The following is a 72,089-nucleotide window of genomic DNA, read 5'->3' as shown; positions in this document are numbered from 1 at the left end:
CCCTTTTAGACCACTTAAGACCTCCAGCACCTAATAGTATTTCACGATCTCTGCCCGTATTAAAGTGCAGTGCCCTAGTTTTCTTGTAGGCCGAGGGGTTCTGTAAACAAGGCTGACTTCATGTGGAATTGCTTAGAGTTTTGTAGTATGCTGTACAAGGATATAATTTCCTGAAGTTTGCTGAAATTTCTGTTGCCGTTGTAGTATGCTGTACAAGGATATAATTTCCTGAAGTTTGCTGAAATTTCTGTTGCCGTTTTAGATGAGCGGCTTTGTTTGTTTTTTTTTTTCCTGTAATATTTATGAAATGAAGCCAGGTATTTTTGAGATATTTAGAAATTTTTCGAGATATTTAGAAAAGAAATTTGGAATTTCCGGAAACATATCTGGGCCATTTTTCATGATATTTGTATCTAGGCGGAAACGCCAGTCACTGTTAACAAGAACAATGCAATTGAGGACTACGTTCGCTCTGACGATCAAACTCATCCTACTTTTGAGTATTTTCATAGTGAGGTCTCATTTTATGAAGATATAGTGCAGTCATTCTTAAAGTTGTAAAATAACTTTTACTATATTCCTGATGCAAAAAAGGCCTCGTACTCTCTTATAAGAATGATGCGAAATTAGAATTTGAAAAACCATCTATTCTTACTAATTGAAATACTTATCATAATGTCGAAAATGATTTTTCTTGTACATGCCCATCAATCATCCGAGAGTTTCAATTCTTTTAATTTCCAGCTGCAAAAGTTTAATGGCGTTTATAACAGAGTGCGACAACTTGTTTTCTAACAAAATGCGTTGGCCTGTTATTACAGGGTGCAAAAGCTAAATTCATTACCCTGCGTGACAGTTTGGTTGCAAAGTGCGAGAGAATAGCATCTCCTCGAAATAGTTTGCCTTAAAAACCCTTTTAGAGTATCTCTAATAAGATTTCCCTTTTGTTTCGTATACCTCATCATGTGAAATTCCTGGCCTTTAATTAATATACGCAGGAAACCTGAAGAATGTACTGCTTTCGGTAGGAGCCTTAATGTATAGCCATTATAGGGAGTACCCTCTCAGGGTTGGGGAGGGGAGGGCAAAAGAGTATGGCTTTAATTTTTTGCAGAAGGACGGAGACATCCCCAGTAATCTGCTTGAGGGTTTGCGTTTCAAAACAGAAAACCGTCAGAATAGATGGGTAGGGACCTGAAGGTCTGAGCAAAGGACATCAAAACCAGTTTTAACTGCTTTTGATGTCATTTGGCAGTTTTGCAATTTTGCCATCAGCGAATCCGTACACCCTTAGTTAAAAACCCGCAAACAATAAAACCATGCAAAGAAAATAAATACGGCGCCACTTTGTGCAAAACAAAGGAGCGCATACCCCAACGTGGTAAAATCAGCTGCAGTGCAGACAACTGGGGGACAGAGGTATATAATGCTAAACACCTTCAGTAGCGAAATGGCTGCAGAAATGAACAAATACCCCTGAGCTCCCCTAAATGTAAGTGATGTCCTTGACTGATTTAAATTTGTAACGAACAATGAAACATGTCACAAAGAAATTGAATACAAATCCTCCTAATGTGTCCAGTCCCCTGGTCCGTGCCAGCAAAATAGCTATTTATGCCTGTTCCGTGATGCTACACTGTCAGTAGCTGTCAGTAGATGTTGAATCATCTGGAGCTGATATTTTCGCAGTAACTGAGAGATGGCTCTCAGAAATTGATGATGCGTGCAGAGCCGAAATCACCCCACCCGGGTACAAGCTGTTTGATCACACACGATCTGATCGATCTGGTGGTGGAACTGCTCTATTGATAAGAGAAAATCTACATGCAAGTCGTGTAGATGCTGGTGAGCGTACTTCTTTTAAGTTTTCTCATTGGATGGTCGAGTTCCAGTCGCGAAAACTACAGATTATTATTATTTACGTCCACCCTATTCAAGTAACCATCCTGTCACGACGAGTGTGTTCTTTGCTGATTTTTCGAGTTTTTTGGAGAGTATCATAATGTCATCTGTAACGTTACTGATAGCAGGTGATTAAAATATCCATGTAGACGTTCTGGGGAACGCAGACGGTGTTTGTTTAAAGGAGCTGCTTGAGCCAATGGGCCTTCAACAACATGTAAACGAACTCGAGGCCTTTGGTACCTTGGTTTAGTGAAGATATTAGGGATTCAAGGAGAGAAAGCCGGAGAGCTGAAAGAAAATGGCGTCGATCTCGAAGTGTCCGTGATTTGCTTGAATTTAAAAAGAAGAGGAACTTTACAACCTACCTGATGAATGAAGCCCGTCGTAAGTTTTACTCAGACTTTATTGTTGAAAATAACTCCAATCGAAGGAACCTATTCTCGAAAACAAAGAGGTTGCTAAATCAAGGTCATGAAGTACCTTTTCCACCAACTAGTGACAAGCTGGTTTTATCCGATGAAATGGATAGCTTCTTTGTTGAAAAGATTGACGCCATCCATGTCAAATTGGACAGACTAGCTGATTGTTTGCATGATTCCCATTTTGACTATGTGAAAACGTTACCAACTAGAACACTGGACAGCTTTATCCCTTTAACTGAAAGTGCAGTTAGTAAGTTGATTGGCTGCTCTCCGAAGAAGAGCTGTATGTTTGATCCGATGTCAACACCTTTAGTAATCAGCTGTGCTGATGTGCTATTACCAGTCATTACTAAAATGATCAACCTGTCTCTTAATTTTGGAGAATTTGCGGATGATTGGAAATGTGGGCTTATTAATCCTATCTTGAAGCAACCTGGATTGGATTTGCTGTACAAAAATTACAGACCAGTTAATAACTTACAATAGGTATCCAAATTGACTGAAAAAGTCGTCTTTATTCAAGTTTACGATCACATGGTTTCAAATGCTATTTTTCCTGCCCTTCAATCTTCTTACAGGCAATTCCATAGCAATGACTGAACAACAACTGAACTTATCAAGGTGATGAACGATATTTTGTTAAAGATGAACTCTCAACACGTCACTTTGTTAATTTTATTGGATCTCAGTGCTGCCTTTGACACTGTTTATCATCGAACACTTTTAGAGAGGCTATCTGACGAGGTTGGCATACGTTGGACTGTTCTGAATTGGTTTAGATCGTACTTGTCTGAAAGAAGTCAGCGCGTTTCGGTACATGGAGTTCTCTCTCGTCCTTTTGACTTAAACTGCGGGGTACCCCAAGGCTCATGTTTAGGGCCTTTGCAATTCATAATTTATGCGTCTAAGTTGTTTAAGATCGTGGAACATTATCTTCCCGATGCTCACTGTTTCGCAGATGATACGCAGCTGTATCTGAGTTTTAAACCACTCGGCAACACTACTCAAGCTGATGCTATACAAGCTATGGAAACGTGCATTGACATGGTGAGTAAGTGGATGATTCAAGATCGGTTGATGATCAATGATGATAAAACGGAGTTTTTGTTGGTCGACACACGACAACAGCTTGATAAACTAGATTCGTGTTCCATTACTGTGGGCAATAATCGTATCAGTCCAAGCCCATGTGTTAAAAACCTTGGATCGTGGTTTGACAGCAACTTAAGCATGACTGATCATATAAACAAGGCTTGTACTGCGGCATTTTAGCATTTACATAACTTGAGACGTATTAAGAAATACCTGTCGAGAGATTCTTTAATTACCTTGGTTGATGCTTTTATAACCAGCCGTCTTGACTATTGTAATGGTTTATTGTTTGGCTTACCAAAGCGAAGATCGCTAAATTACAGCGTGTACAAAATGCAGCAGCAAGACGTATTCTTGGCATCGGAAAATTTTCTCACATTACAGCGGCGCTTTATGAGCTGCACTGGCTGCCGGTTTCTTTGCCTATTGACTATAAGATTTTACTTTTGACTTTCACATGTATTTATGGCCTAGCGCCAACTTATCTTAGCGATCTTATTAGTATAAAATCGAATTCATTATATAATCTTAAGTTTGCTGGTAAGCTCTTATTGGACCATCTCAAGGGAAAGATGCTTACAACATTCAGAGCAAGATCATTCTCAACAGCAGCTCCGAAACTCTGGACTGGCCTGCCTGTGGAGCTTCGTCAAGCAACATCACTTAACATTTTTAAATTTCGACTTCAAACGTATCTTTTTAAGAAGTATTTTTATAGTTTGTAACTAAGGTTAATTCATTCTCACGCTAATGTATTTTCGTTTTCTCTTAAACATATGATTGTAAAGCGCTATTGATCAGCATATGTAAATACGCGCTATATAAATTGGTAAATTATTATATTATTAGTAAAATCCAACTAGTGGTCTATTATCAATGCTGCGTTCTGATTGGTTGAGCTACTACTAGGCTATATGTTATAGCCCACTAGTAGCGAAAAGCGCCGGCTTTTGGGCGGCAAAAAAGGATTCAAGTCTAGCTTTAAGTAGCTAAGTTTTTTTCTATTCTCGATATTTTTGACCAACTAGTTGGATTTTACTGAAACAATTATTCCTCTCGCCCTTATGGCCCCTGAGTCAATAGTCCATTCGGCCTTCGTTTGGGCTATTGACTCAGAGGCCATTCGGGCTCGAGGAATAATTGTTAATTTTTATTAGTAGTAAAACTATTTCTTTTTCCAAAGCACTTTCGTCTACTCTTCGTTTTAAACTTATTAGGTCTTCATTGTATCACCTCAAAAGGCCTTGAACTTGTGTAACATTGACACCTTGTTTTCCATATTTGTTTTTACATAGTTTAAAGCTCGGTCACCGCTAAATTTGGTGGATTATCGAACGTTCGATTCTGTCTTCAGCTGCAACGACCACAAATAAAGATCAAACTTATCTTTTTCAAAATGGTTTTGTATTCTTGTCTGAAGCGCCTATTGGTAGCGCCATATATAAAGGGGTTGATTGTACTACTTAGGTAGGCCAGAAACCCGTAAGTAAGATATACCTGTCGTGGCAAAGTGGGCTCCCCGCGTGCTGCGTCGATATAATCCATAATACAGATAGGAAGCCAACATAAGGAGAAACTGGCCATGACCAAGGCTAATGTCTTGGTCACTTTGGCTTCTTCGACGCTTGCTCTGAGCTGTTCAGGGTTATTTTCTTGTGTGAAAACACGATTTGATCTTGACACTGTGTAGAACACTTTGGCGTAGCAGAAAGTGATGAGTGTAAAGGGCGCAGCGACAAACACACATTCGATGAAGGCGGTATAAGCAATGTTAGTTTGGAATGGGTACATGCACATTGCTTTTCCTGGTTGGAAAGTGTATCCGCCTGTCTGAAAAATTAGCGGAGGCACTGAACCAATGAGAGCCATACACCATACTACCGCAGTGTACATCAAAATTCTTTGCCTCCGGAATAATACAATGTACCTCGTTGGTTTCACCACGCAAAAATATCGGCTAACTGCAATAACTCCCATGGTATTTAGAGATGCCAATGAAAACGTAAACATTGCAGCACCCTGGAGTCGACAAACACTGGTCCCGAAAATCCATCGGCCTTGAACAAGAGTAGCAACTGACAGAGGCATACAATAGACCGATATTAGAATATCGCTGACAGCTAACGCTACAACAAACATATTGGCAAGCGAACGAAGTCTTTGGTTTCCATAAACGGCGTAGCAAACAGAAATATTTCCGGAGATGGCTGTTATGTTGATGATAGCAAGGAAACTTGCTTCAATCCAAATTAAATGCTGTGCTCTTACAACGAGCTCCCTGGTAAGCAAATGTTCCATAACGAATTCGTTGAGAGAATTCAGGAAAAGCTTGTAAAGATGTTGTTTTTTTTGTACCACTGAAAAGCTTTTCAGTATACTGTTTTTGTTTGGGGGACTGAGTAGCCTTCTTTACAGCAGGTGTTCGTCTCATTTATGAAAAATGTTAACAAGTAGTTTTTCATGTAAACATAGTCACCGCCATTAACTATGTATAAACCAAGCTTGAAATAGAAATGATGCCCTCCCTTTCGAAATGCGTTCGCTCATCTTAATCCTTCTGAACGTGTCAAAAAGCGCGCTGGATGTTGATCACGATGTCTTTATTTATTCTATGCTGAAACCATGTCCGTTATTCCATTTGAGCATAAAGTCGATCGACTTACGTGCGTATACAAAGTCGAAATGCTTCTCATCTGCCTCATAAACTGAGCCTTGTTCGCTAAGTCGAAGGAAACGTTTGCAATTTGCTTTCCTTGGTTCATTTAGCAATTGAAGTCTGGTTAATTTCGGGCGCGCGCGAGAAAAAATAGATGTTTTAACTGAAAACCATCCGTTGCCAATATAATTTCGTAATACAAGTGCTTAATTATTGATGTTGTACTAGTTTGAAATGTAACTAAAAGGTAGACACGTCCATAATTATTTAATATAATATATTACAGGAGTGGACATATCCCGTACGTAACTTGCAGATCTGCCGAAGGCCTTTCTCAGGTCTGTTCAGTCATAAAGCAGACCAATTTGACGCAAAACTGAAGTCTGCAAGTCTGCATACTGTCTGTGACAGACATCTCATGAAAATGACTGCTTCTTTGACTGTGTGTTGCCTTTTATCTTGTTTGCAGCAAGTCTGTTGCAGACCTTTCGTGACTTTTGGTGATTATGCAATAAGGATCTATTATTATGTCTGCACTTGATCTGCAGCAGACGCTGTGGAGACAACCACCTGTTCAGCAGCCTTTTAGAAGCCAAACAGCAGCTTCATTCAAGTTGCAGCGGGCTGCAAAAGCGCTGTGCAGCCTTTGAAGGTTCTTTGAAGCTCTCGGTAGCGGTTTTGCAGCGCAGTTGCCGACTTTCAAACGCTGCGAAGTAGCTGCAGTAACGCTACAATTCAGCTGCGGTCGATCTGACTTTCTTGAGCGCCTGAATAACATGAATCGCCAGATAAAGCCTTGGCACAGATTACGGCTTTTATAACGCGAAAACGTTGACTGTACCTCTAAGAAATGTGAGTATATAAGCTTGTGCTCAAGGAAGATCACCTATTGAATAAACCTTCAAATTCTATACTTTCAATAAATTTTATTCCGTGACCGGCAAGTGTGGGAATGTTATCGCTAATTCCCTGGAGACATTCTAGGCCGTGATCTAATTGGTCGGTCCTTTTACATGAGATCCCATAACATCTCTAGACAAACACGGGATCCCAAACATTTGCGACCGTTGAATGAAAGGCGCAAACATTCTAAGTTTTTTTGCATCTAGTTCTGTTTCGAGATGGAAGTTCTGTTGAAGTTTTTGGATGGAACAGCTCAAACGTATTTGCAAACAACGCACTGAACAGTGACTTCTACGCTAAGTATCGACGAATCGAACCAGAGCAAGCAACACAGATACAAGAATCTCAGATGGGGTTCGCACTTACAAGATTCTTATACGCTCGTGGTAACAATGTTCGTTCCTTAGTCCATTGTAAAATTTAACGACGACCAAAGTAAAATTGGGTTGATTTCTTTCATGTAAAAAGTGTAGAAGATCGCGGATCATGGACAAAACATCAAGGTGAGCAATGTCCAGCTTAGCCCGTTGCAACGAATCAAAATCTCATTTGCCTGCTGTCCGTGTAAACTTTATGTAGAGCATTAATCGCTGTTATTCTCTTTATTTTTAAAAAAGATAATTTTAAGTTACTCTCTCGATGTCTCTTTCCATTCTTAAATAAAGGTCACCTTTAGGTCACCTTTTGGCTTGCAGCGTGTTGTTTTCTTCGTATATTTTTAGCTGACATCTAATACTCCAATCACTTTGCTGCAGTCAATCTGCAGACCTAAAGGTCTGTCATTCACCTTTTCACTTGCAGCTCACTGACAGTGAAGGGATACTTTTAGAACCGATCCACTTTTTGTGTTCACCTTTCCGTGACTAAATAAAATCGAACTGCACACTTAATACAGACCAACTGCATACTAACTGCAGACATTTCAGGCAAGTGAGCTGCAGGCCTGCTGAAGACGGTTGAGCAGACGAAAAAAAGACCAGTCTGCAGATCTGCATGTTCCGTACGGGTGCATGTACACTGTTCATCGATGCATTATTCGTGAACCTTATTTGCCTATCAATGTTTCACTTTTCAATTCGCTGAACGTGTTTCACAATCGAAGGAAGCTAAGGCCAGTCCTTTGTATTACTTCAGCCGTATGCACGTGCCGAGAACAAAACTTTGTAAAATACGCAAGTATCATAAGTGACCTCGCTTTGTCAAACGCATTGTTTCATTTCGAAAGCAAACGTTAATTAAAATATTCAAAGCCGCTGTCGTGGCTAGCGACATGTAGTTCGAGAAATTTTAAACATTTCCTCGTTGGCATTCTTCCTACGAGCAATTTATTATTGGCGGCTTCTGATCAAGGTATACTGGTATAAAGAGAGCTCGGAAACTTTTACAGATTTGAGGATTGAAGTTACCGGAGATCTAGAAATCGAAATTATTTCACCGCGTGGAGGTTTTAAATTCCAGTCATCTTTTTTTCTTGAAATGCCGGAAATCGGTGTCCCTTTCTGATTGATGTGAACTTCGCACTCAAGCCTATCTGACGACGTTCTTGAAATATGTTAAGCTGTTAATTCAAGGGATAGGTTTTCTTTTTTATTTATGAGAGCAGTAACATTAGTTTAAATAAAAAAGTGATCAGAGCCTGATTGTAGAAAAATGAACACTGTGGACTATGTTTAAGCAACAATTTTCTTAAAAGGTAAGGGAAAGATAAGAAATTTACGTATCAAACCCCTTGCCATCTCTTAATAAAATTTCTAAGCTAACACAATATTTCATTATTGATCTTGTTATCCAATGATATACCCAGACAGTTGCCTTAATAAAATTGGGTTATTCCAGAAAAAATCCACACCCCCCCATCCACCTGGATTTCCAAAACTGCTCGAGCCCCCCTCCCCTAAGGATTTCCAAGTTCAAAGACCCCCCACCCATATGGATTTGCATAAAATTTTTAGACACTGTGATTTTACTTTACACTCACTTAGATGATCTTTTAATTAAATAAGTTTCAATTTTCGGCGAATTCTGTGTTAGTTGGGAATGCTAAGATTCCATTTTCACATCTTCTTAAACAGGTGTACACTTTTTGCAAATAAGCTCATATTTCAGTGAACTTTTCTTTTTTCCTAGAACAGGCAAAATATACAGCAATGTATACTACAATAAAGCTCAAAACTAAAAATGTTCTTGAATATTAAATGGTTCTCTTCTTTGTCCATAAAAAATGACTGCGAGAGAAAGAAAAAAGACACTTAGCGGGATATTACTAACCCCCTGACGCCCTGTATCACTTGCCACAACACATGCCTTTCACAATAGCCGCCAAACAATCATTAACAACCACGCTTACAAAATGTACTTGTAAGGCCTGTTTAGTGGAAAATCACCCTGAAATAGCATTAACTTGGAAAAATGTATAATTCAAGGTAAAATCATTGTTTGCTTACTTGAACTGAGCGCATTTTTATGAATTATGCGATTTTTCTTGATATCTTCAAGTTATCGCACGTCATTTTTACAAAAGTAATGGGGGCAAGCCTATGGATGGAAACTTAAAATAAAGATGGTAAGAGGTCTGTAGTTTAAAAAAATAATAAAATTTGAAAAGGCAAGGCAATTTTTTGAAAACTTATCGATTGAAGTGTTTGAAACATCGATGAAATTGAAAGTTACCCCTGAGGATGTATTTTTGGGTTCAGAGCCCCCCTCCCCTCTGGATTTCCAGAACCGTTAACCCTTCTCCCCCCTCCTGTGAGATTTTCCAGCATGCCTTCCGCCGTGGGGGTGTGGATTTTTTGCATGAGAAAACTTGCACCGGCGCAATCTTCATCCCAGGATGACTTGTTTATTTCGTATCGTGTTTTTGTGAGGATGGGTCATTTCATATCCCGGTTATCGCTTTAAACCCTAAGATCAAAATCTGAATTCTCATTTGTTGCCCCTTTTCATTTCCTACAGAAGTAGTGGGGAAAAGATAATAAAATATTAAGCAAATTTATCTTGTGTGACCATGTCCATTATTCTCATCACCAATCTGTTTTATAAAGCATTGATATTACAAGGACGAATTTGATGCTGACCACTCTAAGGGCTTAAAGGGTTATTTGAAGGTACACTTTATATTGATAAAATACCCCTGCAATTCAAAGTCACAAATATTACGCATGTGGTACCTGTTTCAGTCCACCTGCAGACTAATTTCACACTGAAATGGGAGGTCGTTTTGCGTTTACATGGCATTTTCTGTTTAGTCAAAATTTCCAGAAATTTCGGTTCAGCAGTAAATGGAAAACATTTGTTGGTTTGTCCCACTGGAAAATTCTTGGAAAAAGTGAAAATTCTAAAAAGGTCGGCCCCTAGACTTTCAAAAAAATCCTTTGTCCGATTTAATATGGCGCGGGACGAAGGACTTTTCATACTTAATTGGTACCATATGGTGGCCCACAACTGTCACAGCAAAACCAAAAACCTCACCGCAAAAACAAAATACCTCATGGCAAAACCAAAAACCTCACGGCAAAAACAAATCACCCACAGCAAAAGCAAATACCGACAGCAAAACCAAAGCTATTTTGCTTTTGCTGTGAAGTATTGGTTTTGCTGTGAGGTTTTTGGTTTTGCCGTGAGGTATTTTGTTTTTGCTGTGAGGTTTTTGGTTTTGCCGTGACAGTTGTGGGACACCATAGTACCAGTTTTAGCGAACCAAAAATGGGTCGCTGCTCCTAGACCAATCAAAGTAGCTCTTTAGGACCCTTGGGGATAAAGTTGTGACTCAAGTAATTAAGTGCATTAGTACGTAACTTGTGCATTGTGAAATTAGATGCTCTCAAGGCAACGGATAAGTGACAACTTAAACACGAAGTAGAAAAATTTGCTCTTTCAATGTCGGAGAAACACACACCTGTTCAATTGTTTTTGTCGGAGTGGAATCAACAAATCAATCAATAAATTCCACTAATTAAGTAGAGGATTTGCAAATGCGACTTAAAAAACCCCAAAAGGCCAGTCATGCCACTCCCCATGTGTGGTGGGAAATGCAAATGGAAATCCCTCAAGGGAGAGAAGTTGACTTCTCGTGACTTTGTCACTCGGTTGGCTGCTTTGCGGCCTAAAATGGTCGCTCCATTTCTAAGAAACTCGTGAGGTTGACTTGTAGCAATTCCTGGTTGAAATGTTGTGAACCAAATTTCATGTTCCATTTACACCTTTCTCGTACTTAATACCAGTGCCATTTGTGACCAACTTGGCAGCCATCTTGGTGTCCTGTCGGGTAACACTATTGGATAAAAACATGTGAAAATGCTGTGAAAAACCTGTGAATTAAACTGTGAAAAAACATGTGAACTGTTCAATTTCACATGTTTTCTCACATGTTTTTCACACCTTTTTCACAGGGTGTGAAACTGTTGAGACCCTGTGAAAAGGGCAGTCTTCACAGGGTCAGAACCCGTGCAAAACCCTGTGAAAAACCCTGTGAATTTTTACCCTGTGAAAAACCTGTTAAAAACCTGTGAACTTTCACAGTGTTTTTCACATGGTAGAAAATGTCAAAACCTGTGAAAAGGGCATTTTTCACAGGGTCAGAACCCATGCAAAACCCTGTGAAAAACCCTGTGAATTTTTACCCTGTTAAAAACCTGTGAAAGACCCTGTGAAAAACCTGTGAACTTTTACAGTGTTTTTTACCGGGTATAAAATGTCAAAACCCGTGAACAGGGCATTTTTCACAGGGTCAGAACCTGTGAAAAACCCTCTGAAATGGGAGGAGTTAACCTGGCAGCTGCATGTTGCCAGAGATCTCCCCTCCACTCCCCAAACAAAAAATTAATGTTGAAGTCTGATTTCTGTCCCCAAGTCACAGGGAACCTGAACACATGCATTTAAGCTGTATTAGCTAATAAAATAAGATTTATTTACCTGTGTTCCTGTGTTTGTACATATATGTCATTTTAAATTAGAAGGGATTTGAATCCAATCAGGAGATGGTTAACATTGTCGGTATCAAATGTTTGCTTGTCTGGGATTTCAATTTAATGGCCACAAGAAGAGAAAAGAGACAAAGGATGAAACTCAACTGTAGCCGGGTATTTGTACGATATATATATGACTCCAGTTGACTTGACCAGTCTCACCCTTTGAAATGCGCATGGAAACTTGATCTGGCGACCAGCAGCCTTTGAATGTAATCTCACGGACACTTGACATTATATGAATCAATCTCCTGTTCGTGGTAATATTGAAATGTTGTTTTAAAATTTTATTACTTGTGAGTCCAATTATATTTTTCAGGTATTTTCCTCAAATGCTGTCCAGATATAAGAGAACAGAAATTATTATTACGATCATAGCATATTTTTACCAAGAGATTGTTATTAAGTGATCCTTGTCACAGTATTATTGGACATTTCTTCTTTTCATCAGTGACAAATTGGTTTAAAACAATAGAATTTACTACATGAGTGTTAAAATGTATCTCGCGCATTCCGTGTGGTATGGTCTGTTTTTCTACTTCTGACACACATCAAGTTGTCAAATCAAAACAAAAGTGACTGTGACGAGAACAATAGAATCATCCTGACAAAGCACATGTTTATGACAAATTTGCTTCTGGTCAAGTCAAGTGTAGTCACAGCTTGAACGAAAAGTAGCCTCTAAAAACAACACAATTCTAAGCAGAAAAATGGGTGTCAAAACAAACAATACAATCAACAGCGGATAATTTAACCTTTAATCAATGGAGGTGTGGGATACTAGCCGATTTTGTTGAGTAACAAGGGAATTATGTCTCAAAATAAAATTACCCTTATTTAGGTTTCATCCCTTAATAATTTATTGTCTCTTTTCTCTCTTCTTCTCTTTACCATGGAGAGTTAATAGTTAACAATATTGGAAACTTGATACGTAACTGTTGCATCCTATTTATGAAGCACCAGACAAAAAACCATTTGATACCAGCAACAGCTAGCAATGTTTTCCGTCTCTGATCGCATTAAAATGCCTTCCACAACAACTCATAAAGAAACAAGAACACAGGTAAATATATCTTATTATTTTCCTAGCTAATACAGCGTAAATACGTGTAATTATTTTATTAGCTAATATCTCCTATAAAACTACACAAAATAAATTGGATCCTGATTGATGATGGTCTTCTTAACTTAAAAAAAATGTAGAGATACTCACATTAGTAGTCTTCAAAAAACCACAAACTTTTTGTCAGATGAACTGGCATGATATGTGTGAATGCTATATACTGAGTGCTTGATTCAGCTTGGCCATCAAGACACAGGCATTTTTACAGAAGTCTTTGTTACTGTTTATAAAAAAGTAGTTAACTTCATTAGTTAAGTAGTTTTCATAGTCAGGTAGGTGATAAAAAGAAGTAGCTATTTAGTTTCACAACAATTTGATATAAAAATCTGAAATAAAGAACAGATGAGAGGTGTGCTTGTTAAAAGCTAAAACAGAAAAGAAAAGTCCTAAACTGTAAGAAATACTGTACTGTTACTGTTAGAAAAAAAGGTGTTTAAGGATTAAGTTTTAATACCATGAGGGCGTGCATCCAAAACAATGAATTATTTTAGTAAATCATTGAGTTATTAAAAACTCGCCCCTTGTAAGGGAATCTGGAATTCGTGGCCTTACAATCCCAAAAATACAGCGCAAGGACTGAAATCCAGTACCTGGAATCCAGAATCCAGATCAGATACTCCAAACAACATGTACGACAGTTAATTACACAAAAAGGCTTGTTTTATCAATCCTGTATTATGGACCATATATAAACTGAAAGTGTTCATTACAAGAACTCTGCTGCACAGTTGTTGTTTAATACAATTCACTAGCGTAATAGCTCAACTTCAAATGAACGTAGGACCTGTTTATAGTAAAAAAAAAAATAAGAAGAAGCAGAGAAGAGGCTATACAGCTATGTATATATGTAGTTCCTTTCTAAAACTCACCAGTATCAACATGTTTCTACAAAAAACCCATTTAGGAAGGATAGCACTTACCTTTTCAGCCAGTCTTTGATTATTTTAAAAATGAAAACTTCATCGAAGAAAAGGCCATGATTACAAATCGATGTAGGGAAAAATAAAGTCTTGTTTTTGTCTTTTCAGCTTTTACACGTCATCTCTATCTTTGTTGTGATTGAACGAATGAAGAGAGTTTGGAAGCCGCGTTCAGAAATTCGCGCCAAAACCGCCAAAACACGGGTGCTAGGATCCAGTCTTTCTCGTCCGAGTGCGGCCATCTTGGTTTGTGAACGTTCGGATCGATCTAGATCGTCTTTGTGCATATTCTTTTTGTTTGACCGGTGAAATTAAAGAAAAATATGTGAGGGACAAGCATGAGATCCAAACTGAGGTCGGAACAAAAGAGTTGAGTTCACAAGTGAAGTCAGTCTCCGTTTATGATATTTTTACCTGTTGTCATACAGAAGCAGAAGCTCAATGATATGCCGAATGGAAGAAAAAAAGTTCTTTAAGGTGAGTACTTACGGCTGTATTTTTGGTCATTTTAATTACACAACACAATTTTTCTTGCTTTCTTTGATTTAAGCTTTAATGCATGAACGAATCTTGAGCGGATGCCGCTTTATTAATTCCATATCTGAAAGCTTTTCCCTTTTCCTGTACAAATTTATCACACATTTAAATCTAATAAATTCTCGTCATTCTTTACCAGTTCTTCAATTAGGGTGGACAGACTCGCTTGAAGATGCTGCTTATGATAGGGTCATCCAGTGAATGAACTTACTCTTACAGCGGGCTGGAGATTTAGCCACTTGAATTAGGGAAAACAGATAAGCATATAAATTTGAACTTTTACAGTAAGCTTAAGTTTTGTTTTTCTCTGACTAAGATGCTTCCTTCTTTTAAGTTATTTGATTCTTTAAGTTGTTATTCTTGTGATCAAAAACTCTCCTTTCTTTTTTGACATGAATTTCATTTAGAAATGCACAACCTCGCTTTGATAAATTGAATATGATGAAAAAAAAGTCCTTTTCTGTCTCATTTTTTCTTAGCACCTTTAATTTGGTTCTCGAAGCTAAGAGTGAAAGTTATATTGAGTTTCACATATTCTATTTGCATTCAGTTTGGAGTCACTATTTTGCGAAGAATTATGTGGATCGAGCCCCCTTGATAGCTGCATAATGATTGTTTTTAAAACAATTATTATTCAATCAAAATTATTTCCAAGTTAAAAACTTATGTAAGTTGCTGCCTCAATGTTCATAATACATGTATTTGCATGTTCTTTGGCAGTGGATGTTTAGTTTTGATAGCAGATATTCTTCAAATAGCAGTTGTCATCCTTGATTCCTACTTGCTTTAGGCAGTAGTTTACAGTAAAACCTCAGATAACTCGAATTCCCCAGTAACTCAAACTAAATTTCCCTTCCCTTAGCTTTCTAAATTTCAATGAAATTTACCCTGATAACTCAAATTCCTTACTAACTCAAACAGTTTTTCGTTTCCCTTCAGAGTTTGAGTTACTGGGGCTGTACAACTGAAGTTATTTTTTCTTCATAACACTTAAGACTGAATCTCCACCAAAGCAGTTGAACTACTGTGCTCCTGCTGTCCCTTTTACTTGATTATCAGTACAATATGGGAAACTATACTGATATTAGCATTATGTCTTCCTAAACTGGTCAACAGTAGCTGGTCATGGAGAATTATCTGGGAGATTTTAGCCAATCAGAAATAGACAAATACTTTGAATGAACAATAAACAGATATACAATTAACAACATTTCACGGCTCCATTATTTTAACTAGCTCTAGGTTTGACCTTTTTTTTAACAGCTTGACCAAAACTATCCTTTCAATGACCAAAAATACGAACTAGTACATCATTTATCACCGAATATGATTGACCTCCCTTGCAAAAAGTATACTACTACTTGAAGCCAAATTTTTCCCTTGATCATTTGCTTTATTCAATTTTGTTCTGGGCAGGAATCTGTCTGAAATCCATTTCCCCTCTCAGACTGACATGGTCATGGTGTCGCTTGTTACGATGGTAGAACAAGTATTAGGTAAACATGTTCTATTTCCAAAAAAAGTGTCACACAAGTCAGTCCATCTCCCCTTACTGGCCATTTAGTAAAAGATTATTGCAGTTATGTTCACAGCTTCAAAGCAGGTTTCCTTTACAGCAAATGCTTATTTAGTTAAAATATATGATTTTCAAATTATCACTTTCATTTATTCGTCACTGACAAGTTTATTTATTTATGAACTAACAAAAACACATCGCCGAGGGTCATGGGCTCACATCCAATGCAAGGCTGATTTTTATGACACAGCCTACTACATAATTATTTGAATGCACATGGCTGCTGATGTGATATATGATGTTGCATATTGTGCGAACAACCAAGAAAATTTCACAATATACCTTGTCAGTGACTTAGTTTTAGACCTGAATTGCTCTTGGCTATCACATCAAGCAACTCTGATCTTATGCTTCATTCGTGCTTAGCAACCAACCACAAGCATCCATAACTTGATGCTTGCAAGATAAGCATTTACCACTATGTTAAATTCAGTGCTGGTTTCAACATGTGGTCACCTTTGCAATGTCATGGTGTTCATTTAATTATCCTGGTAAATAATAAATGAGAAATATTTCATGTGCCTTTCTCATTTAGAACAATAATTATACTTGTTTAACATGATCCAGCATTAAACCAAATGGTGAGAACAGAGATAACTCGTCATGCTTTAACACAAACATCCTTGAGAACAAAGATGTTGACACAATGTCGAATGAAATTTAACAACATTTAGATTTCTTTCAACTCTTTCTCAACTAGGTTTCAACATTTAGGTCCAAAAATGCTCAAACTTAAACATTATTTTGTGGAAGTGGAAGATATCACATATGTCATTAAGTTGCACTATTAGCATGCAGCAGATATATGGCCAGCATTGGTTTTCTGTAAAGTCCTTCTTAGCTGAGAAAAAGTCTTTTTAAGTGACAAGTGAAAGGGTTCTTATCTAAATACAATTTTTGCCTGGAAATTATATTGATTGTTGTACTTGCCGCTTTCCCAAGAAACCAAAAGCATAATTATTCTTGTTACACATGACTGTGTCATAGGGACTTGATAATCACATGGGAGCATAAGGGGGTAGGAACACTGTACAGAAATTTGTGTAAACACCAAACAGAAAAACATAAGAAAAATGCAAATTGCATTGAAAGTACCTGAATATTCCTAAATACCACAAACTGCTTCGTTTTGTAAAAATGTAATATAACAACGTAAATTAAAAATTTTTGCAAAACCACATTCAATGTAAACCCTAATGCCATTGTTCTTTATTTTCTATCTCAATGTTTGGTTGCAACCGTTACTTTTGGCAGCATGAAACTCTGAGTAGCAAAACAAATGTCTTGCATCAAATCATCCAGCTTTTTATTTTACTTAATTATGCATGTGTTTTATTTATAGACATATATATGTGTAAACTAATTTATAAAAGCACACATATGGTTCATTCCTTCATTATTCACAGGTTTTTTCAGTGCATCTTTGCAAATTGCTGTTATCGATTTCAACCATTTTTTGTTCACAGGTATTTTCATATGGTTTTTCAGAGGTGTTTCTTAGGCAATTTTCTCAAAATTTTTTCATAGGTTTTTTCACAGGATTTTTCAGAGGTGTTTTGTAGGCAATTTTCTTAAACTTTGATCACAGGTTTTTTCACAGGGTTTTTCACAGGCTTATTTTAGTCACAGGTTTTTTCACAGGGTCCTAAATTTTGAAATTTTCTCAAAATTTAGGCTGTGCAAAATTCACAGGGTTTTTCACAGGGTGTTTTCTTGTCACAGGGTATTTCACATATTTTTCACAGCATTTTCACAGGTTTTCATCCAATAGTGTAATGGGCTCAGCACCTTACGGGGGTTTACAATAAAGTGAAACAACTTTTCACCTATTCTTTGTTTTCACATGACGTCACCAAAATTCAAACTAAGAAACTATCGTTCTTCTGAGTTTCTACTATCATGTGATACTAGAGCACCTTAAAACCTTTATACAAACAAATTTTCGGTTCAAAAGGGTTCTTTGTTTTAGGATACAGGACGCTTGAATTTCTAGGCTTTTGCGTGACAAGGCATTTGGCTGGCGGCCAGGAAAGCTCTTACGAGGGTTTAAAACATTACGGATTTTTTGAGATTTTGCTATCTAAACATTCCTTGTCTTAGAATAAATATTACTTAAATCTTTATGAGTTCCTCAAGCGAAGAATTCACGCACAAGTAGGAAAACTGAAAAACAGCTGTTTCAGTTGGTTTCTGGTGGCCATATTTGTGCCCCCGAAAGGGACCCAAACATAGCGTCTTCATACAAAGCTTTATAAATTGGGTAAAACGTTTTTTCAAATATCTCGCAGATGAACTATTGCATAGACCTGATTCTTGGCAAGGTTTTTTGTATATTTATCTTATTTTTTCATTTCCCAGATTCTAGAGTTTCTGTATTAAAAGGTTTCCATTTTTATTTCTTCTTTTTCACTTGAGTGAAAATATAGAATTGGAGAATCCATTTTTTTCTCACTGAAATTTCGGGATTTTTTAACTAAATCTAAAACGCCCATGATACCTGTGCAAAATTTTGTACCGAAGAGAATTCTTGCTACGGTACAATAACTGGGGTGAACTCACACCAGAGTGTCTCCCACTGGCATGTCATTTTGTGGTGTTATTATGTAAACAAATATAGAGCCATGAGTGGGAACCGGAGTGAAACTCACGGCAGTGCGAAAGTCGCCCCAGTGTAATGCAAACACCCCCTTAGTTGGATGAATTAAGGAAGAAGCCCAGTTCCCTGTATATTACTTTGCTATTGCAGGTATGCTGTCACAATTACAGTCTATCCTTGGGTCATTTTTTGCTAATTCATCTGCCATGTCAATTTTTGGCATTTTATCTAATGGGTCTTCCAGTATAGTGGTGACAGGTGACAGTGGCCTGTATTGACTTAATTTTTTGTGAAATGATTCAGTCATCCCCAATAGTGAAAACTATCTGTGGTCCTTTTTTTGTGCAGATGTACATTTTGAAATGCTTCTGTTCTCTTTTGCTACTCGTAACCATAACTTTCTCTTTGTGTTATTATTTGTGTTCGGCCCTCATTTCTTGTTGCTTATCTATTTACACACAGTTTGCTTGGTCTGTCAAGGAGCATCTCCAAGTGTCGCACCATCGTCGGCAAGTAAGTAACCTTAGATTCCTTGGCCCCAGTTGAAGACAAATGTAATTAACCCTTAAAGTCCCAATAGTGACCAACAGCAATTTTCTCCTAACAATACCCATACATTATCATGAGATGAGCTTATGAGAATTTATTAAATGATAACCCAAGAGAAAATACTTTGATCTTTTATCAAATTCTTCCAACTCATTCTTTAAGGAAATGTATAGAGATCAGTTTGGAGAATTTGTTTGTGGATATTTGGGCTCCCGTACGAACGACGAAACGCTGCCGCAGCGCTGCAGCAGTTCACTTTTATGGTTGCACAGCGCTTAAGCGTCTGTAAAGCAGTGCTCGTGAGTCGCTAAAGCAGAGAACGTCACATTTCGTGCACTGCGAAAGCGCTGCAAAATGTTACCACGGTAAAGCAGCTGTAAAGCAGCGCTGCGGGCCGCTGCTTAAAAGCTGCAATGAGACTTAGATATAAACATTGAAACCACTCCATATGACAACCTGAATACAAGCGACTCTTGAGGCTGCATTATCGCTGCACAACGCTGCAGATACCAAATAAGGACTTAAAAATCTTCAAAATTAAAACCCTGGGGAGCAAACCCGTACGAAACTTGCAGCGCTGTACGGCGCCACAAATCGCTTCAAAATTGCTTCAAAATAGCTGTACAGCTAAATTGCAGCTGTTTAGCAGCATTTTAGAAGCCAAACAACAGTTTAATTCAAGTTGTTGCGGGCTGCAAAAGCGCTGGTGCACCCTTTGAAGCTCTCGACAGCAGTTTTGCATAGCTTCAGGAACGCTACAATTCAGCTGCGCTCGATCTGATAGCACAACGTTCTTGAGCGCTCATAACATGAATCGCCAGAAAAGCCTTTTGCCACAGATTATGGCTTTCATAACGAGAAAACTTTGACTGTACCTCTAAGAAATGTTATTGAATAAACCTCCAAATTCTACGCTTTTGGAATAAAGATTTCAATAAATTTTATTCCGTGACTGGCGAGTGTGGGAATGTAATCGCTAATTCCCTGGAGACATTCTAGGCTGTAATCTAATTGGTCGGCACTTTTGCATCAGATCACATTACATCGCTAGACAAACATTTGCGACCGTTGAATGAAAGGCGCAAACATTTATACATTGTAAGTTTTTAGCATCTAGTTCTGTTTCGAGGTGGAAGTTCTGTTGATGTTTTTGGATGGAACAGCTCAAAGGTATTTGAAAACAACGGCACTGTTCAGTGAATTCTACGCGAAGTACCGACGAATCGAACCAGAGCAAGCAACACAAATACAAGAATCTCAGCTGGGATACGCATGTATTTACAAGATTCAAACGTTCATGATGATGTACGTTCCATAGTCCATTGTAAAATTTAACGACGACCAGAGTAAAATTGGGTTGATTTCTTTCATGAAAACAGTGACGGCAGATCGTGGATCATGGACAAAACGTCAAGGTGAGCGATGTTAGGCTTTACCTGTTGCAACGAATCAAAACATCATTTGGCTGCTGTCCGTGCAAACTTTATGTAGAACAATCGCTCTTATTCTCTTCATTTTTAAAAAAGATAAATTTCAATGTCGGCATGTTAATGGATGTTCTTACATTTAGATGAGTGTCCGTGATTGCTGAATATTTACAAAGCGAGACTGTTAAAGATTTTTTATATGTCACCTGCTTTTGTAACGTGTACGCGTGGATACTAATAAAGTATCAGTTGCATTTTGTCTTTCTTGTGGTTTTTACTCCGCTACTATAAGGCCTGTTGTCAATTCCTTTTACCATGTCTCATGATTATTGTCTTGTTGAAGTCTGCATTTCTTTTTTTTTTACAACTGTTCTTTGCAGCGCTTCACTATCGCTGCACAGCGCTGCATAATTAAGAATTTGTTCATGCTTAGCGTGCGTATATCGAGTTATGGATGCACGCGGGAAGTTTGGAGAGCACGAAAGATGCGTAAGAGTTGCACCAGGCGATAGCCGAGTGCAACTCTAGCTTCTTGAGTGCTCTCCAAACTTCCCAAGTGCATCCATAACTCGATATACGCACAGCTAAAAGCATGAGCAAATTCTTTTATAACATAGCTGACAAAAATGCTTGCTTTTTGATTAACTGCAAAATTCTCGTAACGCGCGACACAATAACAAACGGTTCTATTGGCTGATTACGAACACGCCACAATCGTCTAGTTTGAATGAAAATATTCTTTCTGTAACAGTGACAAAGACAATTTTCTTCTTTCTTCGTTAACGATCAATGGAAACTAAGCAGAAACAAATGTAAAAGAGTCTTAAAGTTCACCTAAAGTTAAAATCCTCCGTGACATGTTCGTGAGAAGTCGTGGAGTATGGTTTAGATTTGCTAAAGAGATGTTTACGTTTTCATCGCCGAAATCCAGAAAAAAAGGTTTTTAGCGAAGACGACTGTCATCCTTGTTTAAACTCATATTCATTTACGAACATTGGCTCGTCATTACAGCTTCCTGAGAAGACCTGGCAGCAGTTGTTTTTGTGAGTAATAAATTTATGTCTTCTTGTGTAATTTGTGTAATTTGCGAGAGAAATTTTCCTGCTTCAGTCGGATTGTCCGGAGATAACAAAGTGCATGACAAATTTAAAAACAACAATAAAAACGGAAATTTTGCCTTTAAATGTTGTTGATGACCTGTTGGTGTCTATTTTGTTCCCAGTGAATGTCTTTCGGCCAAAATTTGCTGCAGCTGGTCTTCGACAAATCTGCGAAACGCGCAACTTGCGAGTTTTTTTTTTAATTCGGCTTGATTTTTGCTGCTTGTTGGATCAGGACCTAAAAGGTCAATGCCGATAGAAAAATTGGGCAGTTTTTCGCTGGTTTCTTCCATATTTTAAAGAGAAGGAAAAGTGCACTGCAGCTTAAAAGACGACAACTTTGCAGCCAGGTAAAAAAAAAAAATGCTCACGTCATCTTATTTACGCACGGGCGTGCGTAAATAAAGATTTTGTTCATAGCGGCTCAATAGGACTTATATAGGGCGAGCACGCGCGCTATGTTATAAACTTTATTAACGTGTCAAAATCTTCTGTCCACTCTTCTAGCTGGCCACAAGTAGCCCACTAATCGGAGACACCTATCACCTCATTTCTCACACTTGCATGAGAAAAGCATCATTTTGTAGAACCTGTGAAGTTTTCTTTATTTTGAGCCTTCTTTTTTTCTGAATAATGTATTGCACTTGGAAAATACAACCTCACATGACTGACCTCAGTTTTTTTTCCCCGAAGCTTTACGATTCCTTTGCGATGTATAACTAGAAATACGTTATCGCAAAAATCTCGCGAAGCTAAAAAGGGTCAGCAGTGAGAATACATGGAAACAAACCAAAGGGTAAAAGTACGATGAAAGAAAAACAAAAAACAAAAAAGACTGCCTATTGAACCGTTGGGATGCGTTCCTTTGCGATGTGTAGTTAAGAGCAAATGTCTGTAAAAATTGAGCGAAATCGAAATTTCGCGGCCACAGTCAAAAAATCATTTTCGCTCATATCTTGCCCATAGATAGGTATAAGTAAGAAATTAAACGTGGTGTAGTTTGTTTTTCAAAAGGCCGCTTGGATTTGGAGAAAATCGACAAAATCAATTTTCGTGGTCGGCGACTTGAAAACAACCAAAATTTGAGGCAAAATGAGGCGGTCTCAAAACTTCGCTCGCACGCAAAAAGGAAGAAAGCGTGGTAAAATATTCCCCGATAAATCAATTTATAAAGGATTTTAGCCCTAGTATGGAGGTTAATTCTTACCTTCACGATAATGTGGAAGGTAAACAATTTTATTTTAGTTTTGGTTCTTTTTCAACTCAACGAAGTTTAAATTTAGGCTTCAAGTCGCGATTTAATTTTTAGGCATGTGCTACACCTTGGTTTTTCCTGAAACTCAAGGCATAAGTCATTTAAACATTGTGCTAAAACATATGTAAGAATTGGCCTGGGTAATTAAATTTGTACTTCACACGAACCTTCCGAAGTTGAATAAATTTTGCTTGAAATATGAGACTTTTCAAGAACGTCGGTTGGTTGTTGCTCGACAAGCCACGATGGCTGGACTCTCCAAGAGAAACGTAACACACAATCGCACAGATTAAAGACATTAAATGTACTGAGACGATAATTTTTGTTACCTCACTGTGTTTTCCCGTTCTGGTTAACTGGCATTGCGTCTAGTCCCAAGCTAATCAACAGAACTGATCCAAAACCTCGAGGAAACGTGGTGCGTGAAAATAACCTCAAACAGAACATTTCTTGGTATTGCTGGCCTTTCTTTTCCGCAGTCAAACTTTTACATCCATTGCCATTTAAAAATTCTAGGTCTCACAAAAACTGCGATTTTGATAGTGAAACTTTCGGGCTGCCGATACACCTTTGGTCATAAATGTCTGGTCAAAAGTGTTGCGTGACAGTATTCACAGGCTTTCCAATCTAACCATTTGAGCGATGCCTTTTTTTAATGTTCTTGCCGGAAGTAGCATATTATGCTACTAACAATCCAAATCATGTTTTTTTTAAAAATTTTTTTCCTAAGTTTTCTTAAAGTATGCTTCTATACAATACTCAATAAGTCCAAAAATTAAATATAGTTTTTCACGTCAACTTCCCCCCTCTTGCCTTGTATTTGCCTTTGATTGACTTCAGGCTTCAATCTCTAGCTATTACACCGCGTTATCAGGCGGCTGTCTTTTCTCTCGCCGATGTAAGTTCCATTGTTTTGGATAACAGTTTTCGTAAACATTCTGCAATTATCTTTCAGTATTTTTTTCCTGATCTGAACATGGTTGTCCGATCGTCAAACTCTTGTTTCTGTTTATATACAGAGGAACCCCGCCTTTTGACCACCCCGTTTATACGACCACCTCTTGTCTCACCTCCCATAGTCCTTCGACCCAGACATGAAAATCTCCGAGTCATTTTATTATTTTGAAGACCTCTTCAATGCCACCACCTCGCTATTACGACCAGGATTTTATGGCCCAACGCTGGGGTTCCACTGTATATTTTAATTTCAGTTTTCCACTTTATAGAACAAAAAACAAAAAGATGTGCGTCAACTGGACAATGGCGATTAATGTGAAGAACTAAAATTTAGGCCCCGCTTATATGAAAAAAGTTTGTCTCGAGCAGAAGGGTCACCAGCTTACCCGAGCTTCCCTGGAAGAGGCAACTTTTCACGCATTTCTTTACAAAACATGGCGAACCGTTTAAATGACAAAAAGTTGGCTCGGCTGGAAGGCTGACCCACCTTGTCCAGTCACCCTTTTGCAATGGTAGGGTCAGCCTCCTAGCCAGGCCAACTTTTCCATATTAAGCACTTTACGCGCTTTTCGGAAAATCCACGTGCCCAGTGGAAAGGTACATTCCAGTTGCACCGACCAAACAAAAGCCACCGCGAGTTTGGTTATAGTGCTTGTAAGCAGGATACAGATCAGTGGTCCTGGGGAAAATAATTTTGTCAAATGGAAGGAGACATTTCGGTCCGACCGTCTAGATCAAATCCGATCCGTATCGGTAAAGGGCTTGCATAGCCAAGGCGAGACAATTAGAGCATGCCCGAAGGCTGGTTGGGGTCAATGTCTTTTTTTTTTCTCTCGGCTGGGAGGGTGACTCTCCTACACGAGACAGGTTTTCTCCATATAAAGGGGATCAAAATTTTCGGATACGAAATTGTGATAGAGAAGGAATCAGAGAAAATTTCAAAATTCTCGAAAAAAATAATTTTGAAGCCCTTGTAATTTCGATCGAAAAGAATACTCAAGTTGCCCTTTGGATGACCGAACAATTTTGATAATTATATGGCGCCGCATGAAACTTAGTAATTTGGATAGCATGAAAGTGTTTTCAATACAGTTAGGAGGAAACTGACGTTGGGTGCCCCTGTCAACTATCGCCTATCGCTTCCACTACTTTCTTTAGCCACAAAGTTTTCTTTTCAATTTTACTCTCGGTCATTTTGCCATGTTCTGAGTGTGCGCTTTAGTACCGGTCTTGAGACTGAAACTTGGTGGCTCGTCAGAAATCCATGATCAGAACTCTTGAAAAGAAAGTCTCCGACCATAACTTTCTCTCTGTCATCAGTGAGACGGATATTGAGGCTGCATCCGCTTCTGGGCCTGTTTCTCGAAAGTCCTGATAATTAACGGGCCCCTAAAGCTGTTCTTGATTACATGCAGGATAGAAATTTCAATAGTTTTGCATCTAACATGATAAAACTATCAGTTAATGATTTCGGGCCAGAAAAGTAATAGGGACTTTGGACAAACGGACCCCTGGGAAACAGTGCCTAAACAGTGTCCTTTTTAACGTGAATTTGAAGACGCCAGGGCAAAACCCATTGGTAAACAAGTTTGATTCCAGCTTTCTAGCTTGCTGTATCTGCGGTATATCATCTTAGTGTCAGGTTTTAAAGCTTGTTTGAGTAGCCGAACATGCTGTAAGGAGGAAATTATCCGATATACTTTGAGGTATCCTTTGGTAAAGGAATCAGAGAGGAACAGGTCAGCTTTCTAGACCCCAGGTTTCCTTCATTGTATATATTCAATACTACAAATTAAACTGGTACTCACGCCTTAAGTCTTCACACTCAAGGAGAGGTTTGTAGTCTTGAAAATAGCGCTACGTCATCTGCCACTCCAAAAGGCTGCCCTGCCTGGATAGCATTTCCCCAATTACTTTGCAATATTTCCTTAGTTGAGTGTGCTAATGCAAGTTTTTTAATGCTGGTTAGCCTGTGCAAGCATTTGAAAAGGGGGGAGACAGGGCTTAGAGCAAATTGCTTACCGAACATCCTTGAGTAAGAGTTACAGCGTAACCCTTTCGACGGGTTCTTCTAGCCCCTCAACGACCATTCCATGTGAGTCTTAAGAGGTAGTACCAAGAGAGAGTACCTAAGTAAGATTCAGAGCCACCCTTCCTCAAAATATACATATGAAATAGCATAATTTTTTCTTTATTATGATTCTTCACTCAAAACAAAAAAAGCTTCCGAGATCATTTATCGAGGTTTGCCAAAGTAAAACCTACTCAGTGTTCGTGTGTACTAGCAGGGCGTATGATTTTGATGTTTTCCAAATCCCTTAGTCAATTCTTTTATCACGCAGGTGTCCGATAAACTGACCACCACTTTACACTTTTAAATCAAGCACTGTTGACAGCCAGACTATGCAACCTTTCAGTTGTTGTATAATTGAACAAATAACTTTGGAAACATCAAAGAAATGTATAAACAATTTTGTTTTCTGCACATTCTTAAGTTCGAAAGATGGTGTTCGTTGTCACGCCACATCACTCCTTGTCTTCTCACACTTAGGCAATACTGTGACTCGCTATATGTAGTAACTGATTCTACTAAATGGTAAGAACATCTTTCAAATCGCCGAAAATGTCTTTAAAACATATTTTTCTCGTGATATATTTTGTTCAACCACCTTAAGAATTTAGATCATAACGCTCATTTGGTTTGAGTGACATTTTAATAACCCTGGCCCATCTCCAATGACCTTTCATTAGAGGTCAAATTACAAAATGCGTTAGCGCCAGCAGAATTTGGAGCTTGAGCGTAGAAAAATTAAAAGAAGTGCCCCGTACTATAAAGGTAAGTTAATTTCTTTTTCGTGTTAGCAAATTTATTATCGTACTACTATCGTACATCAGATTTCTTTTCAGGAAACACCAATGATCCGTTTCGGCAACAGCGAGGCGTTGTTGAATTATGCAAATGTATCCTATTTCACTCAAAAGTTGTTCAAGTTCAGAAGGTTCGTCTGAAGCGCAGATTAAATTACCCAACCCAGTTCTCACATATGTTTTAGCACAGTGTTTTAATAACTTATAGCTTGAGTTTCAGGAAAAACCAAGGTGTAGCACATGCCTAAAAATTAAATCGCGACTTGAAGCCTAAATTTAAACTTCGTTGAGTTGAAAAAGAACCAAAACTAAAATAAAATTGTTTGCCTTCCACATTATCGTGAAGATAAGAATTAACCGCCATACTAGGGCTAAAATCCTTTATAAATTGATTTATCGGGGAATATTTTACCACGCTTTCTTCCTTTTTGCGTGCGAGCGAAGTTTTGAGACCGCCTCATTTTGCCTCAAATTTTGGTTGTTTTCAAGTCGCCGACCACGAAAATTGATTTTGTCGATTTTCTCCAAATCCAAGCGGCCTTTTGAAAAACAAACTACACCACGTTTAGTTACTTACTAATAAGTATGTATGAACAAGATATGAGCAAAATTTAATTTTTGACCGTGGCCGCCGGTTGTTCGATATTTACAGACATTCGCTCTTAATTCCCTTACATGACGTCCTTTGTGTTCTTTACCCTTGGCGCTGCCCTACAGAAACGCGTACTCTTCAAGGAAACGCGGGAAAATTCACGTGAAATCGATCCATTGATCGACGAGATAAACATGGCCACGCTTTTCTCTTACTTCACCAAAACACCAAAATCTAAGAAACCTTCTTCCCCAGTTTGCGGTGAAACAGCGGAGAAAGGGAAAAACCATTCTCCTAAAGAAGGGGCTCAAGGATTTTCGCCAATTAATGGACAGAAAGCGAACATAAAAGAGCGAAAATCAGCTGGTAGATCGAACAAGAACGACGATCCGCAAGTTGAATTGTATGACATTGTGTGGGCCAAACTTGAAGGACATCCATGGTGGCCTAGCTTGGTTTGTGATCATCCTACACAGAACGTTTTTCAGCAGAAGGATAAATGTCATGTACAGTTTTTCGGCGAGCCACCTAGCAGAGCTTGGGTAAAGCGAAGGTAAGCGCTGGTATTTTTAATATTGAACATGCATGCTCGAGATCGATTGTATCTGATGGTATGCTAGGTTCTTAACCTGGCGACTTGGTATATAATTCATAAAACAATGAAAGGGATGCATTTGCGGTCGGATCACTATGTTTTTGTGTAATTATAATTTCTTGCCTGTACTTATGGGATTCATTTTTTAATCGATCAGCACACCACATCACTCCTCAGTAGAAAGGATCATTGTTAGTTCGCAACCCCACCCCCCTGTTGAAGATTAATAGAGTAATGTTCAGAGTGAATACGGCTAATGAAATGAATAAGGGGCACATATTAAGCTCTATTGTCTCAAATCAAGGGTAGCGAAATGAACAATTTTTGTCTTAAAAGAGGGTCAGGGCTTGGAGCCCTCAACAGTACATTAGTTATTCTCTTCCCAAACATACCTTGACTGCAGCCCGGTATACATTGTACATCTGTAATGCAGACAGTGGGCACTGTCTATTAAGAAAATGAATAAGGCCGAGTATCATCTGAAGTATTATGGAGATTGAGGAGGGTGCTATCCACCAAGGCTGTAGGCTGAGGCAGATAACCACTCCAAGATCTCCATAATTCTCTAGATGATATGAAGGCCAAATTTAATAATGATGTTGTTGTATTATTCATTAAAAATAATTCCTAGTTTAAAAGGAAGCTAAAGCATGCTTTCCTCCATCAATGTTAAGTTTATCTTCTATAGTGCATGTTTATCAGCAAGTTTAGGAGATAAAGGGTTGTTCAGTTCAGCAAATATTCTCCAAATAGCAGATGTTGTCTGTCGAGTTGTCTTCTTGCTGTCCTTGCTGTGTTTTTAGCCAATAGTTCACCTATTTTTTCCTCTTGAAGTGAAATATTCTGCCATTTTGTACTCACTACCAAAACAACTCATCCTCTCATCCTCAGGTCTTCTCAGTTAACTGTTCAATGTCTTCAATAATCTGGCAATTTTGCTGCACACTTGATGTCATTTTTCAAATATCGCAAAATTCTTTCAAGTTTTGTTGGCAATAGCTGGTTTTGATGAATTATGCTTGGGATTTTAGCCAATCAGAAAAAATGGAGAAATATTTTGGAGGAAAAATGACTGCTCTTTTGGTAGTCCTGCAGACCTACCATAATTTTATGCAGTTTTACGGAGCTCTTCAGGGATAGAAGAACGACACATAGTTCCTCATTAAGGGTTGCACATTCAATTTCCCCATCCCAATGTACAGTATATTGCTTACTGCATTGAGGGTTGGATACAAATAGTACCTAACTACACCTGTATGTGAGATGGGATAAAATGACTGAAAGCAGGTAAACTGGATGTAAAAAAATCAATTAAAGGTTTTATTAAAGGAGTAAAATTCTTGTTTCAATTTGCATTTTTCAATGACTGCATTTCAGACAAATCAAGACCTTTGAGAAACAATTTAAAAATCAAGTTGTGGATCCTACAATTAAAAAGGCTGTACAACAAGCTGAAGAAGTTCTGTTACTTTCAAAAGAAGAGAGAAAAGAACTTGTCATTTGCTTGCCATCTGATGAGGAAGATTCAGAGGAAGATGGTGATCAAACTATGCAGTCAGATGATGAGAGCCCCAGCAAAGTAATACAGGGTCACAAGAGGAAAAGCAGTGGTGATATTGCAAACAAGAACAGTGATGATGATGATGATGAAGTGACAGGAAGAAAGGTGCACATTATTTAGTTTCAAAGGACAGAATAGAATGACCATTTGATTAATAAAATACTCACAATTAAGACCTTTTCACTGGGAGGACGTTTAGGTGAAGTCCAGACTCTGTAAACACAGATCTAAACACCTTTTACCGTACTGGTTTTTGTTATCGAGTAGCCTTTATTTACAGAAGTATATCCAGAAGCATAAAGGCCAGAACATGCTACGCTGACAGTATGTACTTATGTACTGAATGCATAGGATAAGTTAATGCTTTTATTGTACATTTCATTAGATTCAGCATAACAACAAGCGTCCCATGCCAGACGGAAAGCTGTAACAAAGCACAACAAAGGGAAGAAAAGAAGAGTGATAGAATCTGGATCTGAGGGAGATTCAGCTGGTAGGTCTTTATATTCAAGATGGCTATGTTATTTTAACTGTTGTGTATTCCGTGATTTATTCATTTTGATCAACGATGTTTGGCACAGTCCTGTTATGGTACAATTCTGTGAAATCTGAACAATTTATAAGCAAATTCAGGGTGCAAAGAAAATCATTTTTACAGCTTGCCATTCGGGCAAGCTAAAGCTAGCATTTACTAGCCCAGATGTCATTTCAACTAGCCCCAAAAGCTTTTTGACAAGAAGAATTGACTTCACAGTTCTTCTGTTATTCGAATTCTTCAAAAAACATCACTTGCCCGTCGGGCAAATTAAAAACAGAATTCACTAGCCCAATAGCAAAATCCACTAGCTCCGGGCTATCGGACACTACTTTCTTTGCACGCTGAAATTTCAGGTTCAGTAACTTTGAAACCACTGAAAAAAAATCAAATGATAATTATTGTTTTTTAATGTTCAATTCTTTTGATTCCTTGAATGTGGGAGACCAATATTGTTAAATGATCATTAATGTTTAAAAGCAAAAACAAGCAAAGCAATTCAAGAATGTGTTGCCAAACCTTGGACAGACTGTTCTTAATGCACAGGATACCCTCACACTGGAGAGCCAAGCATTTACAGTCATACAACTGCCTTTTCTTTTATTAGCAATAAATATTGCTTAAATATTAATTACATGAACTTGATGATATTGCTACATGCTCTGCAACAGAAACTACTTGCAAAGTATTAAGCAATGCATGCTTGTACAAAATAATAATTTTATTTTAAAGCTCATTCCATAAATTCCAGATTTCATTTCAGGAATTGTAGCTTTTCATTTTGTACTTGATAATTATGTTTCACAGGATGCATTATTATTTGCCAAACATCAGTTATTATTTCCCAAATTGCAGTTTACCTGTTCCTTATTAAAGCACCCTTTTGTGCAATAATTGCAAAACAAAGTGGAAAGTCTAAAATTATCTTAGATTTCCTCTTTTGTTTTCTCCATTGTCTCATTTCATTTTATTCTACTGTGTGGCGTGAAATTGTTGTTGCTTCTAATTTTTGCGATTTTTGCAATTTTTCCAGCAAATCCACAGAAATACATGTAAGTTTCTGCCAACATTTTTCCCACAAAAATTCACTCCAGAATAAAATAATATTCTCTAACTTAAGGTCGCTACACATTAAAATGACTAGCAAAACTCAGTTGCTGGTTTTACATAGGGTACATATATATGTAGTATTGTCTGACGATATGTATTTCCATTGCACATACTCAATAAAATCAAAAGGTTTATCAATAATATTGGTCTGGAACTTTCTGGAAATCGCAAAAATTAATTCCCAGTCAGCAAGAAAAATTAATCTGTCCTAATTGCCAGAATTGGTTCCCACCAAATACAAAAAAATCGCCAATCTGCAAAAATAAACTCCCGCAAAAAATACCTGCGACATGGTCTCTCACTTTGATTTTGAAACTACCGGTAACTACAAACCAATCAGCATGTCTGCTTTGAACTCTTCAGATGAGTACAAACCCAATGATGATGATGATGATGACGATGAAAGTTGTAGTAGTGGAGTTGACGAAAATGAGTTAGAGGATGGTACCCATTCAGAAGAGGATATTGAAGAGGACAATGAAAAGGTGCAGTTTACTGACATGTAACTATGAAACCTCTATAGCGTCATCCGAAAAAAAAAAAAAAGCACTTTATTTGAGTGTCAATGTATTTAGCACTAAAGCACTAATTGCGGACACTATTTTTAAGTCTCCTATCGGTGACGGGACTGACTGACTTTTTATCGCTTTTTTTATCACAAAATGTATATCCAAGAAATTTTCCATCAAGATACAAAAATCTAATTTTTGGTTCCTTTTTTGACCACTAGCCCTCCCGTAAGCGCAAACGAGGCAGCACATCTACAGGTCGTCAGCAAAAGACCAAGAATCACAAGCCATCCACGCCCTGTACACCTCTCACTAGCAAGGCACCAGTATTCAATACCCCATCCCCTTCATTACTGTCTGGCTCATTAGCAAACAAGGTGTCAAGTTCAGCCAGTAAAGCTGCAGAGTCTCTGGCAAGATTCCAGATGAGTTCATCTCCAACCCCAAGTTCGAATGCAAATAATGAGGAGGGTGTTGGTACCTATACTCATGAAAAATTGGATTGGTTAAAGGAGGAGAAGAGGAAGTAATGGATTGATTGTATTTATAACCCTTTAAGCCCCAGTATCTACTTACAAATTCTCTAGACTGATCTTCAAACATTTCCTTAAAGAATTAGTTGAGAGAATTTGATAAAAGATCAAAGCATTTTCTACTACAACACTTTACTAATTTTCGAAACCTTTCTCAAGGCTGTGCTCTAAGGAAACTTGAAGGGAGTCCAGTGCCTCAACCTGTACATGGTGTAATACCTAGTGTGTTCAGCATATAATTTTTATGTCACCTGAGAGCAAAAAATGAGTTCCAAGGATAGCCGGGGTCTAGCTACTAGAGCACTGACCTGTTTTTCACAATTAATATGTTTTTTTTTCATTGTTGGAAGATAATTGATGTTGTAATTCACTCTTGGGACTTAAAAGGGTTACCATAATTCTTTCATTCCTGACACTGTACATGTAGGTTGCATTATTTTGGAGTTTTTGGTGGGTTTTTTTGGTCACTGTCTTTATTTTGAACAGTTTCAAGTGAATTTCATTTTATTTCATTTTGTACTACAATTTCATTTTGTGCTGTAAGGGCAAGCCCCCACCCCACCCTCCTAGGCATATTTGAAGGCACCAAGGCAGCTGCCTCTGTAAAAAACTTTAAGCCTCTGTTTGCGCACCTTATAAACACACAGACGTGTTTTTTGGCATTGAACGATGTATGGTTTAGCCTTGGTATGCACGGCCCTGTTACCCAGTTACTATTATGTACAACTGTAAAATTAATTGTTTCAGCACTTCTTAAAATTTTCAGTAATAACAATATTCGTTTATTTTGTATATAGAGACAAGCATGGCAGACCAATGTCACATCCTGATTATGATCCACGTACCCTTCTTGTAAGTACAGCCTGTACATGAAAAGTTAATGCATTTTACCATTTACTCTCTCTAATACAGACACTGTGGAGACTGGCTCTTAGTATCCTTCCTTAACTTGAGAGGGGTCCATGTTGTGGTTGAATAATATCTTGGTATAAATAAATTATTTGTTCAGTGTGCAAAGAAAGTCATGTGCGATAGCCTAGGGCTACTGCATTTTGCCATCAGCCTAGTGAATTCTGTTCTGAACTTGCCTGATGGGCAAGTGAAATTTTTGAGTAATTAAAATTACAGAGGATCTACAATCAATTTTGCTGATCAAAAAATTCTTTGAAGCTAGTTAAAATGACTGTCAGGCTAGAACATGCTAGCTGGAGCTTGCGCGAATGGCAAGCTGTAGAACTGACTTTTTTATTGCATCCTGTTTGTTCCCTCTGTCTTAGGGTACATTGTACATGTATACTGTATTTTAGTGTAGTGTAATGTGATTGGAACAAAGGATTATGAAATAACATTAATTAAACCCAGGAGAAAATTGACCCTCAAATAAATTTGCAGTCATCAAGTTACTCAGCAAAATATCCTTTGTTTATCTGTAGTTATTTTTAAGTTGTTTAAATTATAGTCATAGCACCTAATTAATACTGTTGGGTTTTTCCTCTTTTATTAGGTTCCTCCATCATTTTTAACTTCCAAAGATGTCACACCAGTAAGTCTAATTGGCTTTACTTTACTTGGCATATTTTAACTTCTGGAATAATGACTTTAACTGGGTTATAGTAACTGCAGAACTCTTTTTCTGTTTTTGATACATTGTTTTAAAATTATGATTGTGTTACTTTTTCAGGCAATGAAACAATGGTGGCAGTTGAAGAGTGAGAACTTTGATACAATCCTATTCTTTAAGGTTTGTAAACACAGAATAGTGCATCTGATCATAATCCCTGGATTTAGTTTTAATGTTTTGAGTTACATTGTTGTATTGACCTGGGAAATAGGGTTGGGACAGCCCCCTGCCCTCTGCCACACCCCTCAGATAGTTCCTATTGAGCTTTAGACCTTTTCTTTAAACAGTTTGGTTTTTTATTATCATTCTGACCTAGTAAGCATCTGGCACTCCACTGCAGATTTTTGTACTTAAGAAAAAAATGTTATCAAAAGTATCCTATTCTGTGTTAATATTCATGCATTTGTATCAGGTTGGCAAATTCTATGAACTGTACAACATGGATGCCACAGTTTGTGTAAAGGAACTTGGCTTAATTTATATGAAGGTAACTTGCCTTGATGATGGTGCTGAATGTAGGGATGACAGTTAATGATGATGATGATGATGATGATGATGATGATGATGATGATATCAATGATCATGGCCATCATTAGTTGTTAAAATTAATGCACGTGACAAATAGTAATATTATTTTTTAAATTTGTTTTTATTTTGAGTAATATTAGTTATTTGAAAATATACAAAAACAATGATAACATCATTTAAAAATTACATTGGTCAGTGAAGGTTTATACAATGTAGGTGCCTGGGATGTCTAGAGACCTCCACTTTTGGTACAGCCAGCCTCTAGATAGAGTTACACCCCCATGGGTGACTAATCAGTAGAAGGGGAAGGGAAGGGTAAATGCAAGACAGTGAACATGCCTGCACCACCAAACTTACTGTTTGACCAACAAAAAGCAAATTTTTTAACTGCATTAAATTTCATTTAACTACATTGTAATATTATTATAATGATTTTATCATCTTGTATAAATAATTATATTTTAATACTTGTTGACAGTTCTCAGTGATGCGTGATAACAATAAGATGATATTATAAGCAAATTACATGTATGAATTCCTTTTTTGCAGGGTAACTTTGCCCATGCTGGTTTTCCTGAAATTGCATTTGGTCGCTATTCAGACACCCTTATCCAAAAAGGTTACAAGTAAGTGACTTAGTGTTTATTTTATCCTGCAATAGTCATTCTGCGTCAGCGTGCAAAGAAAGTGGTGTCCGATAGCCCAGGGCTAGTGGATTTTGCTATCAGGCAAGTGAATTCTGTTTTTAATTTGCCCAACGGGCAAGTGATGTTTTTTGAGGAATTCAAATAACAGAAGAACTGTGAAATCAATTCTGCTTGTCAAAACGTTTTTGGGGCTAGTTGAAATGATGTCTGGGCTAGTAAATGCTAGCTTCAGCTTGCCTGAATGGTAAGCTGTAACAATGATTTTCTTTGCACCCTGTGTTGAGTAAAGGGCATATTTGTGCAAACAAGTAAAAAATTGATTGCAAATGTGTGCACCCACATGAAGTTCAATGGAAAAGCCTCTTGTTTTGAGGTGGCTTTTTCATGAAGAGTTACCACCTGGCTTATCTCACCACAGATTCACTTGTTCCCCTGCTAGAGAGCTGGGATCTTGTTTACTGTGGGTAATGTCGACCGAGATATCGGTCGATATAGCGGTCGATATAGCGGTCGACACTCGGTCGATAGTCGGTCGACACTCGGTCGACAGTCGGTCGATACTCGGTCGACACTCGGTCGATACTCGGTCGACGCTCGATCGACAGTCGGTCGATATAGCGGTCGCTAGTCAGTCGATAGTCGGTCGATAGTGGGTCGACACTCGGTCGAGACACGGTCGATAGTCGTTCCAGATGTGTCTCGGCCGATATAGCTTTTAGTTCACTGACACTTCGCCGACTTTTCGCCGACACTTCGCCGACATTACACCGACATTTCGCCGACACTTCGCCGATAGTTGGTCGATACTTGACCGATGTATCGGTCAGTAATTGGTCGACACTCCGTCGATGGTCGGTCGACACTTAGCATTTCCTACATTTTTTAGCTTGGAAAACAAGGAATTAGAAAGCATTTTCTAGCTTGGACCTAACTGTTTTTTTAGATTGTGTTTCTGCTTTTTTAATTTCAAACTTCAATGTACTTAGCCAAAATTCCGCATTAATAGCTATTAGTCATTTATCTAGCCTTTTCTTTTAATTCATGTGAACGGGATTTAGCCTATCTGTATCGATGCCCACCACCTTTTCGCAGACGTTTCCTCCCCTCGTTTTTTTTTCAGGGGTGGGAGTCTCGCTACGCGTAGCCGGCTAGAATTGAATCATGAAGAAGTCCGCTAAGTGAGAATGATAGGCCTTCAGCTTCTTGTTATGTGATTTATTCCCACCGTGTAAGGCCTATATCTGGCTGATTTTTCCTATGCCGAGAATTTTTCAACCGACTCAGAACTACATTGATGAAAAAATGTATTTACAGTTCATTTTTTTAAACTGGATATTTTTGTCACCTTCCTCGGCACATTATCAGCGTGTTTTATCAATAACTGATCATTAAACAAAGGACTGTTCCCGTCTTCAATACAGAAATATATAAGTTTAATTTGTGGTCTCTGCACAAGCGAGAACTTGGCGTGATGAAGCAGGTCAAAGCCCGATAATAAAAGATGTGTATTCCTCGCTCTTAAAGCATGTCATGAACAGTAATTAATGACGTCTTTGCTTAAAAAAAAAAGCCATTGGACTCACCTGATAAATTAACACACGACTGATATTCGAACGACAGTTAACCGATATACCACCGACAGTTGACCGATATACCACCGACAGTTCACCGATATACCACCGACACTTGACTGATATACCACCGACAGTTGACCGATATATCACCGACATATGACCGATAGCAAGTCGAGGTGCGTCGTCGAAATATCGACCGATACTCGGTCGATAGTCTATCTCACTATCGACCGACTATCGACCGACTATCGACCAACTATCGGCCGACCATCGATCGACTATTGACCGACCATCGACCGACTATCGACCGACTATCGACCGACTATGGACCGACTGTCGACCGACTATCGACCGACTGTCGACCGACTATCGACCGACTGTCGACCGCTATGTCGACCGATATCTCGGTCGACATTACCCACAGTAAACAAGATCCGAGAGCTGTTTGCAGGCTACACTAAGTACAATAGTGCTCTCTTTTGTCTGATGCATTATTTTCAAGATTGTTGTAACTAATTTATCACCAATGTAAAATATAGATTTACCCAAAAGCAAAGCTCCCATTAACAAATTTATCATTTACTTCAAATGAGATTTATTTGCGAAAGAAATAAACAATAAACTTGTAACCATCCCAAAGAAATCCACTTGGATTTGAGCCTGCAATCAGCTGAAAACTAGTAACTTGTCAGTAAATAATTACAAAAAAATGTAACCTTGATGGGTCAACACCTGAGCGAGTGATATGGTCATGTGATACTGGTCACTGATTGCCCTGTTTTGACAGCTGTCAATTGACCACAACGTGGATGTGCAATATCAGGTTGCAGGCTCCCACACATGCTAGAAAGTATGCGATTTTACATTCAGGTTGCCCTGTGGTGCAGACTGATGGACAGACATATGGTCACATGACTACCAGAATTTCTTGGTGGATAGAGTACCAAATTTCCTTAGCTATGGGGCTCTGTTTGCACGCGCTTAGCGCGCGTGTGGAGCTCTGTTAATATAAATATTGTTTTGAGCTTCTCTCCTAAATTATTCCAAAATTGCTGCAACAGTGATTCTCACAAGACGAGACACTCATCTCAAGAGATGAGAGACTTGTCTCTAGAGACGAGACAAGTAACTTACACCTGTACATGAACTTTGTGCGGTGCTGTAATCTACAGCTGTAGTTCTACCTTAACATCCTTTTTTTTATAGGGTAGCAAGAGTGGAGCAAACAGAAACACCAGAAATGATGAAAGAGAGATGCAGGAAAAGTATTGCATCTATTAACTGTTAATTTTATTGTTTTACAGTGTATTTATTTTAATTTATTGTTAACTTTCATATTTTAATTCTACATAAAACTAATTACGTGTAGTAAAATTTGAACTACAAAAGAGCTAATGAATATTGTTGAATAATACTTGGTCACATATGATTACACTTATTTTATGTAAAATAATACATGTTGTCTTTGTTGTCTGCAACTGCGATGGTTATTGAAAATTCTATGGTTCATTTTTATTTATATTTTACAGCCCATTCAACCTCCAGGTCTGATCAGGTTGTTAAGAGAGAAATATGTTCAGTAATAACAACAGGTAAGTTCTTAGTTTTTTGTATCAGTAATCTCAAACAAGACTTGCTCCGCAATTGTCACAAATTCATGCAAATAATGTCCCTAGTCACCCTAGTTTAGTCACACTACTCACCCAAGTCACTCAAGTCGACCTAGTCACCCTAGTCAACCAAGTCACCCTAAGCACCCAAGTCACCCTTGTCACATAAGTCACCCAAGTCACCCTAGTCGCCCAAGTCAGACTAGTCACCCTAGTCAACCAAGCCAACACAGTCACCCTAGTCACCCAAGTCACCCTGTCACCCTTGTCACCCAAGTAGCCCAAGCCGCCCTCGTAACCCCAGTCACAAAGGTCGACCTAGTCACCATAGTCACCCTAGTCACTCCTGTCACCCAAGTCAGCTAAGTCCCCCCAGTCATTCAAGTCACCCTAGTCTGCCAGGTCACCCAAGTCACATAAGTCACCCCAAGTCAGACTAGTCACCCAAGTTGTCCTAGTCAACCAAGTCAACATAGTCATTCTAGTCACCCAAGTCACCAAAGTCCCCCTAGTCACCAAAGTCACCCTAGTCACCCCCTTCACCCTACTCACCCTTGTCACCCTCGGTACTATAGTCACCCAAGTTACCAATGGCATAGTCACCCAAGTCACCCGTGTCACCCAAGTCATTCTAGTCACCCAAGTCACCCTTATCACCCATGCCACCCTTGTCACCTAAGGCACCTCAGTCACCCTAGTCACCCAAGTCACCCAAGCCACTCTAGAAACTCTAGTCACCCAAGTCATCCTAGTCACTTAAGTCGCCCAAGTCACCCTACTCACCAAAGTCACTCTTGTAACCCTAGTCACCCTGGTTACCCAAGGCACCCTTTTCACACCCTATTCACCCAAGTCACCCAAGTCACCCTAATCACCCAAGTCACTCTAGTCACACAAGTCACCCTAGTCATCCAAGTCACCCTAGTTACCCAAGTCATCGAAGTCAGCTAGTCACCCTAGTCTCTTAAGTTACCCAAGTGAACTCAGTCACCCAAGGCACCTCAGTCACCATAGTCACCTGAGTCACCCTAATCACCTAAGTCACCCTTTTCACCCTTTGTCACCCAAGTCATTCTAGTCACCCAAGTCATTCTAGTCACCCTAATCACCCAAGTCACCCCAGTTACCCAAGTCACACTTATCACTCAAATAACCCAAGTTACTCTAGTCACCTAAGTCGCCCAAGTCACCCTACTTAACAAAGTCATTCTTGTAACCCTAGTCACCCAAGGCACTCATTTCACCCTATTCACCTAAGTCACCCTTGTTACTCTAGTCACCCAAGTCACCCTAGTCATCAAAGTCACACTAGTTCCCCAAGTCACCCAAGTCAGCTAATCACCCTACTCTCTTAAGTAACCCAAGTGAACTCAGTCACCCAAGGCACCTCAATCACCCCAGTCATCTAGTCACACTAATCACCCAAGTCACCCTTGTCACGCAAGTCATTCTAGTCACCTGAGTCACCCTTGTCACCCAAGTCGTTCTGGTCACCCTTGTCACCCAAGTCCTCCTTGTCACCCTAGTCACCCAAGTCACCCTAATTACCCAAGTCACCCAAGTCACCCTTATCACCCATGTCACCCTTGTCACCCAAGTCCTCCTTGTCACCCTAGTCACCCAAGTCACCCTAATTACCCAAGTCACCCAAGTCACCCTTATCACCCATGTCACCCAAGTCTCCCTAGTCACCCTTATCACCCCATGTCACCCAAGTCTCCCTAATTACCCAAGTCACCCAAGTCACCCTTATCACCCATGTCACCCAAGTCTCCCTAGTCACCCTTATCACCCCATGTCACCCAAGTCTCCCTAGTCACCCTTATCACCCCATGTCACCCAAGTCACCCTAATTACCCAAGTCACCCAAGTCACCCTTATCACCCATGTCACCCAAGTCTCCCTAGTCACCCTTATCACCCCATGTCACCCAAGTCTCCCTAGTCACCTAAGTCACCCTAATTACCCAAGTCACCCCAGTCACCCAAGCCAACCTTATCACCAAAGTCACCCAAGTCACTCTAGTCACCCATGTCACCCAAGTCACCTTAGTCTCCCAGGTCACCCTAGTCACCCAAGGCACCTCAGTCAGTCACCATAGTCACCATAGCCACCCCAGTCACTCAAGTCACCCATTTCACCCTACTCACCCAAGTCACGCAAGTCACCCTACTCACCAAAGTCACTCTTGTAACCCAAGTTACCCAAGTCACCTATAGCACCTCAGTCACCCTAGTACCCTAGTCACCATAGTCACTCTAGTCACCCCACTCACCCTAGTCACCTTAGTTACCAAAGTCACCCAAGTCAGCTAGTCACCCTACTCTCGTAAGTTACCCAAGTCAACTCATTCACCCTAGGCACCTCAATGACCCTACTCACCCTTTTCACCCAAGTCAGCCTAGTCACCCAAGTCACTCTAGTTACCCAAGTCACCCTAGTCACCCAAGTTACCCAAAACACCTTAGTCACCCTGGCCCTGGTTGTTCAAAAGGTGGATAGCGCTATCCACCGGATAAATCACTATCCTGTAGATACCGCAATTGGTTTTCTTACTACTTATCCGGTGAATAGCGATTTATCCGGTGGATAGCACTATCCAATTTTTGAACAACCGGGCCCTGGTCACTTAAGTTACCCAAGTCAACTCAGCCACCCTAGTCTCCTTACTCATCCAAGTCACCCTTGCTATCTTAGTCATCTTAGTCACCCTACTCACCCAAGTAATCCAAGTCTACCTCAGTTACTCTTGTCACCCTAGTCACCCAAGTCACCCCAGTTAGCTTAGTCACCCTAGTCACCTTTCTCACCCTACTCACCTAAGTTATCCTAGTCACCCTTGTCACCATGGTCACACCAGTCACCTTGTTCTCCATAGTTACCTTATATGCACATGAAAATTTATGTCCATTTATGTTAATGCATGCAATTTTTTGACTAGTGCTTCCTTCTTTTTAAATCATTTTTTTTTTATTTGCAGGAACAAAGACATACAGTTTTTTAGATGGAGACTGTACAGAAAGTGAGGCTGCATACCTTTTGGCCATTTCTGAAAAGGTAATATTGACTGCCACTTGACTGTGATGGGCTGTTATTACAATTTAGGAGTAGGAGTCTGGTGAGCTCTGAAACTATGAAGTTAAGGGTGCACAGTACAGCATATATAAATATGTTTTGTGCAAAGCTGACTTAGTTTGTCAGATCCTGTTGTTCATATAAAACTGTTCCTATTCTCTCACTCCACTTAAGATTTTTCATTCCTCATAGTAAGTTACTAGAAGCCATCAGGCGATGCTATAGCACAGCCCAGTGCAGTATTTTCTGATGGCATACAACAGTTTATTAATTTGAATATTATTATATTAGGGATCTGATGATGTCTCAGGAGGAGAGAGTCTTTATGGTGTCTGCTTTGTGGATACATCCATTGGAAAATTCCATGTAAGTACAAAAAATGCACTTTATTTGTCAATAAGTGTCACTATATTTGGCACAAAATTACTAATTGGGAACAACTGGAGACCCAGCCGCCATTTTATGTAGTCATCCAAGCCATGGAAAGGTCTACCCAGTTGCAAGGCAAAGGCATTATGCCATCATATTTCAGTTATTTCAAGACCTGAGTATTGTCTGGCCCCGGGAAAAGAACCCATGACCCCCCACGCCAGCTCTGCCAATTAAGTCAATTGTTTTTTCACAATAGGGCTTGCAAACTTGTTGTCAGTTGGTATGGAGGGCTTTCATGTAACCTGTTAATAATGATAGTAGACTACTATGCAGTGATTTGTTTTTCTTTGAAGATTGGTCAATTTCAAGATGATCGTCAGTCTTCTCGCCTTAGGACTTTGGTTGCTCATTACACCCCAGTTCAGGTGTGACTTGATTTGTTGATTTACACAGGGTGTTCATTAGGAATCAGAGATTGGAGAATTCTCCATTAACTACACAGAATTAACTAGAACTAACCTTTGGTAGCCTGTGACTTCTTTATTCAGATGTGGAGCCTCTTTCAAAAATTATATTCTCCTGTAACGTTACACCTTTCTCCTGCTACTAGAATTCTTAATGAAAACCCTGTTTACATCCTTTGTCAAAAATAATCTTGCAGTAACAGGGGCATTATTTTGTAGGTTTTGTGTCCTCGTGGAGGTTTAACATTAAAAACTCAGCATGTTCTTAACCATGAGCTGATGTCTTCCATGAAGGAGTATTTGACACCAGGTACTATAATTATGCTAGGTTATTATTGTCAGTCTGAAAAGATTAGTTAGTAAAGCTGTCTTGTAAATATACCACGTTTGAAAATTTCCATAATGTCTTCTCTAGGATGAGATCGTGTTAACCAGTTAATTTGTAAAACCACTTTGGAATCTTTTTTTCAATGATTTTATTCACTCAGTTAGACTGAAATGTCAACCATCTCCACCCCGTAACCCGTGGGAAGTGCAGGGAGAGAGACCCCTATGGGTAAGGGGGATGGCGAGGGGGGAGACAGATAACATTTCAGACTACCACTCAGTGCTAAGGGCTGGTTAGAAGGGGTTGCGGTTAGTGACTCATATGGTGGTAGGCCATCAGTCCTTTTCTCAACCCCTTATGTACACCAGACCTTGAATTTTATACCCTGCTTATTGGAGGAGATGGGAACAACAATCTATAACCCCATACTGAGGTGCTTAAAATCCATCCTTTGCTTCTGATACATTTGCTTTCAGAGCAGTCGACATCTTTAGGACAGACACCCTGTGGACACAGGATCATTATCGATTCTGGTAATCTGCCCTGCACCTATCCCTCCCCTAAGCCAACATTTTGCCCCAAATGAGAATTAAGTGTGAATGTGAGCTTAGGGAAGGGGTAGGTGGGCAGTTTCCCAGAAACGTATAATGATCCTGGACATGCACCAAGTTCCTGTCTTACAGAGGTGTGTGCTTTATAGAGAGTCTAAAAAAGGCTGAAGAGTGCAGGATTCGTTCAAAGTATTGAATTATTTTTGAAAAAGTCTTGACATTTGCCCAGCAATTTTCCAGACCTGGAAAAAGTCTGGAAAATCCAGATAAGATCTGGAAAAATGGTAAAAGGCTTGAGCTTTTTTTGCAACAAAGGCTCTATTAGGGACATTTTTTTCGTTTTGGTCAAATCTTACTCAATCTTTCCTGTAGGTTTGCAGCATATCATGTAAAAACGCTTTCTTCCTGTGTTTTTGTAAGGTCGCTATTTATCACCTATTTGACAACAGTGAGTCTGGAAAAAGAAATTATTGTTTGGAAAGAGTCTGGAAAAAGTCTTGAATTTTGGAGTCAAAAATCTGTATGAACACTGAGAGTGGTAGGGGCCAACATCAGGTGTCCATTTGGTCAGGTTTCCATCTGATAAAGGGAGCTATTAAGAGTTGCACTGTACAGCAAAGTAGTTGTACATCAGTACAAGGTTTCGTTTTTCATAAGCAGTACTTGACAGTGCCGACAGTACTTTATCTTCAGCTGTTGTTGTTTTGTGACTGCTATCTTTTGCAGGATCACAATTCTGGGAAGCAGGGAAGACACTGAAGGTCTTAGCAGAGGAAGAGTATTTTAAGGAAGACAAAAATAGCACAGAGAATTCAGTAAAGGTAATTTTCTATTTCAGCATAAAAAATTAGTGGTGAATGTTAAGAGGAGTGGAAGGAAGACAAACAGCATAACAAAACATGCCATATTCATACAGCTGTATACACTTGACCCTCCCCTCCCCTGCAATCAAGCTTTCATACCCCTTTTTCCTCTTGTCCACTGTACTATTTTAACTGTCTCTTGGTATGATTTGTGTCCATTCTTTTTCACATTTTTCGGAAATGCTTTGGTGTTTTCTCAAACTATGTAGAGACAACTATTTTGTGCGAGTACCTTCATGATGCTATTCACATTTGAGCTCCCACTTCCCCCTAGCAAGCTTCTTTAGGTAATTACTTTCAAGTACAGTCGAACCCCGCTATTTTGACTCGGCTAATTCGAAGTCCCCGCTATTTCGAAGAAATATCGAATTCCCTTGGATTTACTCTTATGATTTCAGTCATTTACTATCAGCTATTTCGAACTTGGTTATTTCGAATTCCCCGCTATTTCGAACCATCGTTCTTTCCCTACACCTTAAATCAACCCCATTATTTCGAGCTTGTCAAAAACAGAGTACGTACATAAGAGCACAGCTTGTCAAAGCTTGAAATGTATTGCATTTTATTTGAGCTCGTGTTGCGTAATTAATGACTTAACAATGCTTGACTCACGTGCAGTGTCCCGCTAAGAAATTCCATCTGTGTTATTCAATTGCAAAACAAAATGCACTGTTAGTGAACTGTTCTTCCGGCTGAAATATTCATGTATGAGCTCTGAATTACTTTTTTTTTATTTAATCAGTGTCTTTCTTCATACTGTACTGTATTTTATTAAAAAATGATTCATTGCTACGAATTTTACGCTTCCCCGGTTACGAAACCCCGCTATTTCAAACTTTTTTCCATTTCCCTTGGGACTTCGAAATAGCGGGGTTCAACTGTACAAATTTTAACCACAGGCAGCCCAAGCGCACTATTTGTGGGTTCGGGCTTCAGAGGTCATTTGGTCGGAATATACTAGAATTATTAGTGTATTATCTGATGCCAAATAAATGCAAAAAGTCTTAAAGATATGAAGTCTTCTTGTTTGTCTATCTTTACTAGTAGCCTTTAAGATAACGAAAATCGATATTTCTTGCATTATTACATGTGATTCGGGCCCTTATTGTTCGAATATGCCCTATCGCAAACTGACACCGTCCGGGAGCCGGTGCGTTTAATTCGGCCGGAAACAGCTCACGCGTGTATGACACATGAAACCCAAAAACGTCCCCAACTGTCTTTTCTCCGATTTGAGATTTAAATCTTGCCAATAACGGTTACAAAATCAGTTCGTGGCAGTCAGTTGTCTGGATCAGTAGTTCTGTTCAAGTTCGATATTTCCTTTCGTATTTTAACAACAGTTCATTTCAGAGCTACCCTAAAATTTTTTTTTCTTCTTCACGTAGCTTGTTTGTTAGTAAAAATCACGTGTATTTCGGTTCCTGTGGCGATCGCGTGTGTCTAGCGTTTGAAGAAAGTCTGTTGATAACGATGTTATCAAAAGTAGCCAGACAATAGGAGGATTTTCCTCCAAAGAAGAAAAGAAAATCTTTTGGCTGTTCAGAAGAGTGGAAAATATGGTAAGTGAAACAAATTCTAATAATTATGTTGGTGTCGGTTTGCGATAGGGCAAAAGTGACGACCCTCCCCCGCGAGAGTGACGTTTTGTCGATCTGACGCGGTCCCCAAGCTCCAAGATTCAAATCTCGTAGGATAACAGTTCAGATTGCGCATCATGGCGAAGCGAAGCTGGCCAGAATCGATGCGAAATGCAGCGCTCCACGAGCTCATGCAGCCGAATTTAGAACCTGGCGCTCGTCGAACGGGTAGGTATACACTCTTCGGTCTGGCTGGTGGCAATTTTAGGGAGATCGGTCGCTTTGTTTGGAATTTATTGGCCTTCGAGCGGCGAGCGTCGGTTGGAAGGTCTCCAGCCTTCCCTTCTTTTATAGTGTTCAGTATTCGATGGAAAGAAAGTCGACTAAATGGCGTTTAAACCGACCGTAGGACACAGAGTGGCTATGAACTAAATTTAAGGGAGCTTTTTGAATTAATATTTCGCGTGATCATGATTTTTTTTTTTCTTAGCGTTGTAGATTCGAATACATGTGATAAAATTCGAACAATAAGGGCCCGAATCACATGTAATAATGCAAGAAATATCGATTTTCGTTATCTTAAAGGCTACTAGTAAAGATAGACAAACAAGAAGACTTCATATCTTTAAGACTTTTTGCATTTATTTGGCATCAGATAATACACTAATAATTCTAGTATATTCCGACCAAATGACCTCTGAAGCCCGAACCCACAAATAGTGCGCTTGGGCTGCCTGTGTTTTAACTTACACCATCCATCACTCCTGATAAATGAAAATAATATTGTTTTCTGTTACAGAGTTGGCCTGATGCATTGAAAAAATGTACAGATGGAGGTAGTATACGCCTTGGATGAACTTCGTGTATAAAAAATTCTTTTAGAGATATTAATGGCCCTCAACTGCTTTTAAGAGAGGCAATTCTGTGGTTTACTGCCAGGCTAGTGTTATTTACAATGTAGAGAGGCTGACATTTGACATTTCAAGACCTGATGAACTTGTGATCAGTCTAAATGGAAACACTTTCATGATCGAATTGGAATTTGGTTGGGATAGTTTTCCACTCCTGCATATGAATGAGCAGTGAATTCACACGCGAGGTAGTCATAAAATTTTTGCCAACTTAGTTTTCCTGAATTTGATGTAAATGTCTTTGAAACAGTTTTATCCATTCTGACCAAGAACAGGAGCTATTGTGAAAAAGTCGCTGCTCATTATCATGCAGGAATGCAGATTTGAATGTGACACTGGTTGTGGCAACGACTAACAGATGAATTTTTCAAATAATCAATTCATTAATGCAATCTTGGGGGTACGCTTGATCTGCCTTTACTGTAAAGTGGCAAAACCTGCCTGTTAACTGTATCTTTCCCCAATTTACCATGTTTTGAAGTTAGAGATTCCCTTTCCAAAAAGTGGCTTACTTTTGGCATCCTATTCTACTTTATTTGATTAGTAAATTAGTAAAATAATGTTTTGGACCCAGGAAGCATATCATAAAGAAGTAGTTTTAAACTAAATTCTGGCCAGCCCCCCAGTGTTTTGACTAGTAAGCAAAATTTACACCAAGTGTACTTTTGGTAAGCTGGTTTTCGTATTTCCTTCTCCTCCTACAGTACATGTAATACATTGTTTTTTTGTTTTGTAGACCCCTTGGGCTTGATGCCAGGTGATGGAAGTGAACTTGCCCTCAGTGCACTTGGTGCTGTAGTGTGGTAAGAAGTATCAGTCTTGTATATATTGCAGTTAATTTTTTATTTCAGTTAATTTTTGTTTTTCCTTTGTTATCAATAAGTACATGTACCAGCCAAAGACAGGATTTCATTTCCCATGATCACAATTTTGACTTTTCGTTTCTAATCTGCTGTAATGCACAACCAGTACAGTAGAGGTTTGCAGTGATTAGTATGTTCTTGTACTAGAAGGTATTGTTTAAGACAGCAGAACAGTCATTTGACTTGGAGGTGCTCTGTTGTTTCCCTGTATTTACAACATTTTACAGAAGAGGTGCAAGCTCCCATAAGCAGCTACCTATCTCTTATATAATAGATTATTGTTTGTGAGGGGACCTCCAGGGTCATTTCAGGTTCGGACCCCTTTTCTGTTTGCTAGGCCTTGTGGAAACTTCACACTTACGTGAGCTTTACCTGTTTTAGCAATTTAGTTTAATGTGCTTTTCCGCTTTGAAACTTTTAAAATAGGTATCTGAAGAAATGCTTAATTGATCAAGAAGTCTTGTCAATGGGAAATTTTGAGGTACATGTTGTCACTGTCTGTTAACTAAGAGATGTGTAAGTCCATGAAGACAAAGTCAATCGTACCCTAGGTTACTTGCATTTTTCTAACACATAACACCAATAACATCGCGACTTAATTGACCAATCAGGTTCATAACCAGGGCCGAGTTGTTCAAAGCTGGATTAAGATAACCCAGAGTTAGTGCGAGATTTGAATTAAGATTTGAAAGCTTAAAAAGCAATTCAGTTTTAATTCTTTTTGTCCACAATTTGATGATTGGAAGCTCTGAAAATAAGAGAGAAAATTATCCGAGAAAATGCTTTTGAACACAAGAAAAAGAAACCCGGGTTAAATTTAACCCCGGGTTAAGCGCTAACCGGCCTTCGAACAACTGGGCCCAGAGTTTAATACCATCAACTTACTGATGTGGTACAACTCACTTTGATTCTGAAGATGACTGCTGCACAGGTTGTCGAAACGTCAGTCACGTACTGTCAACAACAACAGTCCTATTCAGGGCTACGTTCACCCGGCCAATCATAATCAACCTACTTATGAAATGACTCCGTGGTTCAAACCTTTCACCAACCTTTCACCGTCTTGCATACTGTTAGATGAGACCAGTTGATCCTTGTATTGTCAAATCAGTTTTCTTCATGTCCCTTAGCTTAACTTAACTTAACCTTTTAAAGTTCTGCTTCTCAAGCCTGTGAGCTTTACCGAGACTATTAAGTATTTTTTCTTGCTTACTCAGCATTGTAACTTGAAGTCTGAAAATGGAAATAATAATATTGCTTTTTAATTTTGATTCCATTCAGGAGTACACTCCTCTGGATAGTTCTCCAAGCTGTGGTCAGACGGCAACTTTTGCAAAAGGAAGACAGCACGGTATAGTAGAGATATTACATTTCATAGCCATTATTATGACATGACTACAATCATGGACAAAAGTCCTTGGGACAGTACTGCAATATTCATATTTTTCTGTTATTTCTCGGTTCCCTCTTAAAACAATGCATCATTTTGGAAATTTTCTTGCAGTTCTCCCTCCCCCCCCCCCCCCGCCCCCCTGCATACAAAGTTAAATTCGGAAGAAATTCTGGATACACACGTCCAACATTGTTTGTTGTGTTAGGGGAGGGGTGGACCTGTGTGAATTGGAAAACGCACCAGAAATGCAAAATTTAGACTACGAGTAGTCCCCCATTTTCCCTCAGGGATAGTAGAGTGAGCAAAACGCGAGCGCTCGCTCGCGTTTCGCACGCTTTACTCTCCCTGAGGAAAACTGGGGGACTACTCGTAGTCTATGCAAAGTTGTCCCAAGACTTTTGTCTATGATGGTACGTAGTTTTAAGCTTGAAGAGCCAGGATGTCTGTATTGACCCAGACACTCTGCACCATTTTGGTCACTAAGTGCTGTTTTGGCTGGACTATTGAAAAACCGAGGGATTTTTTGAAAACAAGAAAATCTCCAATGATGGTTGACCCTCAACCGAACGGTCACCCTTGGGATACTCACAAGTGGCCACTTGATGGAATAGAATAGAAGAACTCTCGGTTTGATGGCCAAAATGCGGCCGCGGCCGCGATAGGGTGGTGGCCGTTCAGTGAAGGTTTCATTTACAATCCTTTTTTACAATTTTTTTATGACTTTGATTACTGGCCGCTTAGTAGATGGTGGCCGCTTGATGGAGGTTCAATTGTAACACAAAAGGCAGAGAAACTAGCCTCTTAAAGACTGGGGTCTTACACTGTCAGTGCTACCTTCTTCTCGTCCTTAACTATAAAGTACAATTTAATGTGGCTCGGACCGAGCTAAAAAACTCGACAGTTTATTTAGCGTCCAAGCACTAACTTTTTTTTTATCTTATTTGAGGTATTGTTTAATCATTATTATGTCGTTGAACAAATCAATAAAGAGAATTGGGTTATATCTACAGATTCTTGACAACGTAACATTGATCAACCTTGATGTTATTCCCAGTGGACCCGATGCGACTTCTGAAGGCACTTTGTTGGACAGGCTAGATCACTGTTCTACTGCGTTTGGTATTTAACTGTTCTATTACATTTCATACTTCAACTTGAGCTTGTCACCTTTGTATAGTGGTGAGGCTAGATTTGAGCATGTGTTAATGTCCCCAGGAGGTACGTTTACTTAGAAAGAGAGTCCAGTTTTAGTTTCAATAATGAAGAGTTGCAAGACGCTGAGGGTTCAAGGAATCATGATTCTACTGTAATTCCTGTTCTCTTCTTGCTTCTGTAGTGTCATATGTTCTAATTTGTTTTTGCTCTTTGTTCCTTCACAAGGTAAACGTTTGTTCAAGCAGTGGCTATGTGCACCTCTGTGTAACCCAGTTGCAATTAATGACAGGTACACAGTACAGCAATACAAAGTCAGCTTATTTGTTATTTGTTTGTACACGTAGTTTAGCAGCAGAGACTTAGCAGGGCCCAATACTTTCAAAACAAAGATCAACACATCATGAATGATTGAAGCCTGCGCCACAGACGAAACTAAACTGTTGGTTAAGTCCGTCTACGAAACAGCGCCGAAATCCTTGTCCTGGACCCCACATGTGTACCAGGATGTGAGTTCGCGCCATGATTGTTTAGTTAAAAAAGCCTTTGCCAATAGACCATTTTACAGTTGTAGACTTAGTACCCTAGCCTTCGAGTGAATGTGAGGCTGACGGTGACCTTGTTTTTATACAAACCTCCTTTGCTTTGTCATGGAAATTGTCCTTGAAAAATACTAGGTAGCATAAGAATGACTTGATTTACATAATAAAGCACGAAGGTTTGTATCAGAGCAAGGTCACCGTCAGCCTTGCTTCCATCCATAACTGTAAATTGGCCTATTTGTCAATCAGGTTGAACTGAAATTCGAAACGCATTTCCGGTAATTCTTTAAGTCCGTTTGGGGTCCAGAAGAATATTGCGGTGCTTCGCAGACGTTACTAATCAGGGCTGGATTACGTCTGTGACGCAGGCTACATATCGTGCTGACCATTCATCATTGCATCCTTGCACGGTAAACCCAAAGTAGCAGATATAACAAAATGGCCCTTCACTAATGAAAGTGTCTAAAAATCAATTTGCACGTATTAGGTTTTGGTTAAATTTCTTTGCCATCACTGTATATTTACAATGTTAGATTTCCTTAGGAGACCTTTTGTAGCAGATGTGAATACACGACAGCAAAGTTTTCTTTCTTTTCTTAACTTTTATGCATTCCACAGACTTCAGCAACAGGGAAATTCCCCGACATTTGACAGTTTCGAGTTGGTATAGTAGTGGCAAAATTTGAAAAAAAAGTCCAAATTCATCTGAGTAGTTCTGGTTTTGCTGTCGTCGCCACCGTCCGTGTTAAAGCTCTCTAATGTGCACTTTACAGGTTAAATTCAGTTGAAGATTTAATGGCCAATCCAGGATTGGTTGCAGAGACCAAAGAAGTTCTCAAAACGTTACCCGACCTGGAGAGATTGCTGAAAAAGTAGGAGAAATTTGTTTATTTTCTTTCCTTAAGTTAGAAAAAAAGCAGTGGTATCTGGAGAAGCTACAGATCGTAGCGCGATTTATGTTCTAATCCTTCACTTATGTTGTTGTTGTTGTTGTTGATGTTGTTTTAACAAGATGGGCAACTTGGGTAAGTTATAACCTTAATAGGTCTTCTTTTGTGTTAACAAGAAATCACACATTTTCGACCAATAAAAGACAGGAGATATGGATGGAAGCTGAGTCTGTTGCTTTTTTTCTAACAGGATCCATACACTGAGTTTGCCTCGAGACAAGAATCATCCAGCTCACCGAGCAATTCTTTACAATGAAGACACATACAGGTAAGAATCAATTAGCTTAAGTTTTAGACTACAGTTCGACCTTTTGGGGTTTCGCGTCATGTAAGCGACCATCTCCCGAGAGCTACCGCAGATCTAAAATACCACAATTGCTGAACCATCATCTCTTGTAAGCAAGCGCTTTTCGTCGTGATAGTTTTACAGCTTTCCACTCTTTGTAACATCTCGTTACATGTGTAGCTTTTTTAAAAATTTTTAACAAACTTTATGACAAACGAAAACCAGTAATCCACCACGTACATGCATTCCAAACTACCTACTTTTAAGAAGTCAAAATATAAAAACGAAAAAATAAAAACGAAAGAATACATATATGTATACCGTATATCTACTATAATACCTGTCTACAATTTCAAAAACTGAGTTATTGATTTAAAAAAAAAAGGCAGCAAGGATTTTCACTTCTTTTCATTACACGAGTCATTTCTATTCTTTCTGATGTACGTACTTCATTACTCTGAGTATACTAAGCGCTTTAAGAGATGACATGTAACTACGCCTATCGTGATTCATAAATACCAGGATGAGCCCTAGTAACTGTAAAATACACCAGGTCACCTTAGAGAGGTGCTCATAAAATCCATTCGATCCCATGAATGCTTTTTAAAGGAAAGTCTCTTAGCCTAAAAACGAGCAATACTTGCCCCCTAACGTTTAAATGCACTGTTACTCATGTTATCACCTTACTATTTTCTCACTGCAGCAAACGCAAAATTAATGACTTTCTCACTGTGCTGGAAGGGTTCAATAAGGCGACAGAAATAGTGACATTGTTTAAGGACCATGTCAGTAACTTCAGGTATGTGTAAAGAAGGGCGTCAATTCCTTGTCTAGCAATTTCCTTTAGACAGGATTCTCTTTAACCGGGGGTAGCAGAGCTAGGTTAGGGAGAGGTGGGGCTTATTTTTCAATTTGTAAACAGAATTCCCTGTCAGTTCATCACACTTCTACGAAATTATAGTTCAAAATTGAAATGAATAAACAACCCTTTTTGAAAAGAGACCTATACGACCAAAAGATACACATTTCTGAATTTGTAAAGGATGACGATTTGTTACCTGCTAAAATTGCTTGCATTTTCTTTGTTTCAGATCCAAACTTCTTTCTCAGGTTGTCACGGAAAAAAGTGGTGATGATGAAAGTAAATCCACCGGACAGTTTCCTAGACTGCATGATCTTTTGCACACATTCAAGGTGCTTTGGGTGTACTTCTTTTAAATTTTACGGATGCTGTATTTTCTCGAATGCTAGTTCTCAAATACTTGTAAATAGTACCCTCCAAGGCATTTTTGGGAGGTATGATGTGACTGAAGTGTAACAGAAAGTTATACGCAGGCTGTCAAGAACAATGAATAAATGATTTTTTTGCTTAGTATCTACCAACAAGACGGCAAGTTACTGTTTTGTAGGCTCAAACAAACGCTGGGTCTTCCAGGCAAAGCCGCTTGAAATGAAAGTTGGGCATTTAAATTGCTGAAGACTTAATTAGTTGTTTGCAAATGAATCAAGCACTGTTATTTGTTTTTTCAGCACGCCTTTGACCACAACAAAGCTAGGAATGAAGGTGTCATTTTACCAAAGCCAGGTAACGTTGGAGAAGATTTTGAAGGCATTTGTCCTGATACCAACCTCTCTAGGACAATCGTGGACTGTTTGTTGTTTTAGGGGAAACCTTGTAAGAATTCTTATATGTACAAGCTCTCACTGGACCATTCTCGGGGCGTTGACGCGCCCAAAAGGCTCTTCTCTCTCCCCTTGTTTTTCGTCAATTGCTAAGACAAGTTTTGGCAAAAGTTGGTGACAGTACTTTGCCATGACGTCGTCAGGTGCATAAATGATTCTAATACGTCAACTCATTGGGATAAGTGTAAACTTCCAAGGGGTTAAGGTTGAATTAAGGTTCATACATCACAGAGTAGGTTTGGGATTTGCTTCAATGTACCACAGGGAAACTTGCCTGTACATCAGACGGTTAAACAAGCCTTTTCTTGTCTGATGTTCTCGTTCATTCAAATGGTTTTTTTGCGTTATTTGTCCGTAGGGGTCGATCCTGATTATGACGGAGCTCTGGCAGACATTAAAGCGACAAACATCTGGTTTGATCAGTATCTTAAGAAGCAGTGTTCAGTGCTTGGATGCAGGGTGAGTGCTTAGAAGTGATTTCGTGACACCCTGAGTTCACCTTCTTGTTCCCTGACACGTGACACGTTCTCGTCCAATCAGTTGGGAGATTTAGAAAAAGATTATATAAGCTCACTTTCACTAGGTCTTAACTCAAATCGTTTTATAGGTCAGTTGGTTTAAGCACTGCACCGCTAATGTAAGAGTCGTGGGTTTCAATTCCTTTTAAGGAACGGAATCCTTTTTAATGAGCTGCGATACCCATGTAGACAAGAATTCATCGATACCTTTTGATTCACCATCATTCTAGTGATCTTGGATCATAAATCCTGATCTCAAAGGTTTGCAACGTACTTGAGTAATGTTTGTTTGTTTGTTTGTTTGTTTTTCCTTTCTTTTCTAGGTCACGTATTGGGGATCAGGTAAGGCAGCAAGAAATCCTTCTTCAAACATTTATTTTTATTATTAGATTATTGTAATGTCTGCACGAAAGGCTAAGTCATCGATGGAAACGGATCTCGGATGATAGAATAACAGAAGAGTTTCCTTCTGCCATGTTCACACTTAATTCTCCACACACAGTGAACCCTCAACCAGATGAAAGTACTTAACTGATTAGCTATTAAAGCTATAGAAGTAGTTTTTTCGGGGCTGACAGACACGACGAGTACGTGCTTTAGAACAGGGGCTAATCACACAAAAAAGGAAAGTAAAATTTCAACCAAGGATGAAATTGAACCACAAAACATGTTCATACGATTACAGACAAACAAATACAACTAACTCCATTTTCTGTCCGTTCCAGCAAAAAACCGTTATCAGCTTGAAGTTCCCGATTCCATCCGCAAGATTCCTGATGAGTATACTCTGCAGTCGCAGAAAAAAGGATTCAAGCGGTACTGGACTGCAGAAATCGAAGCGAAACTGGCTGAGTTAGTTGATGCAGAGGAGAGGCGAGAAGAAGCTTTAAAGGATACCATGAGACATGTGTTTCACAAGTTTGACCAAGAGTAAGTCATGAATTCCACTGAAATATTTCGGTTTCCATTGAGTGTTCGCGATTGACTTGTTTTGTTCTGCCACTCTTTGTGATTGGCTGAATAAATCTTGCGCCATTTTTCAACCAGTCACGAGTAGGACCAAAACCAATCATGCCTCACTCATGTGCTTTTTCCCGCGCTTTGCGTTAGCTTCGAGATGCACAGTGATTGTTGATCTGAATTTCTGTGCGTATCTTGATTGGCCAGGGTCGTTACTTGGATTTGACCTCACTAAATTGAAAGCCGTTCTCTGTTGCAAAGTAGTGCAATTCTAATGGTCTCTTGTTATCGCAGTAGACTCTTATTTTGTTGCTCTCAAACTTGTTTACGCAGTCTTAGGGGTGTGACCACATGATTCTTGTGTTGTGGTGTCTTAATGATAGGTATAAGACTTGGGACAAAGCAGTTCAGTGTCTGGCCGTATTGGATTCGCTGATCAGCCTTGCTGCATTCAGGTACACTACTAATTTTGCCCCAGTTTACGACTATTTTATTTGACCTCTATTACGTCCATGCCTTGTAAACTTAACAGCTTTTCCGTCTATGTAGTTCACTTCACAAGAGAACAAAGCCATGTCCGCACGTGTCCTCCTAAGTTCAAACTTTGCGTTTTTGGCTCTTGTACACACGTGAACTTGAACTGTGCAAAGTGAAAGGAAAAATATCGTATCGTTGTATGTTTTCATGTACAGACTCGCATTGTCGAAGAAATGATCATGTCTCAACGTGTAAATGGAATAATCACCTTGATACTAATCCTGCCTTTTTTTCTAGTTCTCAAGGAGATGGTCCAATGTGCAGACCAGAAGTCGTTCTTCCTGATCAAATATCAGATGGAGATTTTCAGGTAGATATTTGTTAACGACATGAAAAAGGCTGTTATGTTTTGATAGTGACTATTATTTTGAAGCTACGATGAAGCTGAATAATGAAGACCAGTGACGATGAGGTACAATGATCTCCTAACAGCTGTGAGGTATCAAGGAAGGGGAATGAAAAAAATTTTGCTTTCATTACTTGTCCTTGATGTTTACTCGCAGTTCAACTTAAGTATAGTGAAATATTGCGTTCATTTTGGGATGTGTATGGAAGGTTCGTTTATCGTTTGCTTTATGGAATTGATCGCGACGTTTCGACCTGCCCACTGGTGGTCTTATCAGGCGATGATGTCGATTTACAGAGAGGGATTATTAGTAGCACCGTGGTTGCTTCTGTAACACCAACCCTACTCATGTTGACTCGAAACGTTTTTGTCATTGGTAGCGTAAGTAATTGTTCCCTCAGTGATCCGTTGTGTTACTGTTCGGCCGCTGTGACATCTGATCATGGACGGCCACGCTTTTGGGTTTTATTTTCCACTATCTGTATTTCCATTGAGTGTCTCGGTTAATTAATAAACCTTTTGTGCCAAAGCGGTTAATGCCTGATCATATTTGCGTGTTCAGAAACGGCTGAACTCTGAGTTCTTGGAAACCGTCCTTGCTATTTTCCTTAATCCTTCGTGCGCTCAGATTTCTGAAGTGTAATGGGGCAACACCGAAGTGGTCAATCTACGAAATCAGAGATCCAGCAACCTCTAAGGTGGACCCAATAAGAACTTGACAAAAGTTGGTGTGAGGGAGACGTATCTTATTTGCCGAAAAAGGGTAGTTGCGGTTGGCATATCGGGAAAAGTGGCAATATAGGAGTTCACGCTCATAGTTGCGTCATGGGTAATCGGGCCAAGATGGCGGGAAATTAGAGGATTTGTATTGGAATTCAAAGCCAGCTAATTCTTTCTGAATTCATTTATTTGATGCTTTCTCTTTGAAAAGAGTAACTTACGAGTTCAAATAAAAAATACACTACATCTGGAGTGCAAAGAAGTCCGTGATCAGTTTTTAGAAAACCTTGATTTTCTCATACATTTCTTGTATTTTTGATACTGTCGAATTACAGAAAATGTATGGGAAAATCAAGGTTTTTTTAAAACTGATCACTGACGTCTTTGCACTCCAGATTAAGTGTATTGTTTCTTTGAACTAGTTAGTTACTCTTTGCAAAGAGAAAGCATCAAATATATGAATTTTAATAATTTCCCGCCATTTTGCCCTGATTACCCATGATGCAGCTATGAGCGTGAACTCCTCCATACAAAAGATCGTAAAAGATGGTTTCTTCAACAACAGGAAAAATCCCGAAAAGTATTTTACAAGGCGTAACTAAGTTAGATGAATAGTAAACAACTGCTCTGCTATATCAAGCTATTTTCAATCAACAGCCTTTCTTGGAAATTCGTGATGGACGCCACCCCTGTATTTCTCGCACCTTCAGCGGCGGTGATTTCATCCCAAATGACACGGTTGTGGGAATCAAAGACGTAAGTATTGGCATCTTTTCTACAAACATTTTTAAGTTCCTGATGAAACGTATTAAGTCCAAACTCAAGCGTACATCACTAAGTCATTCGTTATCATGCATTCAAAATATTTCTCCGTTTTCGATTGGCATAAATTTCTCGGCACAACCAGCTATCGTTGACCAAATTTGGAAGATGTTTGCCTTGATTATGCGATAGATGTAAGTAGAAAAATATTACACTGAAAAGGGGGCGCGGTGGCTCAGCTTTTTCGGCAGTGCAGAGCTGGGGAGAATAGTGGAAGATTTCGCAGTCAAAGATACGTGCAAACGGACGCAACAGCTCCCAGCATTGTTGGGCCAACAATGTTGGGAGTTGTTGCTTGTTTTTTGTTTGTTTGCAGGTAGCTTAACATTTGACCGGTTTCAAACTTTGCGCAAGACCTCCCAACAACAAGTCACTAAGGGTGGATTTCCACTGTCGCGTAATTTTTCCGCGCGTGTGCGCGTAAATTTACGTGCGTTAATAAAATAGAGACAATAGGCTGATTTAGCAAAAGAACGGGAACGTCAATTGACGACGGCGCGCGACCAATGGCAGAGCGGCAAATTGAGCACCGGAAATCGTGTTTAGTCCTTTCCGCGCGTTTTTCTTTCGTCAACTGACGTTCCCGTCCTGTTGCTAAATCAGCCTAATGATGGAAGGTCACGCGTGTACGTAAAAGTTGAACCTCGCTCGACTTTTACGTTTACGCATGGTCTTTCATACATTTCCTCTATTTCATTTACGCATGAAAAATATATGTGCGTTCGCACGGAAAAAAACGCGACGGTGGAAATCAACCCTAACTCACCACTTTACAAACGACAAGGAAACTAGGCCAAGTTAGCTTTTGCAAAGACTTCTGGGACCGTTATTGGAGACTTGCTGGTCATCCATTGGCCAATCATTGGCCGAATTTTTTCCGGGTCCCGAGTAACAGACCCAGAAGTCTTTGCGAAAGTAAACTTAGTCCAGTTTTCTATTCGTTTCTAAACTGGCCGATGGTTAAGCGGTTTGAAAACTGCAAAGTAGGTATGATAATTACATACTGATATTGCATGATTTAGAGCGTTTTGTGAAAAAGTTTTAGATTCCTCTTATGATAATTTTATAGCAAAATATATTATTTTCGTTGCAAACGAAATTTTTCTTTATTTTTTTTAGGAAATTGACTGCGATGAAACAGCGGCAAACAGTCAAAGCACGTGCGTGTTAGTTACAGGTCCCAACATGGGAGGAAAGTCAACTCTAATGCGACAAGCGGGGCTGATTGTCATCATGGCGCAAATGGTAAAGAATTTCATCTTTTGTAGCTGTTACAAAATAATAGGGCAAAACCATTTTGAAAAGTCGTATCTCGTATGTTCCTAAAGGTTAAAACTTACGAAAGAAATGCAGATCGGCGAGTCATTGACCCAGCGAGACTTAAGTGAACTAAAGGCAAATTAGAGAGGCATACACTCGAACACCAATCCTATGGCATGGTTAGCATCTGACGCTTGCGCACAATCCATGTGTGGTAGTGTTCAAATGTGTTCCTTTTTGTTTTGGTCATATTTAATTAACGTTATGATTTACAGACAGACAAGAAAAGACGAGACAAGAACTTTATTTATACTACACAGTTGTTTCATGGAGGCACAAGTATAAAACAATAAAAGCAAACAAGGAAAAGAAAAGCAAAAAACACATGCACAGACTTGAAGCACACAATTAAATGACAAAAATCAGGCACAAATAGATGAAGAAATAAAGAAAGAGACGGTACAAAGCGATTGAAGGGCGAAGAAATAAAAAAAACACGTTCACTAGGTCTAAACCACGTCCGAGGTCAGAGAAACACGTCCGCCCCCGAACACCCCCCATGCACAACAACAACAACAACTAATTTCTCTGGTCAACAAGGCCGTTGTGGTGTCCATTATCCTCCATTGAGTCACCATTTTGGTTTGGTTACCCTCAATCAATCTGCACAGGGTAATTTGTCAACCAGATCTCTCGATTTAAGAGTACCACAGAGAGAAACGAACGCTCACTTTAATGTGAAAATTGGCCCTCTCCGAAAAACAATAGGCTGATTAAGCAAAAGAACGGGAACGTCAATTGACGACGGCGCGCGCAAATCAAACAACTGGCCTGACCAATGGCGGAGCGGCAAATTGGAGACTGGAAGTCGTGTTTAGTCCTTTCCGCGCGCTTTTCTGTCGTCAACTGACGTTCCCGTCCTATTGCTAAATTAGCCTAATGTATGGAAGGTCACGCGTGTACGTAAAAGTTGAAGCTCGCTCGACTTTTACGTTTACACGTGGCCTTTCAGTCATACATTTCCTCTATTTCCTTTACGGATGTAAAATTTACGTACGTTCGCACGGAAAAGTTGTGCGACAGTGGAAATCAACCCTAACTCACCACTTTACAAACGACAAGGAAACTAGGCCAAGTTAGCTTTTGCAAAGACTTCTGGGATCGTTATTGGAGACTCTCTGTCTGGTGTGAAAATTGGCCCTCTCCGAAAAACATTTCATTCGAGCAATAGTTTTCTCAAGTCGCGTCCGCATGATTCGCTTTCCGATGCTATCGAGCCGCAAGTTGGATACCCACAATGCTACTATATAAGGAAGCCTTAAGGGCCTGGCATAAATGAGGTCTTTACAAATGAATTATAGTTTTGTAAATGATATGATGTGTCTAACCTGATTCCTTCCTGTTTTAACCCTGGCTAAATTTGATCTGTCCTTTCTTTAATGTGTCTTAACTGGGAAACAATGGTGCGGTCTTAAAAAGTAGTAAAATGTGATGATTTTTGTTTGTAGGGTTGTTACGTTCCAGCTGAAAAATGTCGCCTGACACCTGTGGATCGCGTATTCACCAGGCTTGGTGCTCACGACAGAATCTTATCAGGTAACTGAACACCGAAGTCCTCGAAAGTTTGAATATCTGTGGTGTCTTGTTCAATGTTTATGGAGTGCGTAAATTGTGGAAACCGTTAGTAAAAGCCTTGCTTTTTTTTCTTTTTTAGGTGAAAGTACATTCTTTGTAGAGCTAAGCGAAACGTCCACAATTCTTAGACACGCAACAAGACACTCCCTTGTTCTTGTGGATGAACTGGGACGAGGAACCGCTACGTATGACGGGACAGCTATCGCATGCGCAGTGGTCAGTGAACTTTCAAGGAACATCAGATGTAGGACACTCTTTTCCACTCATTACCATTCACTTGTGGAGGAATTCTCCACTGATGATAATGTTAGACTTGGTCATATGGTAAGAAATTCTGAAATTCGCTTAATCATTAAACCACATGCTAGTGCTTTTGATGTCATAAAATAGGAAATATACTCCTCCCACCCCCCCCCCCCCCCCCACCCCCTTTCTGGTCTATCGCGACATATAGTGCGTCTTCGCTCACATGGCCAGCATCATGCAAATGTATTGGAAAAAAGAAAGCGTTTACACAAGTTTAGAGTTCAACTCCCACAGGATTTGTTTCGAACACCAACATAGCTGCTGTTTCATTGTTCAGGGACACTAATTGTATCGAAAAGAATCGGAAAGCTTTAAATTCTAAGACGAGGACGAGATTTTCCCAATATTAAGTAGTGTGCGCGCGTAAAGCATCGTCATTTTGACGGGAAAACATGACAGCCGTCTTTATTATACTACTAGTTTTAGCGAGAATGTCGAAAAGAATCGGAAAGCTTTAAATTCTAAAACAAGGACGAGATTTTCCCAATATTAAGTAGTGCGCGCGCGTGAAGCATCGTCATTTTGACAGGAAAACATGATAGCCGTCGTTATTCCACACAATGTCGTAGTGGGGAAAACAAGTTATTAAATGTTAGAAATTTTATAATTTAGCGGTCGGGTGACGGCTTAAGCGTACTAACTTTTGTGCTGAAAAAAAGAAGTACAATGAAGCTTTCGGGGTGTCTATTTTTAGAGAATACGCGAAAAGAAATTAAATGTCTTCGTAATCGTTTACGTCCTCGAATCTATCGCCGTGACGTCATGTGAAGACGCCCTATACATTTAATCGAAAAGTGCGATTAGCCGATTTGAGGTTGTGCTGAGACTGGGTCGGTGATGTGGCACTATGGGACGGTTTTGGGGGACGCTATCGTTTATTTTATTGGATATTTACGAGGTTGCGAAGGAAACTGGGTGAAAAATATCACCCCTCAAAACAGTTCTAAAATGCAGTTCGACACCAAAAGACCGACCAAACTATGGCTGATAGCCACTATGAGATTTGCGCTTCCGCACCTTATTTGTTACACAGAACTTCATTAACGAGCCCTGATGATGTTTTTCTCATACCGCTGCCAACTATTTATACTAAGTAAATTTGCCTTGTTTGTAAGTTGTGGCATCGGACCTCTCTTTGATAAATAACCCGAAAAAGTATATTATTTTATAGGTTAAAGAAGTTCGGGCGGGGGGACATGAAATTATAAACGTTATTATTTTTCCATGCCTGGGAGCTGATGGGACAAGTTTGGAACATGAATAGCCATATAGAATGTTTATCGTTGTTTATCGACAAGTTCTGACGTAGGTCGTATAAAATACCTATAAACAATAACATTTGCTTAACATTAGGTATAGTGGAACCCGTTAATACTGTCACCAGTAGCCCCAAAAAATTTGGCCGTATTAACGGGTGACTGTATTAATGAGGTAGCCTTAAGGTGGGGTTTCACTGTTTTAGGAATTTAAAAAGGTTTTTGCAAAAGAACATTTAATTCAAGGCTGTTTTAAACTATATTCTTGACTTTGTTCTATTTGGGAATATCTAGCAATATAATTTTAGTCTTTCGAGCCTACGATTTTCCCTTACAATATTTATCGATCTTTTTTGTCAGGCCTGCATGGTTGAAAATGAGAATGAACATGGTAAAGAAACGATAACATTCCTGTATAAGTTCGTCAAGGGCGCATGTCCCAAAAGTTATGGCTTCAATGCCGCTGGATTGGCTGGCATTCCTGATGAGGTGAGTTAAGAACTCTTTACATTTGTCATCCAATATTTTACTCAAAAAATGTACCGACTGCATTGTTGAGTTTCTTTTTATACAAATAAAAGTTCCTAAGTAAAAGTATTGCACTCTTTCTGACCAATCATACTGAGTGCGCCCATTTATTAAACATGGTATAACTTGTTTTTTAGGTTACTTCGGTGGCTATTAAGAAAGCCCGACAATTTGAAGAAAGCGTGGAACGTGTTAAGTTGTTCAGGTAAATGAACCCTTCACCCTAACCGCACCAAAAGAAACAACCTCTAAAGAGGCCACTTCCGAGTTTCGTCAAGCCTCTATTTCAAAGCGAGGCTAAGAGCGAAACCATTGAAATGAAAATGACTTTTTATTCTTATGCAAATAAAACTCATTTTCACAAGAAAGGTTTTGCAATTAGCCTCGGTTTGAACGTGAGAGTTTGCCCACCTACCCCTCCCCTAGGCTAAAATAGACCTTTTTGCCGATACGGCGGCCATATTGAATTTAATTCGGTTTAAGGAGTATTATAGGATGCCCCGGGGGACATGAGCACATTTCGTTTGTATTTTCGAGCGCTTTTCGGGACATTTTTTCTTAAAGTTTTCTTAGAAAAAGATTGTAATGGGAGAAAAGATCCTTGTGCCGTGTTTGGATGTAATAATGATCGCCTTTTTCTAGTTTAGTATTAGAAATTTGGTCTTTCGCTGTATATTTCTCGGGAAAAAGGCGATCATTATTACATCCAAACACGGCACAAGGATATTTTTTCCCGTTACAATCTTACTCTAAGAGAACTTTAAGAAAAAATGTCCCGAAAAGGCGCTCGAAAATACAAACGAAATGTGCGGTTATCATTAGATAACATCGAGTGAAGCCAGATTGGACACCTTATGAATTTTACACAACGCATTATTTTCATAATGGAACGAGACTGGAATGTAGAATGAGGCTAGAATAGCTGAAGAGACCAAAACTACAGAGCGCCAGTTATGGAGAGAACACAGAGAGTTAAGCACTGATCTGCAGTGATTAGGGTTAAGCACTGAACTGAAAACGGTTAGCTTTCAAATATTGTAATGGGGTACGGCATATAAAAGAACATGTATATTTTAAAAATTATTGGATTTGGCAGCTAGTCCCCGATGGTGTAGTGGATATGAATGTAGGCTATTAAGCAAGTGACCCGGGTTCAAAGCATCACGGTAGAGTTATTCTATTTCACTTTTATTTTACAGAGTAAAGTTGGACTTGAATTGTTTTTCATGTAATGTTACTGAAAACAATCTGACTTCAGCCGATGTTACCTAATGCTAACCGAAATGTGCTCATGCCCCCTGGGCATCCTATAATACTCCTTAAATCGAATTAATTCAGTATGGCCGCCGTATCGGTAAAAAGGTCTATTAACACTTACTTCTCACCTAGGGCAAAATGTTGGCTTACGGGAGGGTAGGTGGGCAATTTCCCAGAAACCTAAATTGATCCACTGGTTTCATCACCAGTCACACCACTCTTGTCACTTACGTCTTTGGTTGGTAACTAGAACGAGTGGGAGTTCTGTGGACAAAATAGCCTTGAAATTCCGACTCGTTCTGGCACTAGATCTGCTGTCAGAAATGTATAAAAGAAATAGCAAATATAACAAGAATAACAAATTCAACAAGGATTCCAAGCTGTAGCAAACATTGGGCAAATTTTTGTCGCAATTTTAGCAACAAATTATTCTTACTTTTTTGTGGTATTTGTTACTCAGTCTTTTTGGATAACAAGAAAAATTCTTGATATTTTTGCGAAATTTCTGGACTTCTCCAGGCCCTTCTTTGCCTTTTCCCTTTATAAGTCTAGAATTTTGTTAAATTTGTTATTCTGGCTATTTTTGCGATGTTTGCAGGAATCTGTCTCACAAAATGTTCTTGTGAATCATTTTTTATTTTGCTAAAATTGGGAAAAAAAATTGGCTGGCAAATTTTTACGACCGCGTTCAGTCCTGGACTTATCTTTTAACCTGGCCTTTGCTAGTTTGTCTTACTTAATAATTAGGCGCCTGAGCAATTGCCAACTGGTCAAGCGAGCTCTAAAGGTTACTTGCACGCCAAGAAAATCTACGAGTCCCAGATTACCGGAACAGACATTCTTGAGCCCTGTTTTCCACAGCCGTAAACAACACTAACCTACATGTAGTAGTCAAATAGGGTTTCTTTTATTGACAGTAAGTTGAGACCACCTTGGGCATTATTGATTAGTTGCTATTTCAGTGGTAGACTTGTCCACAGCTCGGCTTTGTTGAGCGAATGGTTCACACTGAATTTGAACCTTTAAGCCATAATATCCACTTACAAATTCTCCAGACTGGTCTCTATACATTTCCGTTAAGAATTAGTTGAGAGAATCTGATAAAAGATCAAAGAGGTCTCCCTTAGGTGATTATTTTTCTAAATTCTCATAACCTTTTTTTTGTGTGTACTGGTATTGAAAGGAAAAAAATCATATTGGTCACTATACATAGTTAATAGAGGAGACTGGTTAGGAAACCCGGCAAACATCAAAGTTGAAAACAACGGTGCTGTAGTTTATGTTGAAAGCTCCCTGACCGTGCACAATCCTTTGTATTAAATAATGCAATGTTTCTATTGGCCAATAACTTGATAGGAATGATAGGAATGCTATTGAACGTTGTGCACGGTCAGGTCCAAAACAGCTAACAAAAACCTACAACAAAGGCTTTCCCAACCATTCCACTTTAATTAACTATGCTCTATACTAGGAACTAAGGAGAAATTTAATACGCTGATAACCGTTCATGTCTTTATTTTTCTTTCAGAACGCTTCTTTCAAAATCAACCACCTTGACTGAAGATGTTATGACTTTACAGCAAAAGCTCACTTGTCAGTAGTCCGTGTCTTTCCATGAAAACCAGTCTTTTGGTTGCAGTGTTTTAAAAATGATGTCGGTTTAAACCGATTAACATTAGAGCTAAAAACAGAGAAATCATCTTAGACATTCTAGTGTTACTGTTTCAATATGTCTTTTTCAGGGCAAAAAAATTAAAGATTTAATCTATTTTCAAACTTTTCTTTTTCATTGACTAGAAAGTAAGTATTAGATACATCGCAAATCATCCGAAACTAAGGGGCTGTTTACATGAAGGGAGGAAGATCCTAGAAGGTGGATCATTCTAGCACCATATGTTTTCTGTATTCGGTTTACATGCAAAGGGTTGTACTTGTTCCTAGAGCTGGGATCTTCCTAGTACTAGGATCTTTCTAGCTGACAGGAAGGAAGATCCCAGCACCATATAAACTGCCTTCGCTAAGAAGATCCTAGTACTAGGGGAAAAAAACAGACAAAAATAGCGGCGGGTCGTTCAGTGGCTAATCACGGCAATAAAGGCCGACCATTTCGTTTGGCGTTATCACGAGCTGATTATTGTGATAATTCTGCTGAAAGGAAGTTGTTAACGCCAGTAAAGAGAGCAGAAGGGCCCAAATTGTATGTTTGTTTTTGTCGCCTGCCATTTTTAATTCCTTCTCAAACATTCTATATTTGGGTACCACACGGACCAAAATTCAAATCAATCAAATCAACTTTATTGGTACATCCAATTAAAATGGGTTTTCACATACCAATTACAATAAAATCTAATATGAACAATAGAAATTCAATATAAACATTTGAAAGTGAAAAAACATTACCATACTATTTAAAAAATATAAAATATGCATAATTACACCTATTGAGTATCAATGGCTTAAAAACTCGTTAAGGGCACGTCCTTTAATCGCATTCTTAAAAACATTAAATGACTCTATGTTTGCTAAACTTTCTGGAAGGTCATTCCAGAGCTGAACAGCCCTATATGAGAAAGATCGCTGACCTGTTGCTGATCTAAAAGATGGTACATGAAGTTTATCTTTATTCCTAGTATTTCTAGAATGCATCTGCCTTCTTGTCGAAAACTTATTACACAAGGATGGTGGGGCTAATCCCTTTATACATTTGAAAGCCATTAAAATGTCTCTAACCTCCAGTTGCTTAGCAACCGGCAACCAGTGGAGTTCCTTTAACATCGGCGTGATGTGCTCATACTTTCTTGTGCCAGTCACAATCCGTGCCGCAAAATTCTGAACTTTTTGAAGCCTAGCAATGTTCTTTTTTGTTGTACTAGACCACATGGACGAACAATAGAAAATTCTGCATGTAGACCCAACGTAAACTTAAGTTGATCCGCCTTCTAGGATCTTCCTGGTACTAGGATCCTCCTTCCTCCAGGTAAAGAGCCCCTAAGGAAGTGCGGCTCTAACAGACCCTTTTCACATGACGTCACGACAGCCATATTGGTGTTCCAATACAATGAAACAGCGGCCATGTTTGTGTTCCAAACCAATCCTATGGGAGTTGAACTCTTTTCTAATGTAAACGCTTTCTCTGGCCATGTGGTTGAAAACGCTCTGTTGGCTCAAAATGAACCGTGAAATGCGTTGTTAACGACAAGGGTTATTAAAATCTACATAATTTGCTACAGCGCGTGACAAAATCCCATGCGGATACTTTCTACTCTGCAGTTCTCCTAGGCCTCCACTGCTTAAAAATAACAACCGCGCGGGGGAAGATGAAAAGAGTAAAGCCGGACACATGCCACATGCTTCGATTCTCGTTAACCGTAGATTGCAGTAGCAATGACCAATAACCCATTTTACAGTTGCAGGTGAAAACAAGGCTGGAGTTGACCTTGTTTTGATACAACCCTTCCTGCTTTATTATGTAAATCATGTCTTTCTTATGCTAACGAGTATTTTTAAGCAAAATTTACATTATGAAAGGAATGAGGTTTGTATCAAAACAAGGTCAACCTCAGCCTCACGTTCTCTCAAAGGCTAGGGCACCAAGCCCACAACTGTAAAATGGCCTATTGCCTGTTTTAAGCCCCTTTGCAGTTTTCTGCGCTTCCGAAGCTCGAAAAAAAGATTAAACCCCCCGGGTAATTCTTCATAGCCAGGTAGCGTTGACCAAATTTGGATGGTGTTTGCGATATCCAGTAAAATTACGTCAATGGTACAGGATGTCGTCAGGAAAGGGGACGAGAACCGATAAACTCTGTCGACACTTAAGGTTGCGTTTGCTCAGTTGTTTCGGTAGAGCTAGAGGAAATGGCGGAAAATCTGACATATTTTGCGAAGAAGAAATCGCCTAACTAATACCTAAAAACAACAACAGCAAAAATAGAACTTGACGGATGACAACTGCTATTTGAAGGATGTCTGCTGGTTCATGTCCTGGATTTGCCGTGGAACAGATAAATGAATCGGTCGGGGTAAGCATGTTTAGAAGACTTATTTGGAATAAATATATGATAAAACAATTATTGCGTTCGACCTTTGTATGATCTGAAGAATTGTGCGGATCAAAGATATTCGGTCTCAGCGGATCCTCCTCGATCTTCACAATTCTTCAGATCACACTTAAGCCCTGTTTACATGGAGGTGGGGGACCCCAGGTAGGTGAGGTAAACTATGGCGGGTCACCCCACCTATCATGTAAACGTGATGAAATTAAAATGAGAGATTATTTGGACAAACGGGTTATCCCACCTAATCTGGTTACCTCACCTACCTGGGGTCCCCCACCTCCATGTAAACAGGCCCTTAGCTTCCTCCAATAATCGGTAAGTATTATTATAGAACCAACAATCGAATGAGGTGTAAATATTGGCCTATTTTGGGGTTGTGTGATGTGTCGAATTGCACTGTGGCGTTCTTTTGGGAAAGCAGTGGCTTTTCTTACTCTTGCTATTACAATGTTGCGTGGACAGTGGCTCCGAATTCGTTCCCTAAAACGGTGCCGTTCAACACGACACCAACATAGTCTTTAACGCTACCTCCATTGGCCATCCAGTTACATATTGCAAGAAATTTCTCGTCGAGACCAGTTCAAAAAACATCTGGCTATCATTGGTGAGAAAAAAGCAGGTGGCACTCTTGTTCAAGATATGTCAAAAAGACTAATTAATGAATACTGCACAGTCAGAGCCGGTTGTTTTTCTCTAAGGTATCCATTAAAAGAACAGCAGTCTACATGGGTCTAGATCATTAATTTTTAATTTATTCCTCTCTTACTTTGTTACCATTAGTGTGTACAATTTTCAATTCAGTATGTAGTCTGCGAGCAAGCTCTCCTATTTGGGCAAGCGAAGCGAGCCGCGCGAGAACGCGCGAGCAAGGGGCCGAGGAAAGGAAACCTTGCAACGATCTCTCATAAATTTTCTCCTTTCCTCTGCCCCTCGCGGCTTCGCTGCTCGCTCGCGCGTTCTCCCAAGACTCGTTTCACTCGCCCAAATAGGAGAGCTTGCTCGCTGGCAATTCGGTGTGATGAGCACGCTCGCAATTAAAATTTCAAGTTCATTGCTTTGCCACAATGCAAAACATGAAGTACTTGAATATTGAAAAGCTAATGACAAGGAAGCCTAAGGGAAACCACTAGGCTTTTAGGTAAAAGCCTCTCTCAGTAATTTAACGGAATATTAATAGAAGTATACAATTCAGGTCAACATACAGGGGCACCCAACGACTGTTTTGTGTAAAATATCTGTTCGGAGAAGCAAATATCAGGGGCACCCAACGGCAATTTTCGGGAAAATATCTGTTCGGAAGACGATTTGAGAACTAGAATTTTCGGAACATTTGTTGTAAAATTTCTTGCTTGCCTGCCTCTCCTAGGATTTTCGAACATCTACAAAATGGTATAATTACCCATTTTAAACGGATATTTACCCTAAAAAAGGCTACCCAGAATTTTCGGGAGCCTTTTCCTGGCTGAAATTTTCGAAAAGGTAAGTTTTGATCCCTATAATTTTCGGATCACTAGACTTTCAGCTAGGAAATCCGAACAGATGAAAAGTTTTTAGGGGATAAAAATGTGCCTATATCTACCGTTTAAATACTAAAATACGTTCAACAATGCTATGTTAAGTGGTTTTGAACTATATCCTCGTTGGGTGCCCCTGAAATATTGCCTAGAATTTTCTTGTGCTTGAGGACGGCGAACGTTCCCTTCATGTACAATTTTCGAAGCTTATCCCTGAATAAATTCCCTACGAGTTTCTGAAGTTTAATTTTTCTATATTACTACTCAGGTTACACTATTTTTCTTAGAAAAAGGAAACCTAAAATTTTCAGATTCTAAAATGTGATGGAGAAAGGAATCAGAAAAATTCTCACTTTCGTGAAACGTTAAATTGCCCCTAAAATTTTCGGGAAAATAATACTGAAGCCCTTGTAATTTCGAAAAGACTTAAGTTCCCCTAGGATGACCGAACAGATAAAAATTTTGTAGCGCCGCTTAGAATGCATTTCTAGAGATCTAAATTAAAGTACTTTTGATAGCCTAAAAAGTGTTTTTCAACGTATGTTGGAGGAAACCATCGTGGGGTGCCCCTGAATATATTAGGTATAAGTGTTAGGCACAGTTAGCCTAAAAACTAACCCCTGGCTAAAAAATTGCTAGGCAAAAAGGGAAAAAATGAAGAGGAGAGGCAAAGAAAAAATGTTTTTGATAAAAGGACTGCTTTCAATTTACAGGAAAAGGGGCATATTAATTGATTAACGAACACTGTTCATTCAGAGCTGGCATTATTCCACCACGGTATCCATTAACCGAAAAGTAGTCTACCTGGGTCTAGAACATTATTTACTTAACTTGTACGTTTTTGCAATCAATTAAACACTTTTTTCGTTAACAATTTCCAATTCGTTGTGGTGGAAACGGGCTGATTTGTTTTCAAGAGTGTTATTTTGCAAGTCAGTTTCAAAGGTCAAACATAGAATGCCGGAGGGTTTTCTTGACGTCTTTTATACTTACAGCATGAATATACAACATATAAATGCCTGAGGGGTTAACAAAAACGCCAGTCTCAAGTCCGGAGTGAAAAGTATAGAGAATTACCATTATTTCTAAATTTGCTAACTAGTTTGACCCTCAGATAGTTTACGTCAAGTGCTGTTCTTGAAAATCGAATACGCGACAACCGGTTATTAAATTATCCCAATTATTAAACAAATGCGGGGGAGCGTTAACTTTGTTTCATATATGTTTGTAATTGCTCATAAACGTCATTTGCAAGACAAAAGAGTATACTGAAGCACATATTGCTGTGGCGGATCGGAATACGGTCATCAGTCAATAGTTTCAACATGTTTTCTAGGTTCTGTGAGTCTAGACTAAACGAATTGGAAGAACTTGTTGAACGTCAAGAAAATTTCATGAAAATTTTCTGTGTTTTAAACCTGGTGTTTTCGCTGATGGCAGTAATTGGAAATTTCCTGCTTATCCGTGCCCTGTGGAAAGCGTCATCGATAACCGCCAACATCAAAAAGCTCTTCTTGTGCCTCGCCTTTTCAGATCTGGCTGTGGGTTTGTTTTCACAACTTTGCTTTGCTGTTTTAATCGCGATAATGTTAAACTCGACATCGACGGGGGAGATTCCATTCTGTCCAACAGTCTTAAATGCAAGTTATTTCTTAATATTTTGCTTCCTTTCTGCGTCTTTTCTGAATATCACCGCCATTGCAATCGATAGACTTTTGGCCATTTGGCTTCACCTCCGATATCGCGAACTCGTGACTCCCAAGCGTGTTGCTGTAGCGCTGGTATCTGTATGGTCAACAAGCGGGGTGGGTGCCGTCATCTTACTTCTTCTCCCTCAGTATGTTCGTACAGTATTTGCAGTCGCTAACTTTGCTGGATTCCTATTAATGACTGTTGCGTATGGTCATCTCTACAAAGCAGTTAGATATCACCAGAATCAAATTCAAACTCAGCTTCAGCTTCAGAATTCCCATGCAGCGGAGCTTCTTCGCGAAAAGAAAGCCTGTTATAATGCTTTATTTGTATATGCTATTTTCCTCGCGTGTTTCCTTCCTGTTCTCACATCCACTACTTTGTTAACATTCCAGAATTTGCGAGGGGTTTCGTTTTTGTTATATGATCACGTCGCCGTATTCTTGGCTCTACTGAATTCGTCATTAGACCCTTTGGTTTATTACTGGCGATGTCGAGAAATTCGTGAAAATGTGAAAAACGCAGTGAAGAAAGTCTTTTTTATTCACGAAAGAGAAACACAAGGTGAACGTCAACAATAACATGCATATGCACAGCGTTTAGCTCTTTCTACCCGCTGTTTGCAAAATTTTTAAATACTTTATTATTTGAAACTGTCCTATCATAGGCAAATAAAAAATGTGAATATTTCTTAAGATCCAGAGCCTCCAACTGAGAAGACTGTATATCTATAGTTCTCTTCTCTCTTCCAGCAAGTTTTCTTTCAAAGCAAGTAGCTGCAAGTGTATTATTATATTCTAGGATAATCCGTGTCAGGAAATTACACGGCACAGAAAGACTCGTACAACTGTGTAGATACAGGGTGCAGTAAGTCAACAAAGATCTGATAGAAAAAAGACACAAACAACTGTGTAGATATAGGGTGCTATAGGTCAACAAAGATCTGATAGCCAGTTCATTGCAAAACTGCTTTGAATTTGTCAGTTTCAAATAAGCAATATCTCTCAAATTTGTACAGCTGAACTCCATCGACATAAACAAGGCCATTAAAAAATGGTTTCCTCAGCTGTTTTAGAAAAGATAGAGATGAAATTGAATTAGTTTCCGTTTATATATCGCTTAATAACGTAATAACGTCTAACTCAGTATTTTACTCGATCGTAATTAAATTTTTGGAATCAATCGCGGAATCTTTTACCACTAATAGCCGCCTTAAAGATAGTAAGGTTCGAGCATATTCTCCGAGGGCATTATCGACATCATATGATGAAATTTCACCCCATAGTTACCCTTAATTGCAATGACGTTGTCTCAAAAAATAAAAACGGAAAAGCAGCAAAAAAGTAACTAAATAAACTTAATGAACCTCTCACCCGAGCTGCGTTTATTTCGGCATTTTTTG

The 72,089-nt window shown here is 39.2% G+C and overlaps 2 protein-coding genes across 2 annotated transcripts; one reads left to right on the top strand and one right to left on the bottom strand.

Annotated features, from left to right (window-relative positions):
* Positions 1-4,176: 4,176 nt before the first annotated feature.
* On the bottom strand, positions 4,177-5,717 carry LOC140945636 (melatonin receptor type 1A-like). The gene has a single exon (XM_073394661.1). It carries the CDS (start codon positions 5,715-5,717, stop codon positions 4,770-4,772), a length of 948 nt encoding a protein of 315 aa, XP_073250762.1. The 3' UTR covers positions 4,177-4,769.
* Positions 5,718-27,600: 21,883 nt separating this feature from the next.
* On the top strand, positions 27,601-65,202 carry LOC140945645 (DNA mismatch repair protein Msh6-like). Its single transcript, XM_073394669.1, is given in 41 exon segments — positions 27,601-27,998; positions 29,418-29,706; positions 29,993-30,013; positions 30,016-30,094; positions 31,610-31,731; positions 31,977-32,281; positions 33,086-33,140; positions 33,793-33,831; positions 33,970-34,029; positions 34,322-34,396; positions 34,987-35,063; positions 37,865-37,923; positions 38,188-38,250; positions 41,249-41,325; positions 41,635-41,709; positions 42,069-42,140; positions 42,399-42,489; positions 43,785-43,879; positions 46,301-46,337; positions 47,149-47,215; positions 47,702-47,756; positions 48,557-48,631; positions 49,679-49,787; positions 50,049-50,112; positions 51,136-51,234; positions 51,503-51,580; positions 52,302-52,397; positions 52,690-52,792; positions 53,129-53,183; positions 53,640-53,740; positions 54,123-54,141; positions 54,525-54,729; positions 55,143-55,214; positions 55,534-55,606; positions 57,020-57,118; positions 58,304-58,429; positions 59,953-60,040; positions 60,159-60,403; positions 62,002-62,130; positions 62,307-62,374; positions 64,955-65,202. Coding segments are annotated over 41 exon segments (4,149 nt in total). The 5' UTR covers positions 27,601-27,639; the 3' UTR covers positions 65,028-65,202.
* Positions 65,203-72,089: the final 6,887 nt, after the last annotated feature.

This window comes from Porites lutea, chromosome 8, assembly GCF_958299795.1.
Source record: "Porites lutea chromosome 8, jaPorLute2.1, whole genome shotgun sequence".
NCBI classification, from domain to species: Eukaryota; Metazoa; Cnidaria; class Anthozoa; order Scleractinia; family Poritidae; genus Porites; species Porites lutea.
This window is presented reverse-complemented; position numbering and strand designations above follow the sequence as displayed.

What these genes read in the sequence shown, in the direction of transcription:
- LOC140945636 (XM_073394661.1), bottom strand. Translation starts at nt 5,717, where the DNA reads ATGGAACATTTGCTTACCAGGGAGCTCGTTGTAAGAGCACAGCATTTA.